The 70434-nt window shown below is 46.1% G+C and overlaps 4 protein-coding genes across 4 annotated transcripts in view; all 4 read right to left on the bottom strand.

Annotated features, from left to right (window-relative positions):
• Positions 1-7632, bottom strand: part of NAAA (N-acylethanolamine acid amidase) — a 17695-nt gene extending 10063 nt beyond the window's left edge. The window contains exons 1-4 of the mRNA XM_044428478.1: positions 7394-7632; positions 5146-5310; positions 4021-4147; positions 2087-2177 (exon numbers count right to left, since the gene is read on the bottom strand). Coding sequence (XP_044284413.1) covers positions 2087-2177; positions 4021-4147; positions 5146-5310; positions 7394-7632 — 622 coding nt within the window. The remainder of the gene's footprint in view (positions 1-2086; positions 2178-4020; positions 4148-5145; positions 5311-7393) is intronic.
• A 3842-nt stretch (positions 7633-11474) lies between these two features.
• Positions 11475-35605, bottom strand: SDAD1 (SDA1 domain containing 1). The gene is made up of 22 exons (XM_044429159.1): positions 35457-35605; positions 34452-34556; positions 32972-33070; positions 32074-32184; positions 30637-30708; positions 30456-30556; positions 30258-30315; positions 28674-28748; positions 28117-28218; positions 26117-26186; positions 25304-25407; positions 22063-22120; positions 21811-21869; positions 20350-20426; positions 19940-20037; positions 19515-19591; positions 18018-18147; positions 17087-17184; positions 16639-16829; positions 15586-15670; positions 13923-14084; positions 11475-12726 (listed from the first exon to the last, which is right to left on the bottom strand). The coding sequence occupies exons 1-22, from the start codon at positions 35544-35546 to the stop codon at positions 12676-12678; spliced, it is 2073 nt and encodes a 690-aa protein (XP_044285094.1). The 5' UTR covers positions 35547-35605; the 3' UTR covers positions 11475-12675.
• Positions 35606-39257: 3652 nt separating this feature from the next.
• Positions 39258-43894, bottom strand: CXCL10 (C-X-C motif chemokine ligand 10). The gene is made up of 4 exons (XM_044429451.1): positions 43783-43894; positions 42332-42458; positions 41555-41638; positions 39258-39982 (listed from the first exon to the last, which is right to left on the bottom strand). The coding sequence occupies exons 1-4, from the start codon at positions 43841-43843 to the stop codon at positions 39934-39936; spliced, it is 321 nt and encodes a 106-aa protein (XP_044285386.1). The 5' UTR covers positions 43844-43894; the 3' UTR covers positions 39258-39933.
• Positions 43895-51822: 7928 nt separating this feature from the next.
• CXCL11 (C-X-C motif chemokine ligand 11) lies at positions 51823-55930 on the bottom strand. The gene is made up of 4 exons (XM_044429690.1): positions 55799-55930; positions 53848-53974; positions 52899-52971; positions 51823-52755 (listed from the first exon to the last, which is right to left on the bottom strand). Exons 1-4 carry the CDS (start codon positions 55857-55859, stop codon positions 52732-52734), a joined length of 285 nt encoding a protein of 94 aa, XP_044285625.1. The 5' UTR covers positions 55860-55930; the 3' UTR covers positions 51823-52731.
• Between the last annotated feature and the right edge of the window lie 14504 nt (positions 55931-70434).

Here is a 70434-nt window from a genome sequence, read left to right as displayed (position 1 = left end):
GTGGGGGGCCACTCCTTTTAGCACCCTGTCACTCCCCCTCTTCATTCCTTCCCGCCCGCAGGCTGCCAGGAAAGCGACTGACTGCTTGTGCCAGATGCCTGAACTGACCGCCAGCAACGGATTTCGGAAATCAAACCAAGTGCCACACACCTGCCAGGTGTGGTCCGTGGCAAAAGGCCAAATTCCACTGGGGGCACAGAAAGAGTCCCAGGGGCCTTTTGCATTTCATTCTTGTCCCTCAGGTGTTTTCTAAACCTGTCAAATGAACATAAGAGCCGTGCCGGATCAGACCATGGTCCCTCTAGTTTGTACAAGCTTCCATATAGCCTGAAGTGCCTGATCCTGCCTAATTTTGGAAGCTAAGCAGGATCAGGCCCGGCCAGAATTAAGATGGGTGACTGGAGTGTATGATTCTATGATTACTGTTGTAAACTGCCCAGAGAGCTATGGCTATGGGCAGTATTTTAAAAAATGTAATAATAGTAATACTCTGTTCACACAGAGGCCAAGAAACTTTGCACTTTTGTTGCACAGTTTGAGTGCAAATGTAACTATTGAGATGAGTCTGTACCACTCCACACATGTTGAGATGGAATGTGCACTCTAAATAACGTAAGCTTCACCTCCACATTGCAAAGATAAGAAAGGTAAATGTTTTTCTGAACTACGTTTGATTTCAGGACGCAGGTAGCTTCAGGACTTTGGAATGCACATGTCTTAGTCTTCTGGAGGTAGGTTAATCTTGGACTTTGCTGTCATCTTTCCATCTGGCAAGGAAGTTTTCATTCTGACAGTCCTTGGGAACCAACAGGTTAACTGTTTGTTGCATGGCTCAAAATATCCTACTTGTTTCACCTCGCCCAGCCCTGTTAACGTACTGAACTTTTGAACATTTTAACATGCCAATTTATGCTTTTCTTGTTTATGTTTTGTTTGCTGGAATGATGCACACATTTTTTCTTGTTTTTAAGCTCACTCCTCTTGCAGGTGGGTGGGAAGAGTAAGCAGTTCTCTTCCAAAGTGTCATGCTCTGGATCCAAATGGCATATTCACACCCTTGCAGGAGAGTAGAGAAAATAATTGGAACACAGATCATGTGGATGAGCTATGCTGCTTCGAATCAAATGGGCATCTAGGTGAGCTCCCTGTTCACACGGGTACCCTAACCCATGTCTCCACGGGAAATCCACAAGCAGAACATGAATGCAACAGCACCCTCTTGCCCATGTTCCCCAGCAGCTGGTGGGTACAGGCACACTGCCTCTGGTACAGGAGCTAGTTTTTAGCCACAGGACTAGAAGCCATGGATGTGCATGAAAGAATTCAGTTCAAACAGTTCAAGAGACTCAAGTATTCCTGTGAACAGACACACTTTAAAAGACATAAGAACTGGTTCTTCTTTGCCCCAGAGACAGTCCACTTCCACTGTGCTTGGAATGTACTTTCTCCCATGTCTGTAAAGTGCAAAAGCATTTGCTCCTGGAACATGCAAAGTGTGGGTCAGCTACGCCATCCTGGACCGACCCAATAGTTGTGGGTTATTTCAATAGCAGTTGATTGTTCCAGGACAGTTACAGTTAGAGATGAACCTTTGTGCAACTCACAATATGATTAAAGTGTATCTTTCGAATGCTTTTGTGCAAAAGATGTGTGTGCTACAGAGATAAAGGATGCACATGAAAAGTGGATCTTGGAAATGAAACCAATTGGTGGAAATGGTTTTCTAACTCTCAGGGGCAGAGACCTCAGAAAGCGCCCATCCTCTCGCAGGGTGTTCAAGGATAGGCTGGACATGCACATGGTGGGCATGTTGTGAACAGAGCTGGCTAGAGCTGGGGGTCAGACTAGATGGCCCGGAAGACCCCTTCTGACTCGCTCTGTTTCTATGTTTCTCTCTGTTCCAGCTTGCACTCTCCACACTTCCGTCCTGCCTTTAGCATCCAGATCTCAGTAGAAAGCTAACAGAATTACAATTAAAATACAGGGTACAAACTGAGCAGCATACCTGGAAATCGCACACTTTTTCCCAACCCACTCTGCCTGCAATGCAGACTATACACATCGTTGTTCCATGAAATGAGCTCACCTCGCTCGTCCGCAGTGATGGTGAACTTCTGTGGACTCTGTCCTGTCCATAAGCCAACATAACCAAAAAAGGTAGTGCCCTTGAACTTCACCTGAAAATTAAAGAACATAAATTAGCAGCTTACAATTTAGCAAAATTAGAACATACTTTGCATTAAAAACAAAGGAACACCAAGCCAAAGCTTCTTCTTTAATACAACTATATAGAGCATACCATTATCTAAATGGAACATGAATATTAAATGGGTAGAGAGCAGTTTGTACCATGAACAGCAAATGTTCGTGACACGTTTTCTGGTAATCTTTACCCTGTGCAGTCCACAAAATTCAGCTAGGCTCTTGCTGCTGGAAGAGTCCATCAGGAGTCCAGCTGAAAGCTTCCCGGAGAGACAGGTGTCCAGTCTTTGCTTGAATACATCCAGTAATGGAAAGCAACCATCTCCCAAGGAAGCTGGTTTCAGTGCATGGCTGCTCCAAGCATGAGAACTTTTCCCTCATGCGCCATCCAAAGCCGCCTTCCTGTGACTAAGATACTTTGCATCCCATGGTCTTGAATGACAGAAAACAGGCTGAAATCTTCTCTATGACTACCCTTTAGGTACTTGGAAAGGGCTATCATAACCTCCCTAGTTTTCCCTGTATGGTTACGTGTTGTGCACTCATCTCTGACATTTGGCAACCCCATTAAGGAAAGCCCTCCAGGATGACCCGGCCACAACAGTCCTGCTCAGCTCTTAGTGAAGGCTGTGGCTTCCTTGACGAGTCCACCCATCTCATATCTGGTCTTTCTTGGCCTTTAACTTTGCCTAGCATGGTTGAAATGCACATGGTGGGCATGTCGTGAGTGGAGCCAGCTGGAGCCGGGGGTCAGACTAGATGGCCTGGGAGGCCCCTTCTGACGCACTCTGTTTCTACGTCTTCTGCAAGGAGTCTTGCCTTGAGATTTCCGTATTCAAGGCTCAATTTACTGAGCTCCTTCAATCTTCCCCATAGAACTTCATTTCTAGTTCCCTGATCATCGTTGTTGCCCTCCTCCAAACTTGTTCCACTTCATCTCACATTTTTCTTAGAGGGGGATGTCTGGAACTAGACTCATTATCTGAGTTGAGGTCTGACCAGTCCAAACTGGACGTCTCCTGATGCTACCTGGAACTACATTTGCTTTTTGCACATCACAGACGCATCCCACCGCTCCCTCGACTCCAAGGTCTTTTGCACATGTATTACCATCAAGACAGGTATGCCCCATCGTATCATCCATCCTGCCTAGAGACTCCAGCAGGACTAATGGGGCATATAATTCTAAAAATATAAATAAATATACCTGTGTATGAGTATTTATTTTCCTTAAATAAAGGACACTGACTAGGTTTAGCTAAATACCATTGCTATTTTCTGCTTAGTTTTCCAAACTACCAAAATCTTCTTGAATTTTGTCTGTCTCCTGAATTGTCCTACCCAATTTTGTGTTATCAGCAAATTTGATAAACATCCCTCCATCACTATCTTCCTCTGAGCGATTAATAAAAATGTGGACGAGTCCAGGGCCCAGAAGTACACCCTGCTGCATCCCACTCAAAGCCTCCTTCCAGCTTGATGTGGAACCACTGTGGATCCAACTGGTTATAGTGGTCCCTGCATCAGCTAAGCTGCCTTGCTAATCAGAATATAATGGGGCATTTATGTTTGCAGTATTCCATGGTCTATTAATAATGTTACCTGCTCAAAAAATAAAATAAGACTCATTTGGCAGGATTTGTTCCCGACAAATGCACCCTGATTTTCAGGGATCACCCCAGTAGTGTGGAAATGCCGACAAGTCAAGGGCTTGAGAATTGCTCTATAATCTTCCCCACTAGAGAAATGCATGCGGTACTTTTTGCTTTTCCTGCACATCACTCAAGAGCTTTCCATCACTGCCAACCCTGTTTGTACCTTCCCATTCTGTAAGAAGTCCACTTCAATGGTAACCTTGCGTAAAATACTTCCAAAAGCATAATCCATATTGCGGCCATGGTATATATTTCCATTTTTATCCTGTGCAATGATACTTGTGCAAAACCTGGAGGTCAAAAACACAAAGAACTTGGGAAAAAATGCAGACTTTTTTCTGATCTGATGTCAAAACAAATGCCATTGCGCAAAAGCACAACTTTCCCAATTTTGGAACACACGTGGTGAGGCCTTACCGTCACGAGATCTGCTCAGCACATGGGCCTCGCCCTACAAGATCTCCCCCAGTTACTTCCAAGGAGGGGGCAGCTTAGTGCAGTCTGAAGGGGTGCAAGCGCAGAACTGACTGTCCGTGCAGATGAATGGGGAAACCTGCTTACCCAGGAACTGCATACACACAACAGAGCTCTGAGAGCTGCAGATGAATGGGCGAAATACTAATTATTTAGTTAGGGTGCAGCATTTGCCTCGCCACAAAGAAACAATGGGTGGGTACCAACTGTGTATTCACACTGCATGTTCCTTCGGAGAAGGGCAGATCTGCCGGGGGCTGTTTGCTGGAACACCTGAATTAGACCTCTGTGTTAGAAAAGGAAATAACTCCCGGAATACCAGAGTTTGGGGACAATCTATGGAGAAGGGCCGACAGCTGCTGGAAGGACCCACCAGCCCCTTCTGCCCATCCCTGCTCTTCGAGATGTACCACACACCTGTGGGTGGGCAGCTGTCATTCTGACTTTCTTGCCATGCCCCCGAGCAATGCCCAAACGGTGAGCTGTCTGTGCACATTTCCCTCACACCACCACAGCGCCACTGCAGGGGGTGACCACTACCTGGTTCCAGAAGAAGGGAAAAAGGACCACATATGAGCCAAATCAGCCCTCATAAGGAATGCACGGCTGGTGACTACGCGAGGATTCCTTTCCCTAGCTTCACTTTACCTTGCAGGTAAACTTTGACAGGGCAACATAGTGCCACTCTTCTTTTACTAAGGAAACACATGGAGGAAGCAATTCGGCACACATTCCTGGCAACATCGGAACCACTCCCTGCACCAGCGGACTTCTCCTTGCCACCTCCGAGTTGCCCTTCTAGCCAAATACTTACGCACTGTACTCATAGGCCAGATTGAGTAGGAGTCCGTCCCCAACATTTAGCCCCAGGGCGTTGCTGAGTCCCCGAATCTCTCCTGCATACTCCTGGTGGATGCTGAATGCTAGTTCTTCAGCTATGGGCCGAAGAATTGCATGAACCTTCTCGGGGACTGCTAAACTGGATGACAGGAAAATACAGAAAGCCTCGGTCACTGACTTGGAACGGTCTTAAGCTTGGTAGCAGAACACAGAAATGGACTGTAGAACTGGGATCAGCCAACTGCAGGCTGGCAAGCAGCAACATCTACCACCAAGAAGGTCGAAGCAGGAACTAGGATTGTCTGGAACACAGCACCAAGAAACAGGGTGTGTCTGGACACTTGCTCAGCTCAGGGCTTGTCTTTAGACCCAGAACCGAGCTCAGTCCTTGCAGTTGTTGCTATCGACAAGCAACAAGGAACAGACAGCCTTGCTGATCTTCTGCAAACCAGGGCAATGTGTTTGAGTCAAGGTGAGCTGAATCATCATTTTAAATCACTAACAGCTTCTCTACAGGAGGAATTTAACCTGCTACTCTACTGAGGTTCCTTCCTGTTTCATTGCTGTGGGGGGGTAAGTGTCCTTGACAGAGGTCCCCCCACCCCCTGGGTGACAATGGCACAAGGTACACTGTGGTATGACTTGCGCTGTAGCCGATTTGTGACTTCTCAAGAGGCCTTTGTTTTGGCACTTCAAAATTTAATACCAGACTTTCCTCACTCTAAAGTACTTGCTTGAAAGGATGGAGATTGGGGGAGTAGCTCTGGAGGATGACAACCTTATGAAAAGGCCCTCAAACTCCTGCGAGTGAGTATAAGAGCACAATTAGGGCTCTGTAAAGACGTCCTGAGAGAACACTCGGGTTTTAATAGCTGATTCAGATCAAGTGTTCCATCAGTCAGTCCAACTATCAACTGAATGTTCACATTTCTTAAACAAGAGTGCAAATCTAATCAGTAAAATGGATTTGTCTGCTTTTTACAAAATCAACAAGGACTATTCTGAGGTAACGTTGTGTTTTTTACTGTTATAAAAATATTGGGAATATAAAAAACATTGTTTTATTAAAAGTAGTACATTGAATACATATCCTACTTTTCTAGTAGGTATAATCACTATTCTGCATTTAAACAAATGTGCCAATCAACATGAATTTCCCCTTAACCAGTGTAAACAAAGGCACAGTTGCACAGAACCAAACCTATATTTATGGAATAGCACACAACTCACTGCCTCTGTCAGCAACATGCTGGGAGAAGGAAGGACTGCATCACACACAGACAACAACCGCATGGTGGGCCCCCACAAGTGCATCCCCTCCCCCTACTTAATTAACCTCCCATGGCTTAGCCTGAGGTAACACGCCCACCCTCTTGACTCCTCTGACTTGCGTGTCCTGCACACAAGGGCAAAATACCAGTTCTTCTCCAGCTTATGGACTTGGACGTGGGACTTTATAGAGAGGAACAGAAAGGAATGGGGCAAGTGCTGGCCGGCTGGGCAAAGTCACTTCCAAGAAACAAACCAAAAACTATCGTGCATATTCATGCCCCTGAGGCTGTACGTGTAGATTAGCTCGTTTGTGAGGAGATGGAATTTACAATGTTCTTTAAAAAGCTATACTTAAAATGCCGCGCGCATCAGGATGCTGCCTATACACGCAGGGAGAGCCCAAAGGGGTGGCCTGTTTCTACAGGTCAGTCCTCGCAGCTTCCCTCTCCATCAAAAGCAGGCCTTTGGCTCGGCCAATGCTTGGGTACCAGCCCAACATCCTTCCATCAGCGCCAGTCCTCCGGGGCCGGGACTCCTCCGCGGGAAGCACAGCTAAGCACGGCGCAAGCTGCTCGGCACGACGGGTTCTCTCCGTGCCACGGAGCCACGAAGAGGGAGGGAGAGATGTCTGCAGCGCAGACTTCGCCCGTGCGGGCCTCCGGTGCTGGCAGGTCAAGGCACACGGGCGGGCCGGGAGCGCTGCCCGCCGGCACTCGGCAACCCAAGCAAGCGCCGATGAAGGGCAGCTGGCGAGCAAAGCCAGAGGCCCGCCCGGGTTTGCGTTAGACATTACGAACGGGTGCAAGGAGACCCCTGCAGGGGCATGTGCGGAGCGAGGCGCCAGGACCAGCCTTCCGCGCTGCCCTGCGATGGGCTGCATTCCAGCGCCCATCATCCCCGCAGCGTCCCCAGGAGGAGCAAGGGGAGCGAGGCGCCCGACCTGCACTCACTCGAGGATCCGGAAAAAGGCGGCGCGCAGGAAGTCCGGGTCGAAGAGGCGCAGCGCCGCGTCCCAGCGGTGCTCCGGCGCGCTGTCCAGGCTGACGTTGCAGCGCAAGGGCGCAGCGCCGGCGGGCGCGCTCTGGGGGGCCGCCGCGTCGCTCGGCGCCCGCGGGAGCGCCAGCAGCAGCAGCAGCGGCGGAAGCGGCAGCGGCGCGCCCCGGGCTGCCCCGCGCAGCGCGCGTCCCATCGGTGCGGCCGAGAGCGACGCGCGACCCGGCCGGGGAAGGGGAGGAATGGCGCCCATCCGGCCGGGCGCGCCGAGTGTTACTTGGGCCCCACAGAAGCGCCTCGGGCCCGGGCAGGGCGAGGGGACGCGCGGATTGGCTACTCCCGCCGCCCTGCTCGCCTCCCCGTTTTACTCTCCTTTCGCCACCGCCCCCCGCCCGCGAGGAGCGCGTGACTCCGCGGCTGCGTGGCCGGCGAACGTCGCCCGCGGGCGCGCCCTTTTCCCGCAGTGCCCCGACACGCAGGGGCGGCGCAGGGTCCCGCAGAGATCCGGCGCTGAGGCCCACGTGTTTAAAAAACAAAAAGGGCAAGCGCGACGCTGCTTGTGCTAATTTAGACACGGTCTGCAAGCCGGCAGTTCCCTTTGGTTTTCTGCTTGCCAAATGGCATTTGGAGGGCCTGGACTGCTAAATAAACTGAAGCTCAACCCAGACAAGACGGAGGTCCTGTTGGTTGGCGGATCGGGCTTAGGAGAGGGTGAATTGAGCCTAGTCCTGAATGGGGTTGCACTCCCTCTTAGGGACAAGGTCCGCAGCCTGGGAGTGCTCCTCGACCCTGAGCTTTCACTGGAAGCTCAGGTGACAGTGGTGGCGAGGAGCGCTTTCCTTCAGCTTCGGCTGATCCATCAGCTGCACCCCAACCTGGAGTACGACTGCCTGGCGACGGTGACACATGTGCTGGTGACTTCCCGCCTAGACTTCTGTAACGCGCTTTATGTGGGGCTTCCCCTGAAGACGGTCCGGATACTTCAATTGGTTCAAAATAGAGCTGCCAGGCTGCTGACGGGGACTGGGCATTATGTTCACATGACTCCAGTTGTCCGTCAGCTTCACTGACTTCCCATTGAAGTCCGGGCCCAATTCAAGGTGTTGGCGATGACCTATAAAGCCCTAAACGGCTTGGGCCCTGGTTACCTGAAGGAGCGCTTACATCCATATATGCCCGCCCGCCCCTTGAGATCAGCAGGAGAGGCCCTTCTCTGGGAACCCTCCGTGAAAGAAATCAGGAGGGTGGGTACCCAGAGGAGGGCTTTCTCTGCGGTGGCGCCCAATCTATGGAATGCACTCCCCAGAGAGGTCCGCCTGGCGCCGTCGTTATTTGTTTTTCGGCACCAGGCAAAGACCTTTTTATTTAAATGTCATTTTAATTGTTAATATTATTTGCTTATTTTATTTGGCCAGAGCGACTTGTTTTATATTAATTTATTTTATGTTGTGAGCCGCCCCAAGGCTTCGGCAAATGGGGCGGCATAGAAATGTTTTAATAAATAAATAAATAATAAACGCAGGCTTGCCAATAGTTTTCCTTAGTGCGCAGGTACTAAGGCGAGTGCCTATTGCCTTGCTGTGAGACGCTTCCCCTGAGGATTGCCATGAACCAAGCTCCTCTTAAAAGGGGCGGGACAGACAAGCCTTGCCTTGCTTTCCTCCTGGTGAGTTGATAACCCAGATTAAAGGAAGGGCGTTTACTTCGCTTGCAGTGGCCTCCAGCACTGCTTTTTCAGAGAAAGATTTAGCGAATGCTTCAGGGCGTTTGCCACCTTGAAGTCATTTGTCCCATGCAACCTGCAATATACCCCTGGGAGGACAGGTTGCGGTCATTTTGTGCAGCTGAGGCTGGCTCTAAGCTGCAGAGGTGTGGGATCCAGATTGCTTGCTTGCTAACAACAAGGGGAGGAGACAATTTCTGAATTGTCACCCCTGTGAAAACAAAAAGATTGTGCCATATAAGTAGCTGAAGTCTTATGTCAAATTAAATGAAAAATCTGAATGCACAGAGGAAGGTTCCACCTACCATAAAAGTTGCTTGCGCCACTTACTTCCCACATTGAAAATGAGTCCAGTATAATTCCTCAATGATCTAATGGTCCTTGATTCAATTGGAAAAAACTGCATTTCCACTGAAGCAACTGCCCAGTGGGAAACATACTTTTTTGAAAAAAACCATGCAGTCACTTTGAAAGTGTTTGCAAACAAGGCTTGCCTCCCTCAAGTTTGAGAAGCATTTCATTTCTAAATGAAAAGATGCAGCCTACTGCAGAATCTTTATCAAAGCTGAAAGCTAGGACAGGGCAGTGTTCACCTAGGTACACTTTGCCCTGGGAACATGCTCTCCTTAACTTGGTTCCGTTACTCCTGAAGGTAGTAATTCTGCGATCGAAAAACAGAGGGGCAAACAAAGGAGCGATGAAGCCTGTCTGAAGGAATGTGGACGGGAGAAAAAGGTAATTGGCTTGAAAGAAGTGTGCTACTTCCTATCTCATCCTCCCAGTAGTTTTATGAGCTGCGGGGGGCATAGGGCAAGGTGAAGTTAGAGAGGAGTGAACTAGTGAACTTGTAGTTATAAGCACGCAGGTGAAATAGGTTGATGAATATTAACACACACACCTTGAATAGACAATGGGCTAATTATAATTATACTGTTAATTTTAATTTTGTATTATTGTATCTGTGTATTTTTTGTATTTTTGTATTTATTGGTAATTTATTATGTTCTATTGTATTTCAATGTATCTTACTGTGTTGTAAGCCGCCCCGAGGCTTCGGCAAGGGGTGGCATAGAAATGTAATAATAATAATGATGATGATGATGATGATGATGATGATGATGATGATGATGATGCACTTATGGGGGTATGTAGATGCATGTAGTGGGATGAGATGGGAGATATGAAGTAGGCAGACAGAAAGACTGTAACCTCCTAGTACCTTACCTAATGAGGGAAAAGGGGAGGACTGTGACAGATGGACTGAGCGGTAAAAGGAGCTCTTTTGTGTGTCTGTACTTTGGAGAGATTCTGATAGAGCGGGCTCTCCCCGTCTATTGTAATAAACGAAGAAATTGCCTCACTCTGTTGGGAGTCTTGGTTATTTAACTTCAGGAGTATTTTCACAGCTTGTTGCATAACAATCCTATTAGGCAAAGGAATAAAACTTTATCCCATAGATCACAAGATTATTAAATTAACAGTCCTTCAACCCAAACATAGGCTTGCAAAACGTCATCACCCCAAACAGCAGTTGGCAGCTGGAACTCACGGCAGGATTTCGTTAATCAGCCCTCTAGTTATTTGGCCCACAAATTCATGCCCAAGAGGAGGCGTGATAGGAGTTGTAGTGGCACAAGATCTGGAAGACTGATGGTTCTTGTCATCAAGTTGTCTCTGCTTTATGATGACCCAATGGGCGGATGATCTCCAAAATTTCCTGCCCTAGACAGCCCTGCTCAGCTCTTGAAAACTCAAGACTGGCTTCCTTTATGGGGGCAATCTAGTTCTTTTTGATCTTCCTCTTCTTATCCCTTCAAACTTCTGTAGCACAATTGTCTTCTCCAGTGAGTCTTGCCTTCTCAGGATGTGCCCAAAGTAGACAACTTTCATTTTATCAATTTTTCATTTGGCCTTACACCTGATGTTCCCTTATTGCTGCCTTCTAAGTCTCAGCTGTCTTCAAATTTCTTGGCTACAGTCTCTGTTTGAATTGATGACTGAGCCAAAACTGTTTCAAACCTTTGATTCCTTATTTATTTATTTATTTATTTATTTAAAACATTTCTATGCCGCCCCCAGTCTCTGTTTGAATTGATGACTGAGCCAAAACTGTTTCAAACCTTTGATTCCTTCTTTATTTATTTATTTATTTATTTATTTAAAACATTTCTATGCCGCCCCCAGTCTCTGTTTGAATTGATGACTGAGCCAAAACTGTTTCAAACTTCCAATTCCTTATTTTTTTATATATATGTATAAAAATAAAAAAACATTTCTATGCCGCCCCCATCGCAACAAAGCCTCGGGGCGGCTCATTGCTGACCTCAAGGTTGTGTAATTTCCTCTTAATAGTCACGGTGTTTCATTTCCTCTTATACAGCTCAAGTCCTGCTTTTGCACATTCTCCTTTCACTTCCATCACGAGACATTTCGGTCCATGGCTGCTTTCCACCAGAAATATGGCATCAACGCATATCTTAAATTGTTTTTTCGCCTGCCAATTTTCACTCCTTCCTCCTCTGATCCTAATTCAACTTTCATTATGATATATTCTGCGTACAGATAGAACAGACAGCAGGGCAGAAAACACCCTTGGTTGATGCCTTTGCCCATAGGAAACAATTCTGTTTCTCCGTATTTTGTCCCTACAGTCACTCCTTGTCTATCATACAGGTTACAGTGTGCCCAAACCCACCAGACTCCTTGCCCCTCTTTATTTTTCATTTTATTTAAGATATTGTTCTGCTTTTTTGGTGACATCAGACACAAGTCCCTTTCTCTCATAGCTAGGGTTATCCTTCAAATTTGCTGCAATATGCCTTTTAAATCCAAATAAAGATAGTATGTGAGCATCACACTTCACTTTGCAGAAGATCAGGTTCCAAGTTTGTTTTTTTAAAGAAAAATATCTTAAATAAAATAATAATCAGCAGGAAGTCCATGGGGGGTGACTGTGGTATTTGGGGACACACTGATATCTAAAGGCACCATGTAACAATGTAAAAGTTATCAATCAAGGTAAATTGGCTGCACTTAATTTGACAATGCAATGTGCACAGAATAAAACCTTTTAAATATAGTAAGAACACAGAAAATATTTAAAATATACAGCAGAAGAGAAGATACATTCCCCTCCCACTTACATAAAAATTTGCAAGCTTATACACTGCTAAGATGCAGGGTTGTTCTTAAATTAATCCTACTGTACCCACAGGATTCCCAAAGTCGTCGTCCATTCATGAACGCGTATCAGAGCTCTTATCTGTCATTAGTTAGGAATACATTTAAATTACATTAAATGAGAAATCTTGTCTTTTCTGCCAACGTAGAGAGTCTTTCGAAATATTAGATCAATTTCACTCTCTCCCTGTGCCCCACCAGATTTAATTAAGAGATATTTCACCACAGTTAACAGAGTCCAAATGTCCACCATGCGTCTGTCGTTGGGAATTTTTATTTTCCAAGAGACTAAGATGGCTTCTAGAGATCCAGATGTGAAATCAGTCATATCAGCTGTTATTTTACCAGCCGTTTTTTCTGCCTCAAGAGCGCCTCCCGTAAAGCCAGCTGCAATACCAGAAAAAAAATATGCCTCAGTTGCGCAGAACAGGTACAAGCTGGAAGGTTCAGGTTTTTGAAGGACTGAACTTCTGCACTGAAAATCCCAAGAAACATTCCCCAGTTGTAAGATCCGGTTTTCTTAATCAATTCGAAGACCCAGAATGTTATTCAATGTGAAATTGGGGGTGGGGAGGGAGGACACTTTGGCCACCCTTCTCCAGCCTGGCCCTTTTCCAGTGTACTGGACTGCATCACCCATCAACACCCCCACCTCCCAATCCAGGAATAACGTGCACGCCATCCAACACATCTGGATGGCAAAAGGTAGGGACATCTGGACGAGGCACTGAATATATCGTGCTTGAGGATTATCGGACTACCAGAGTAAGGCAACGGTGCAAGACCACCGAACCTCCATCCTTTCATCACTGAAGATCCTGCTTCAATTATTTTACCAGTCCGTCCCTTTGCTTTTTGCAGCTTCCCTACAGCCATGAGGGACAGAAACTTGCATTTGGAAATGGGAAAGAAAAATAGAAGAATTAAAGACACCACGTATTCTACAGGTGCGTATTCTGAACTACAGCAATTGCTCAGTGTGCAGAAACCCCAAGGAAGAGTACCCTGCTCCAATGACCCTTGCTGGTCCTCAAAATGCTGGGCAACATAGTCCAGTCTATGATAGAAGCTTCTCTTAAATGATCACCAATATAATTACCATGGAACCATTTTCAGCAGACAAGCCTCTCTAACCACTATTACATATATTACCTGCCTCTTTTCTTCTTGTGAGGAACCTGAAGTGATTTCCCTAGTCCTCCACCTCTTCCACATTATCCTCAAAACAACAACCCTGTGAGGTAGGTTAGGCTGAAAGTCCGTGACTGGCCCAATGCCACCTTGTCAGCTTCATGGCTGAGTGGGCACTAGAGCCCTGATCTCTTGAGTGCCAGTCCTACGCTCTAATCACTATGCCACACTGCCTTTCATTTCCATTTGGAACTGTCAGGATTCTATTTAACTCAAAATCCTTACTTTTTCTCTTAAGTACAAAGGGTTTTTTAAAGATATCTGCAATTAGACGGATGCATTAGGGTCAATCTCCTCATTGGTAGCCATGATTCTGGGGATTTTGCCCAGATGGGGTATTTTTGGACAAGTACGGGAAGGTCCCAATGTGGACACAGGTATTAAGCACTTGCCTGTTTCTCCCTGAATGACCGTTTATTTTTTGACCGGACATTGTTGCTGTATCGCATCATCATGAAATTCTTTTGCTTCTTCTTCTCTTTGTTTGTAGAGCTGGCAAATGGATTCATTTTGGACTTCTTTTTCACGAATTCTTTTCTGTCTGTCTTGCCAGCCTGAAAATGATGGAAGAGGAGCACATCCAGACACTTTCTCACTTATTTTAAAGGTACAGTGAATTTTCTAGCTAAGGTAACTTGCAATTTACCAGTTAAAAAATCTTAAAACATAGAATTCAGCGTCCTGAGAATCTATATTATTATTTAAAAAGAAAAAAGATTAAGTTTCTAGCCCTTATGAAGGGTTTTTTAATTTATTTATTTAAAACTTTTGTACCCCGTTCTATACATAAAAGCCTCGGGATGGTCCAACAAGAAAAGCACAGCATAGTATCTATGATAAAAGCCCAATTAAAATAAAAAATTAAGTCTTAAAATAATGGGAAAATAAAAAGGTTTTGGCTGGCAAAGCTGGGATGGCAAAGCTTGATGAACTTTCAGGAGCCAGGTTAAGTGGTGAGAAAAGATGTTTAGTAGCTAGAAGGGAGGCTTCGGCATCCCTTAAATCCACATGACTAACTCAACTAGAATTGAGCAAAAGAGTGGGACATTATACAATGCATATAGCAAGTGAAACTCAGCTTTTCTTGTGACAGAATTTCAATGATTTGTGCACAGATTTTTTTAAAGACCAAAATATGCAGAGCCCTGGCTGTGCTCAGTGCTGGCCATGTCAAGGGGCTGAGTGCCATTTCAGCCTAGTTCTCCTCATTTCTGCACTGCCTCTAGCACAAGCTTGCAGTCTTCCATCCAGGTCCCAATGGACCTTGGTCCTGCTCAGGCTAACCCTCTCCTAAAGACACATGCATTCCACCAAACTAAGACACCATCACAAATAACACCTTCCACCTACTTCTCCACTCGGATCTGAGAAAGGAGACCCAGGGAGTTTGGGGGAACAGAAGGGCTGGAAGCACTGAAGAGAGCAGAGGGGAAACTTTATGCTGAATCCAGAAACGAGGAGATGGATGTGCTGTGGGCAGAGAATGCAGAGGGGCAGGTGGAATGGAAGGGGTCAGAGTGGGAATGCATGAATCCAAAGGGAACATGGGTGGAATAAGAGCAAGAAAGGGAGACAGACACCCATCATGGAAGCGAATCAACTGGAGTGGAATGAAAAACCTCACAAGAAATAAGACATTTAGGTATTCCTGGACAGGCAAAAACTCCTTTGATAGGTAAAGAGACTGTCTATGAATACCAATGAACCGACGAGGTCCATATTTTTTGTATCGCATTTAAATCCCTCCTTTTTAGCTCTTGCAAGGAATGCAAGGCAGTTTACAAGGCCCTCTTCCTCTCCTTGATATCTTTTCAACTACCCTGTGAGGCAGGTAATACTGAGAGCTAAGGCCTTCCAGTCTGAGTGGGGATTAGAACCCAGGTCTCCTGAGTCCTAGTCCAACATTTATTTATCGCACTTTCATGCCACCCATTTGCTGGAGCTCTCTGGGTGGTTCGCAATTGTTGCACCGCCCTGGCTCACACACTGGATTCAAACTAACCCAGCAAAGCTTTGGCTGCAGGTCCCTGGAGCAGAACAGTTAAACCTTCTCACCATTGCTGTAGCCAGTCTTGTCTCTTTGTCTGACTTGGGCTTCTTATGAAGATGTTCAATGACCCTGAGGGAAAGCAGCTCACCCCTGAAAAGACCAAATGCAGAATATTGCTTCATGTCAGAGTGGCGTTATCATTGCTTTGTACAAACCCCTCTGCCAGTTCTGGATGGACCAGGATGCTTGGAATAAGGGCAGCATGCAAGTCTTTTTACAGATTATTCAGAAAGAAGCTGGAATGGAAAAATTCTGGAAGTTCAGTTGAAAGAATAATGGTTCTTTAATAATTATTCATGAAGTACATTTTTTTTACATTAGTCAGGCCACCTTATGAAAGGAACCCTCTCAAACAGGGTACAAAGTAAAAACTATGGAGAAGCATGTGGAACAAATACAATTGAAAGGCAATACTTAAATATTCAAGATGATGTTAACACAGAGATTATCAATAAAACCTTTAGCCCAGAGATTATAAAAAGACCAGCAAAACAAGCGAGATGGTGATTACCCTCCTCCTCTCCTAAAGATACCCAGAGTACCAAAAAATGTATACTCCTCCCTGTAAAATACCTCCCCACCCCCAGTTAGCAATCTTACATTTGCAGCCAAGCAGTGCAATGCAAGAACCGCCATCTTGCCATGAACCACTCCTGCAGAGAGACACTGAGATCAAAATACTACGGTGCAGAATCCTATCAACTCGGCCCACAGAATTGGCTCAAAAATTAAACTCAAATACGGAATGATACCCACATTCGATTTTATATTACCTGGTTCGTAAGGATGGAATACTGTGTAGTATGGATAAACACCAAATGTTAAAGTTTCCATATCTACTTATTTGGGTTTCAAGAATTTAGGGTGTAGCTGGGCTGCAGAGGCCAGGAAGAATAGCTACAAGGGAGGCACGAAATGTGCCAGATACTCCAGATCCCAAAAGATCTTCCGAAACCGCACAGAAGGCTACCCTCATGTACCCAAACGTTTCCGCCTGTGATGTTGCCAGCACACCGGACACAAACAGGAACCGCACACCTGAGAGCTCTGACTTTTACCTTGATTCCTCGTCATTGCTGATGTCAATGTTCTTCCTTTTTGCAGCCTTGCCAGGAGCCGCCTTGAGTTCTTTGCTGAGCTGGGCGAGACGTATTTTCTGGAAGTCGTCCTGGGTAAGGAGCCTGCTGCTGCTGATGGCTGACGCTTTGGCCTTCCGCTCCTCCGTGGGCATGCTTTGAACCTTTTTGGCCTTTAAAAGCAAAGGTGCACATGAAATGCAATTAGAGGAAGACTGCACAATCTGGAATCTTATCAAACACTACTGCGAAAGAGCACTTATGTATCTTTTTAGCACTGGATCTGCTGGTTTGATCAGCAAGAAAACCAGCCAGCCATCTCAGCTCAGCTCAGCTCAGCTCAGCTCAGCTCAGCTCAGCTCAGCTCAATAGGGTAGAGTAGAGCAGAGTACAGTAGAATAGAATAGAGGAAAACCAAAAGGAACCCTACTAGCTCTTGCTGTTCCTCATCTGAGGAATGATGGACATCCACCCATCCTCCATCTTCATCCTCTTCCTCTTCAGCGGAACTGGCCGTCTCCCAACCATCTGCAAAGCAGCAAAAGGGTGCAGAGTCAGGTAAGGAGCACCTGTGTTGAGGCAGCTCCCACTTTTAGGGTTTGGAAATGAGCACATGTGGAACCAACTCGAGGTGCTGGTTTTAACCTATACAACTCTTACATGGCTTGGGACCGCAATACCTGTTGGAGCGCCTCTCCCAACCATGATCTACTTGGATGGCACACTCAACTTCTGGGGCCTTCCCGAGCGCCAACTCTGAGGGAGGCTTGGAGGGTGGCCTCAGAGGGGAGAGCTTTCTCTAAAGTGGCCCCTCACCTATGGAACAGCCTCCCCACTGAGGCCAGCCTGGCACCAGATCTATTGTCAGGCACCAGGTTAAGACAGCCCTTTATGCTGAAGCCCTCAAAGATGGACTCCGCTACCCAGGGGCTTGAGAGGATTATCCATTCTGGGTGATTTTGTTTTCTCCTGTACAGGCCGGTTTTATTGCATGTTTTAGCTATTTAAAATTATTTTAATGCTTTGATGATAGTTGTATTTTATTGTTCTGTTTTATGGATTTCTGTAAAGCGTCCTGAGAGCGTCATCTGTGGGGTAGCATAGAAATGCAATAAATATTAATAACAGACCAAGTGTGTATTAGCTTAGCAATGCCAGGATCTTTGTGCTCTCCTTAATCCTGCTTTGTGAATGGTCAACACGGTGATTTTACATATATTCTGGCAGTTGTTTTACTGTCACACTGTGTACTTTTTTTTGTTTCATTTCCCAAAATTTTGTCAGAAGAACATGCTGCATGGCAATTCTAACTTCAGTGGCAAGATAGGCAAAACATCTGTGAAAACAAAGATAAAACCAACCTTCATCAAGTTTTCCATCTTCTTCCTTAGACTCAAGTTCCAGGACTTCGGCTCCTGGAATATAATCCTTGGCATCCAGCTCTCCATATTCATGAATTTTGGCTTCTGACATGGCTTCAGTCGGTTTACCCTAAGAGTAACCAAGACATTTGCGTGTCAATGGACATCTGCCTATAGCTTCACACAATTTAGGGAAGTGTTTTATTACAGACAAAACCTGATAATCTGGTTGGCCTTAGAGCCACTTTTAGCTCAACTCCTTACTTAGCTTTTATGGCCTCACAGCAAGCTTAATCTTAAACTGGCAAACTAGAGGTGATGGGCAACCATGTAGCTTTTATTCACTGGCATAATGGTTAGAGTGTTGGATTAGGGCCTGGGGGATCCGGGTTCTAGTCCCACTTGGCCATGAAGCTCATTGAGTGCCTTTGGGCCAATCACTAACTCTTAGCTTAACCTCCCTCACAGGGCTGCTGTTGTGGTGATAGAATAGAGCTGTGGAGCCTGCCTTAAGTTCACCACAAGAGGAAAAACGTTGGCTATAAATGCATTGCAATAATAATTATAATATCTGTCCAATGTCTTGGCCATCATTTGCTACCTGATCCTTTTAGGTGTATGTGCCAGGAATTGGGACCGACTGCACGCAAAGGTTGTGTTGTCCCACCGAGCCAAGGACCCACACAACGGCTAACCCACCATTTAGCCCACCTTTCTGTGTATTGATATCATGCTCCCTTGTGCAAGGGCCAACTTGCACACTACAGGTCTTGCAATACCGAGTCTTCCACTTGTCTGCCTAGTGCAACTTGCCCCTAGCCCTCCACAGTCATGACATGCAACACAGTTTAGTGATTTTGCTTAGAAAGACTAGTAACTGTGAGACTTAATCCAGTGCAATCAATACAGAGGGATGACAAAAGCTGTGAGCCAAAACTTCTAGAGAACCACAAGATGTTCATCCTTAGCTTGATGCCATACTGGCCTGGCTTTGGTTTTATTCTTCAGACTCTTCTGCATGCCTTTGCCTTCCTGAACACTCTGCTAAAGATGTGTGACTACGGGTCAAGACACTGTTGTTCTGAAATGGGCACAGAAAGCTCAGTTGTTCGGACTTGGGAAATCCCAGAACACAGAAAGAAGTGACTTCCTTCCCATCCTGAAAAATAGACTAATAAGGGAATTGAGAAGGGGATGAACTCTCAGAGAGATAAGAAGAGTTCAAGGCTTGTACAATGGATGTGCTGCCAATGGGAAACTCCTGTTTTCCATCAGCAGCTCTCTTCCCCTTGAACACCATACAAGCAACAGGAAAGGCCCTTGCTACTGAAACCTTCCCCAGGACAAAGGATCCTTTCCCCCAGGAATTCAAATCAACTTATCACTGCATGCCACTTGCTTCTTTAGTATAAGCAAGGATAATGTTCCAAAGACGCACACAATCAAGGCTTAGCAAGCCCATTCCTTCACAGCATGAAAATTCAAAGCATTATTTACCCGGAACTTTTTCTGCAACAGCTGCGGATTAAGGGACCGGAACAAGTGTATCAGTGTTCTTGCTGACATCATTACATCTGTAACAAAATATTGGGCAGAACTGAAGATGGGCTGCAAAACTCGCTTCAGGCTGGTCATGAAGTACACTCTTGCATTACTCCAGCTTTTCTCTTGACGACTTACTTCCAATTAGAAACATAATGTGCAAATGAACAAAGCAACCATAATCTCAGAAAGTTGAAATCCCAGATAATTTAAAGATTTGTGTGCTTGGAATTAAAAAACTAGTCTTGTCCTCTGTGTAGAGTGCATGGTCCTGGGCATAATACAAGTTTAATAATGGAGCCCCAATCTCTGAAAAGGCAATAGGAGAACATAAGGTGCCCCTAAATCAATTTTGTGCATGTGCAAAAGAACAAACTTACTTTTATTTTTGTGGGATCTGTATTGTGCAAGGTCATGAAGCAAGTCCTCCGTCATGGCCAGGGGGCATCTCGCAGATATCTCTTTGATAGCATTAATCCTGGAAAGTGGAAAGTTTAAGAGCACTGCAGTAAACAGTCTCTTTTTAGGATGACACAGCCTTGGAAAAATATGCATCCTTAGTTTTGTTTTAGATACTCTGTGCTTCACAGAAAGAAAGCGAGGAACCAAAGGAACCAATGTTTACAACACGAAGAGCCAGCTGCTGCGAAGGAAAATCAATTTATGTGACATTATTTTGCTACTGCGAGGTGCAAAGGGTAAATTGCTATTTAGGGAAAAGAAGCACCACCTCACACTTTCGCTAACTGGTGGGGATGGGAGCAGCAAGGAACACGGGTTGCACACTCACCCAACAGTCATCACTTCCCCGGAGTTTTTGTCTGTGACAAAGTTGTTGGCTATCGTCATCAGCACCGACTGGATAACCTGAGGAAGCAACAAGCAGCTGTACAGATCAAGGGCTGCAATGCACATGCAACCTTTCCCATGAATGTACATGCAAAAACAGAACTCCATTCAGGGCTGGGCAACTGACCTTCCTTCCTTTAGGAGCTAAGCAGGTCAGATACCACTTGTAGCATCCTGTTAGTCCAAAAATGGAACACTTTTCTATTTTCTGCATTTATATCTTGATCTCCAAAAGGGGTTCATCATTTGCTCCCCACCCCATTTTCGCTTCACAACAATCCTGGGAGGTAGGTTAGGCTGAGAGAGTGACTGGGCCAAAGTCTGTGCATGGATGTGAACACAGGTCTCCTGAGTCCTAATTCAGTACTCTAATGCTATATAAAACTGGTTTGGACTGGTCCTAGTTCAAGGTATTGTTATTATTATGATTGACATATAAGTATCACATTGCATTTACATCCTGACTTTCTTCTTCTTGCCAGGAATCCAACACAACTTATATAAAGTCCTAAGCTTCTTAGAAACAAGTCCCAAAAGACCATCTCCTGACATACAGCCATTTCAGACTACCATGGTCTTCTGTGGCCGTCTGGAGATCCATGCTACATCTTGCATCTGATGCAAGTCCCATCTGATGACATGGGAAATGGCCTTCACATTGCCCCCCCCCCCAGAATGACCACCCCCAGAATATATCAGGCACCAGAGTTCATGTGCTTTCAATGATTACTAAAAGCATGCTTGTTTATCCTGGCTTTTCCCAGCAGTCTTTCGCAGCTTGTTGTGCTTTTATGATGATGCAATGCTTTATTACTCGCTGCAAACTGCTCTGGGATTTTTACATATTGGAAGTGGTTTCTAAATGTTCTGAAATAAACAAACCAACCTAGAGAGCAGGGGAGCAGAATGTCTTTCCACCGAGGGCTGAATTCAATTTCTGTAAAGCTCTAGCAAGACCCATCCCAGTGGTGGGCTGAAGCAAAGCGGGAAAGTCCAAGACACTGCCATATTTTAGCTCTATTTTCCAGTAACTAAGCCCCAGGAACATCAATTCCACATTTTCGAATGGGAGGAAAGTGTGCCAAGAAAGCTGGCAAATTGGAGGGTTTAGGGCCAGGTGGTGCCAAAAGAGGGCATGACCACCTTGGTCACCTTGGTCAGGAGTGCCAGAATGGGACCGCAGGAGAGCTGAGTTGGCTGGTGGCCTTGAGGTCCATTATAGGGTAATTCAGGCAGAATGATGCTTCCTAGCATAATAGCTGCATGTGGATCTCAATGCTGGGAATGCCCAGTATTTACTACCTGGAAGTCCCTCCCAGAAAGGAAGTCTGAAGACTCAACCATGGCCCTTTTTCTACTGCGAGTTCCCTGGTTTTACAAAAGAACTTTGAAAAATCCTCACCTCGGGTGGGACAAGCTGATGAGAAGCCTGTGCAGCAAACAGAAGAATCTTGGTAACTTCTAAAGAAGTGGAAAGAAAGGACCATCATAGAAATGGGAGCAGTTCATACACGTTCTCAGACCCACAGACTCTTCCTTGGGGAGGACGTAAAGCCCTCCTCCAGCAGAAGCAGCAGAGTGGGGTAGGGGAGATGCCCTCTTACCCCCTCTTCCAGGTGCACCAGGAGCAAGAGAGCAAAGAGAAGAGACTCACCTCTCTGGTGAGGCTGCAGGAACCGCTGCACAAAAGGGTAGTAGTTGAAGAGGAAAAGCTGGGGAGACACAGAGGACATGAAGGATGCCAGCGATGAATCCTCATTTCTCACCTGCGATGGGCACTGCATTCACCTGCATGTCACCCTGCCAGCAGGAGGAGGCTGGGGCAGCAGGAGAGAAATGCAGGACCAAAGACAGGCGACCCAGTGCCTCTGCCCGATTCGGGGGATGCCCTCTGCCCTGCAGCTCGGTCCCTCTGAAACTCCACAGCACTTTCAGGGACCTGGAGGCTGCTGCGGGGAGGAACAGGCGGCAAGTCTAGATCCAGCCATCTATACTACAGCATGTACTGAGCGTGTGCAAAGTTGCAGGTAGAACTGCCTGCTGTCCAAATACTCCATCAATGGTCCATCCCACATAAACAAGTCTATTTGTTTGGGGATAGACAGATTGGGGATTCTGTTGGTGTACCGTGCACCCTTCTGCCCAACAGTCTCCCTGCCTGAGCTGACGGAAACTGTCTCGGACCTGGTGTTGAGGACCCCCAGGATGCTGGTCCTGGGGGACTTCAATATCCATGCCGGGGCTAGTTTGACCGGGGCGGCTCAGGACTTCATGGCTTCCATGACGGCCATGGGGCTGTCTCAACATGTCACCGGCCCGACCCATGAACGTGGACACACTCTGGACCTGGTTTTCTCGACGGTGCAGGAAGAGGGTGGTCTGAGGGTGAGGAATTTATGCTTGACTCCCCTGTCATGGTCAGATCACTTCCTAGTGAGGTTTGTGCTCGAGAGCAACATCTCCCTCTGTAAGGGTGCAGACCCGATTGTGTGGGTCCGCCCCCGGAGCCGGATGGATCCGGAAGGATTCCTGAAGGCTCTGGGGGAGTTTCCGGCTGACAAGATGGGTGCTCCTGTCGAGGCTCTGGTTGAACTGTGGAATGGGGAGATGACCAGGGCTGTAGACACGATCGCTCCTAAGCGTCCTCTCCCACCGGGCAGAGCCCGCTCTTCCCCTTGGTACACTCCAGAATTGAGGGCAATGAAGCAGGTTGGGAGACGGCTAGAGCGTAGGTGGAGGAAATCACGGGATGAATCTGACCGAACACACTTAAGAGCCCACTATCGGGCCTATGCTGTGGCGGTGAGGGCGGCGAAAAAGAGACACTTCTCCGCTTCCATTGCCTCCTCACAATGCCGTCCGGCGGAGCTCTTTCGAGTGGTGCAAGGCCTGGTTCACCCAGGGCCAAAGGAAGAGCTGATTCCACCCTCAAAGGCCCGCTGTGACGACTTTGCCGAGCATTTTAGGGAGAAAATCGCTCAGATTCGTCACGAGCTGGATTCCACTATTGATTCAGAGGTTTTAAGGGAGACACCAACGCTGCCGTCTGGTCCAGAATTACTGGATGAATTTCAGTTATTGCGGCCCGATGATGTGGACAAGGTGCATGGACGAGTACGTCCTACCACTTGCCTTTTGGACCCTTGCCCGTCTTGGTTAATAAAGGATTCCAAGCACGGGATTGGAACCTGGATCTTGGAAGTGGTTAACGCTTCTCTGAGGGAGGGTCGGGTGCCTGCCCCTTTAAAGGAGGCGGTAGTCCGACCGGTCCTGAAGAAGGCGTCACTGGATCCAGGGATGGCCGCTAACTATAGACCAGTGGCCAACATCCCGTTTCTGGGCAAGGTGTTAGAGCGAGTGGTGGCGGGACAACTCCAAGCACTCTTGGATGAAACTGATTATCTGGACCCATTTCAGTCCGGCTTCAGACCCGGGTACGGTACTGAATCTGCCTTGGTCGCCCTGTACGATGACCTGTGCAGGGAGAAGGACAGGGGGAGTGCGTCCCTGTTGGTTCTCCTGGACCTCTCAGCGGCTTTCGATACCATCGACCATGGTATCCTTCTGGATAGGCTGGCGGGATTGGGGGTCGGAGGCACCGCTTTGCGGTGGTTCCGCTCCTATCTCAACGACCGATTCCAGAAGGTGGTGTTGGGGGACTATGGCTCTGCGCCATGGCAGCTTTGCCATGGGGTACCGCAGGGTTCCATTTTGTCCCCTTTACTGTTTAATATCTACATGAAACCGCTGGGAGAGGTCATCAGGAGGTGTGGGCTGCGGACCCATCAGTATGCTGATGATACCCAGCTCTACCTCTCGTTTTCCACCAATCCAGGTGAGGCAGTGGCTGTACTGAACCGGTGCCTGGCCGAGGTAATGGGCTGGATGAGGGCCAATAAACTGAAGCTCAATCCAGACAAGACGGAGGTCCTGTTGGTTGGCGGTTCGGGCTTCGGAGAAGGTGACCTGAACCTTGTCCTGAATGGGGTTGCACTCCCTCCTAGGGACAAGGTCCGCAGCTTGGGAGTGCTCCTCGACCCGGAGCTTTCACTTGAAGCTCAGGTGACAACAGCGGCGAGGAGCGCTTTCCTCCAGCTTCGGCTGATTCATCAGCTGCGCCCCTACCTGGAGTACGACTGCCTTGCAACAGTGACTCATGCGCTGGTGACTTCCCGTCTTGACTTCTGTAACGCGCTCTACGTGGGGCTACCCTGGAAGACGGTCCGCATACTTCAATTGGTTCAGAATAGAGCTGCCAGGCTGCTGACAGGGACTGGACGTTATGTTCACATGACGCCAGTTCTCCGTCAGCTTCACTGGCTCCCCATTGAAGTCCGGGCCCAATTCAAGGTGTTGGTAATGACCTATAAAGCCCTAAACGGCTTGGGTCCTGGTTACCTGAAGGAGCGCTTACATCCATATTTGCCCAGTCGCCCCCTGAGATCGGCGGGAGAGGCCCTTCTCCGGGAGCCCTCCGTGAGAGAAATTAGGAGGGTGGCTACTCGGAGAAGGGCTTTCTCAGCGGTGGCGCCTAAGTTATGGAATGCGCTCCCCAGAGAGGTCCGCCTGGCGCCGTCGTTATTTGTTTTTCGGCGCCAGGCTAAGACCTTTTTATTTAAGCAACATTTTAAATGCTAAATACAATTGAATTTTATCTGGCCAGGGCGGCTTATTTTATAATGTGTGTTTTAATTAAGATTATTTTATATGGATTTTAACTTGTTTTATCTATGTTGTAAGCCGCCCCGAGGCTTCGGCGAATGGGGCGGCATAAAAATGTTTTAATTAATAAATAAATAAATAAATAAATAAATAAATAAATATTTGTTCATCTCCCCCCAACAAGATTTGACAGACACTTAAAGCTCGGCTAAGTCAACAGATCTTGCGCTTACCTCATGAATGCCAACAAGCCTAGAAATAAGGTCCATGAGCATCATCTTCACTTCAAACCTTTCCTTGGAGGATTCCAGCTGCTTTAACAGTTTCTCTGCAAAATCTGAACCATATAAAAACAGGAATGGGGGGGGGGGAGAAACCCATAAATAAGAGCACCTTTCATATTACTCCAGGGCTTAAAGCAGGTTGTGTTGAACCCACTGTTCTTCTGCCCGGCATGTCACCAGTTCCATCAGCAAACCCGTCTTCTGAGCACCGAGCTTTCAACCTGCAGCCCTACAGCTGCGGGGCCCTACAACTCCCATGATTCCTCACCATTAGCTCTGTCATACCATTCTGTTAAGAAGGCTTTGTCTAAGTTGGCTAACTGCTACAAGTATTACAAGTACTACATACGCTTCCTTTAATCACATGTTTTGTCAATGTGCAGTAATTGCCTTTTCTTGGGTGGAAGTTATTGTATAGATAAACTTTGTAGTGGAAGAATCTTCAATATTTTCTTATGTACTTGCAACCTATTTCTTGGAAGTTAAAGCATGGTCAGCACAAATGGATTTTCTGTGCCTTTTTTACAGGTAAAGGACAAACACTAGAATACTGGAAAATAATCGCTCAAAGACCTAACAATGTTTTTAATATTGTGTGGCGGTGGGCCATTTTTTAAAAACTGGGGCAACACTCAATATTCCATCAACCCAACAATCAAGGCCACCTTTGTCTGAAAACCCTATTATTCTTCTGTCATTCCATTGTGCTTGAATATCACCATTCATGAAGAGTGCCTATGCACGGAAGTCAAGAGTACATGCCTTGGGGGTCATGGATTAGGTGAATCGCCGAGAAATTGAACACTTCTGGCTTTCTCTTCTTCTTCTGTTTCTGTGCAAGAGAGAAAGAGGCAAGATACACGTTGAGCAAAAGGTAAGAATAAACACACTCATGATTCTTAGGCCTGGCCTGAATTAAACTTTCTGCTGGACAGAGACAACATGTGGTAGACAGAATGGGATGGTGGCCACCCCCTGGGAATGCCTGCTAGACCCCTGGATGCATGAAGCTCATAAACCGGAAGTCCAACAAGTACAGGTCTGAATAATGTGACCACTTCCTGGCTTGCCACTCTGCACCCATTCCAGATGTCAGGGCCTTCACTAACATTACATGCATGTACAAAGGTTCAGAGATATACAGGGCAGGCAGAATGGGCCAGCATGGTAGTCCTGTATGCTTTACTGTGGGAAACCAATACCCATGGAGAAGTTTATAGGAGCAAGGGCTCCAAAAACCGCTGTGTGACATGCACTTCACTGAAAGGTGTTGCAGGCAATGTCTGTGGCTTTTTCCTGTCATGGTGGCTTCTACCGTATTATTTCTATTATGCAGTGCTCCAAGTACCACTTGTCCTTCACAATTAGGGCTGCTAGGCTGCAATTTACAGACTTTATCTGCTCCCCTTCCCCTTCCATTAGCTACTTTCCATGAAATAGGTAGATAATTTAAAAGAGCATGTACACTGGGGACCTCTATGATAGTGAAGACTGGTCCAATACAAAATGTAGCCCTGTAATAAGGAGGGATGCATTTCCTTCCTCCCTCTCGGAAGGAAGCAAGAGCAAGACATGGCCAAAACACAGGCTTAAAAGAAGCGTTAGCTGTATTGCACCACTGGGATTTCATGGCATTAGATGATTCCTTATTCAAGAGATGTTGTGGTGCCCAGCAGGGAGAAAGCAAATAGCTGTGATTAATAAGGTGCCGCTGAAGAGCCAGAGATGCGGCCTGCAGATGCTAAAGTGAGGATCCACTGATGGAGCATTTTGTGATAGCGCCCATGACAGTTTCTGGAATTACCAGAGGTGCAAGAAGGTTGGGGACCCTTGGACTGGTCCATTTGGCTGGTAGCAGCTCTCCGACATCTCTGGGACCAGGAAGTCCCTTTCAGCACTGTTTGCTAAGATCCTTGAAATGGAGCTGTCAGTGATGGAAATGGCTCTTCTGCCCCAACACCCTGCAAAGCTACCCAGGCCACGGTGTATCAGTTAAAGCTGACGATCCCCAACCTGGAACCTTCCAGATGCTTCAGACTACAATTCCCACCAGTCCAAGCCAGCATAGACAATGGCTGAGTAGGATGCTGGTTGTACTCCAAAACATCTGGAGAGCACCAGGTTAGAAAGCCAAATTTTGTACACAGAGAGAGGAGTATTTTTATGTGGGGAAAGCATGTAACATACACTGTGCAGGGTACTTTCAGAAGACCAGGATACTAATTATTGTACTATAATAATAATAATTATTTATTATTATAATAAATAATTATTTATTTTATTATTATTATTATTATTATTAGAACATTTCTATGCCGCTCCTTGTTGAAGCCTTGGGGCGGCTAACAACACAATAAAATACAATACAATACAAAAATAACAATAACAATGATTTTAGTGAATTGGGATTATTTATATGATTTATATCCCACTTTTTCTTACACTGAACTCAAAGCAGCCCGCATCATTATCCTCCTGCTGCTCTGACTCACAACAACAACCCTGTGAGGTAGGTTGGGCTGAGAGTCTGTGACTGGCCCAAAGTCACCCAGCTGGCTCCATGGCCGAGCGGGGACTCGAACCCAGATAGAGTCCCAGTCCTGCGCTCTTCCAACACACTGGCTGAGACTAAAGGGAGCTGACGTCCAGAACATCTGGAGGTCACCAGGTCAGGCAAAGCTGGTTTAACCACATGACGTTAGGCTGAACGTGTGTGATGATGAGTTGCTTACCTATGACACCCCACCAGTCTCACTGCTCACCTTTAAGACACGCATAGCTTTCTCTAGTTTCTTCTTGTTCTTTGTGGTCTTTCTTCCTGTAGAGTATCGCACCATCAGGTCCCTTGCTGTGGGGCCCTCATCCTGAAAAAAGGGAAGTTATTGAGTGAAGAGCAAGAAGAGGAGACTCATGCATTCAGACAACTCTTCTTTGTCAGGATGTGCTCTGGACAACCGTTGTGCACACCCTTTTCTTGACACAAATCTTGCTGCACAACCGGAAGCCCTATCAAATGCGGCATCGCATTTTCCAACTCAATAGGATTAAACAAAGTGCAGCAACCTGGATGGAACATACAAAAAAAAAGAACCCTAGCTCTCTCTCTGGCACATCAGAGAAAAGGCTAGCTTAGCACCCGATTCCTGTGTGGATGCATTTTTTGTTTGTTTTCTTTTGAATGCAGAAACACTCAGTCCAGAGAGTTCCCACCTGCAACCAGAAGTGCCACAGACCAGGAAAACACAAGCGTATCACCTCAATTACAACAAGGCCTAAGTCCTGTTATTGAGTTACTATTCTAGATATGGTGTACACTAACCTCTGAATCGGAATCACTGTCTTTTTTTTCATCTTCATCTCTCCCAAGGAAAAATTTCAAGCCAGCAACGAGTATCTGAGTAGCCATGAAATGCACATAAGGGGAGAAAAAGGACACACATGGATGAAATGGAAGACGGTTATCTCACGGCCAACTTGGTGATCACCCTAATATTTACACAAAGAAAGAACTCCTGCAACATGGCTGGCTGAGGCATACAGGGATTTATAGCACTTTCTTCTAACATGCATTGCATGGCACCTTAAGGAATGCAAATATAGTGTATATATTCAATATATTTGGATTACCCCTCCACTCAGCGAGAGCTCAAGGTGAATTAAAATACCAAACTTCAAATACACAAAAATGAAAAACTAAGACTTATTATCAAACTGTGAATTGATGATGACAACCAGAACAGTGTTAACTATTAGAACTGAGGCAGAATATTGTCCTCACTAGACATCTAAACTAATACTATGGAGGAATTTTCAGTATTCCCTGGGATACAATCTTGGGGTGCTACTGCAGAAAAGGCCCTGTTGCGGTACCCAGCAACCCAACTTCTCCTGGAGGTGGGTCACACAACAGGACCTTGATGACAAGAAATGTTAGGACAAGCTTGGAAAAAAGTGGGAAGAGATGGAAAAATAAGCATTCTCTGCCCCGCAAAAAGCTCCCATGTAAAATAGTTCTTCCATTTTTTTTCCTTTCCGCTTCCCCATTTCTTCTGAGTTTTCCCCCAGGACTTTCCATCTCTAAGCTTCTGTAGGAGGAGGAAATCTTTGTGCTCTCCTGGAGTAGTATATGTGTTTACTAGTGCTTATACCTCATCTTTAATCACGACAAATCATGGATGGACAGCATTCATTTCCAAAAGTTTCATTCATGTAGCCAAGTGAGTAAACAAAAACTGAAATTGCACAAAGTGCTTAAACTAAAACACCCTTCCAAATAAACCCATAAAAGTTAAATATGGGCGCTATTTCCACTACCTTGCTAAGGGGCCACTGGGTTGTTTTCCTATCAGTCCTCCCTTTGATGTTAGCATGAACATGTGGACTATTCCTTCTTAGCAGGTTAGTTAAAAAAAGATCCTCCCCATAAAAATCGTACTCTTCACAACCCACTAAACCCTTTGGCAGACTGGGAGAAGCATACCTTACATGGGGAGAGCAACACAGGAGGGGGTTAACATTCCCCAAACACCAGTGTACCATGTCAGTGAGTAAGTGTGTAACTGGGACAGGCTGGGTGGGTTCAGACAACCCAGTGACTCACCCTTAAGGGTTGCGTATGGGTTGTGAAACATGGGTTACTGTGTTGCCTGAACCATGGTTTGCTAACCACAAAAAAACACATTTCATAACTCGACAACAAACCATCCATCATGCAGTGGCTTGCAAGCCATCGCCCCATCTCTAAAGAGTTCTGTGCCTCTGCTCCATGCCATGTGAGCTCAGGGCACAAGCAATTTATCTATAAAAAGTGCCACACAAAGTCCTTTTGCTGTTTTTGCTGCAAGGGATTCTCCTGGTTAACCTATTGAATTTGCCCAAAATGCTTTTAAAGAGAGTTGCTCACCTTCGTGACTTTAGAAAAGCAAGTGGTGGTGATGACATTCACCGTTTTAGCATCATTCCTGTAAAAACACAAAAATGAAAATTTAAAATTTACATCCTGCAATTGCTAATTATGGAAACTTGAACATGTCTTGCATTGTTTTCTCTCGCAGTTCCTCACTATGCCTGTGCCCCAGGTGGATTTCCCTCCATAGCCTACCAGATGTTTCTTCTGTACAGTTCAATCATCACATCCAACGACATCTTGGCTGCAGTTGGGTTGCTGTCTTGTAGCATTGTATACATAAAGTTCTGCAGTGTCTGAAAAACAGGGGGAAGAGTTCGTGAAGTTGTATTTAAATTCAGCATCAGCCAACACCCAAAGGGACAAAACAACCTACTGTGTTCATCTTGTTATTCTTGTGCTTCGCATTGATGTTCTTGATATCAGTCACTATGTGGGTATACAACGTCTGTCGAAACAAGAGCAACACTGTGAACAAAATGCTGGAACGGTTCAGAGTAAAATGAACTAAAATGTTGAGTAAAATGAACTAAAGCAAAAATGGGTGACTGGGCAGATTTTAGGCTAAGCAATGCGGCTCTCCCAGGTCACCCAGTGACCTCCGTGGCTGGCAGTGGTTTCTACCTTCTTCTTTGCTGGTCTTAGTCCAACACTGGCCTCTAATCTCCTGCTGCGATGCACATACTGGCAATCAACACGGGAAAAAGTGCTTCCTGCCCAAAGAGCTTACGTGCTGTGAGGAGACTGGGATAAGACGACGACAGAGCAGGGGTGGGCAACGTTTGGCCTGAGGGCCACGTGCAACCCTCAGCCTAACGCCGTGCAGCTCTTGGCCCCATTCTAAAAGCCCTCTGGGCAGCATCAGTGCACCCCTGGGGATGCCATCACCTCATCTAAATCTCCCCCACGGCCTGCAAAGGAAGTAAGATGTTCAGGCAGGAAAGCACACAGGTAAGTGCTAATGCGAACGATGGGACTGCCCGTCCCCCCCACCCCACCCCTCCGGCCATTTCACTTCCGGAGTGACTCTTCTGGACAGCAGCAGCTGCATTTTGGCTACCCCTGCCTTCCCTTTGTGTCAGAGTTCTCATCAAGCCCACACGGAGCCCAGGAGATAAAGGGGAAAGAGGGCTGTGGACTTCAGTCATAAGACATGTGTCTCTCGGTCTATACCAAGGCACGAAGAAGTCCAGACATCTGACATTTAGCATGCATACTAAAGAGTCCCTAAGGGTATGCACCTCTTTGTTGTTTTGTTTTCAAGATGCAGTCATTAATTTCAATTAATCTGAACATTCTCAGGTGATTGAAGGCTGCTGTAATATCTTTAGGGTTAGGGTAGTGATAGACGCCTCTAACCAGAACACACTTTTGCGTTCCATATGGTTTGAAGTCAGAGGCGATTAGTAGGTTGCAGGATAACCTAATAATCCAGGAATGGATTAGACTGACCCCTTCCTCAGGGAGTTCTGGAGGTACCCCTTGCCTCAAGCCTAAGGGTGCTACCAGCCATGGCTTCAGTCAGATGGGCAGGCGCATGTGCCCAGTTCTGACAGCTGTGTAAATTTGCAGAAGGGTTTTGTGGCATCAAATTAAGGGTATTCCAAGCTGTGCAAATGTGGCTCAGTTTGGTAGTCTTCTTATAGGCTGGATATACCCAGGCAGGTATCCCAGGGATTACAGCACACATCAGTAGATAAAATCCTTTAAAGTATGGGCCCCAAGTCATTTTTGGAAGTGGTAAGCATATTTAAAATATCTGTATCACAACCAACTAAATAAACCAGAGAAGGATTAAAGTTTTGCTACTTACTTTGCGTAAATATTTATCATGGCAACGGAGGAGTTCAAAGAAAAGTTCTAACAAGCTTGTGGGTTCAATTAGGTTCTTGTTTCGCATCAAGATGAGAGCTTTGCAAAAAGTCTGCAAAGGAAGGAAGAGCATTACTGCAACCTGCAATCATGGAACAAGAACTGGTCACACCATCGATCAATACGGGACTGTATAAATGTGGAATTTTGAGCAATAATCCAATGCTTTAAGTTTTACAGCTTTTGTTTCTTTAAAATAGTTTGAGAAATGCAGGACAATAAGGAAATAAGGGATTTCTTTCTGTCCCACCCCTAAGAATTATTATATGTGATATCCTCTTATGCAGAGGTTCCAGGCATCTGGAGCATCTTGGCATCTTTGGGCAAGAATGTAAAACCCTGGAGACCCACCACCCACTGATGTAAATCGGTCTGGTGCCTTCCAGATGTTGAACTGCACAATTCCCAGTTGTTATGGAAGAAGCAGCTCAACACATCCAAAGGGCAGCAGGCTGGCAAAGGCTGATACAGGTAATGCTGAGCTAGGCAGTCTGACGGCCTGATTTAGTATAAGGTGGCTTCTTCCATTTCTGAGATCCTCCTATAAAAAAAAAGTAGGTAACATACCTCTGAAGATAAATGTGGGTGCCCACCTCCTATAAAATCCCTGTAGGGACACTTGAGGTGATTTATGTTCACATCAATGCTACTGTGAAAAACTGGGGTTGGCTCTCCAAAGAGAGGCCATATTGTAAGACACCAACCCACCCTATTCCAAATATGCAGGCCAGCCACTTGGGATCAGAAAAGAAAGGGCTTCTTCACAAACTGTCAGTGCCACCTTTGATAGAACTCCTTGCACCGGAGGACAAAGATTCGTATTTTATCATCTGACTCACCATCCGAAGATCTGGGTCTAAGACTGTGTGGTTGTACGAGAGCAGCTCCTTCAGCTGCTGAGGGAAGTCCGTGAGATGCTTCGGGTAGCAGTGGCCAACCTGTTGCAAAGAAGGACAGCTCAACAAAATGCACCTCTGGAGCACAGGAGTGGAGAACCCATGGTCGTCCCGATGTTGCTGAACTTCAATTCCCATCAGCCTAATCAATAGTCAGGATTATGCGATATGCCCAACCAGTGTGGTGTTGTGGTGAAGAGCATGGGACTGGAACTCAGGCAATCTAGGTTCTAGTTGCTGCTCAACCATGGAGCCAGCTGGGTGACTTTGGGCCAGTCACAGACTCTCAGCCCAACCTACCTCACAGGGTTGTTGTTGTGGGGATAAGATGGTGAAAAAAGCGGGATATAAATCTAATAAATACATAAATATCCCTGCCATAGGGGGTACATGCCAATAAAAAGCTATGCCTGATCAGTCTCCATCCTAATTCACCCTCACCTCCCAAAGAAATTCCGCCACTTACTGTCCCTCAGCCTGAGGATAATCAGCAAGCATCTCAGTTGAACCCACCCTGTGTACAACACTCAGAGCCGCAGCCTGTGCATTAAGCACCTTCCATTTACTTATAAACAGTTGCGGGGGGGGCGGTGTCCATATGTGTTTCACTGCATCTTGGAATGCATCATGAGTTATATGACAAGGTAAGAACTGATGGCTTTCACGACAAGGTCACCACTTGATTCCCATCTTATTATCATCTTCGCTGAAATGTTCAAAGATAAGCTAAAGGGATTGTGGGAAGAAACACATGCATCCTTCACATCCTAAGATAAAGAATTCAGCAGACCGCTTTTCTACAATTATAAGAAAGGTCTACCTTGCCCTGCATTCTGTTGATAAAGTGGCCCATGGAAACCCACAAGCAGGCATGAGTGCAACAGCCTGTTCCCCAGCAACTGGTGTCCATAAACAGACTGCCTCTAATACTGGAGGCAGTGGATAGCCATTAGGACTAGTAGCCATGCAGCCTCATCCTCCATAAAGGATAATAACTTTTTCCCCTTCTTCCTCTGGGATTGTTGGAAAATGGGGATGGGGTTGTTTTCTTGCTGAACTTTCCTACTCCTTCCATCTAATCCAAATCTTCACGTATCTACATCATTCTCTCTGGAGAACCCTGGAGAACTGAAGTTTGGTGGGCATATGAAGAACTATGGAACTATTATTCCAGAGGAAGTAAGAATTAAACCTTAATGCCTTAGATCACAAAGATACACAGGGAGTACAACATTGAAGTGTGAGTGTTTCTATAGAAGTAAGAGATTTTCTACACTTTCTTGGTGCATTTGTAAATAAAAGAAACCATTCTAGATATTGGCAAGTGTCTAACCATTCCATTTTCACTTTCTGCAAGAGACATAAAAACAGTCTAGCCTAATCCAAGCAGAACTACCTGCATAAATAGATTGTGCTTCTTTACCTGTGCCAAGAACATCACCAGTTCAGCCAATTCTTTATTGGACTTAGATGGCTGCAGCCTGAATATCTCCACATTGGACTGGTAGTGGCGATACTGCTGAAGGAACTGGAAGAAACAGTAATATGCACAGAGAAACGAATTACTTCTAGCATGGTTTATTCACCATAAATATTTTGAACATTAATCTCTGAGTCCCAGCTAGGGCATCTGGAAGTACTACAAGAAGGAAAGCAAAGAATTAAACAGAGTCTAATGAGAATATGAATGTAAAACTGTTAATTAATCAAAGATTTTTATTATACTATATTATGCTAACCTGTGCAAACAAGCAACTGTTTATAGTGTACATTTTTCTGTGAGTATACTTAAAGGGAATTATGAGGACAGGAAACAAGGTATTCTGTTAGCAGTTCTTCCTCTCCACACATGTTGCTCTCTCTTAAGTTTTTATCTACTTTCATGTTAACACCACAAAGCCTGCGGGCCATAATGGTGGCAGTGTGGGGCTGGGCCTCAGGATTTCCAGGTTAAAGCCCCCACTCAGCCATGACACTAACTCAGTGAGTGTGGGTCAGTCACAGACTCTCAGTCTAACCTACCTCACAAGGTTGTTGTGAGGAAAAAATGAGAGAGTGAAGACTTATGTAAATCGTTTTGAGGTGCTTGCAAGAAAAAAAGGCAGGATAACGATATAATGAATAATTAGCTCTACACATCTAAAAACGATGCATGTCAAAGAGAGAAATTTCAAGGCAGTCTAGGTTTAGTTGTGAATTCAACATCCCACTTAAGAGCTGATTGGATGCCTCTGGCTGTTCTGCCTATGTTCAGAAGCACGTCTTTAGCTGCTGTCCTCCAGGTACCAAGACTGAGCATTAACACGCCGTCAAAGCTTCGGGGATGCTGAATCCCCGGCACGCCCTGTGCAGCTGAACCCCAGCGTTTCCTCTCCACTACTCCCATCTTATCGTAGCCTCGCGTCAGTGACAGCAAACTAGGGCAAACCTCCTCGATATACGACGCCGGGTCCCGCTTGATCAAGTTCTGCAGCTGCGGCAGGTTGATGGGCAGCTTGTTGTTGTTGCGACCGGCCATGGCTTCGAAGCGCCGAGTGCGGCCCTCTCGCGGCTAGCCGGAAGAACCGCGTGGGCCGCCCCCGGGCGCCGCCATCTTGGGTCACGTTGGTACGGCAACGACGGAGGGACATGGGGCTTGCAGCGCGATGGCTTTGCTCCGGGCGGCTCTAGAAGCGGAGCGCGGCCATTGCAGCATAAGTTCCGTGTACCCATGGTCTTCTGTTAGATGCGGGCAAGGACGATAATGAAATAAAATAATTGCTAGCAATAAAACCAGCCATTATTTATTTATTATTAGCTCTATTCTGCCTTTTTTTTCTTTTAGAGAATGCAGAGCAGCTTTCCACAACAACCCTGCGAGGTAGGCTGGGCAGAGAGTCTGTGTCTGGCTGAAAGTCACCGTTGGATCCATGGCTGAGTGGGGACTAGAACTCAGATCACCTGAGTTCCAGCTCTGCACTCCTAACCACTACACCACAGTGGATCTATCTGTGCAATACTTACCGAACTGAACCAAAATCTGTTTTAGCATAGGAAGACAACTCTTACTGGCCTACAACTCCCAGTATGCCTCTTTTGTGGAAATAGAGATAAATCCTGGTAGAAAAAGGTTGCTTATACGTGCCTTTGTGTTATAAAACCAAACCTGAGAGCTTTTATCAAAAAGCAACAGAATTCAAAGGCAAGTTACTGGAAAGCATTTCTGTTACTATAAGAAGATGGAATTCTTAGCTGGACTGAAAAGCCGCTGTAGACTAACCATAAACCTAACCCTAACCCCATCCCAAAGCCTAATACAGGGCTAAAGGTCCATTGAAAAGAGAGTGATTTTGAAAAGGCCTTCCTTGAGTAGCTTTTTCTGCACAGCTCATCATTCCTGCCCATTCTAAACACATGCCAATCATCGAAATCATGCCAGGACACCTCCTTTTTCTAACCCTAACCCTACCCTGGTGCCCATCCCTAACCCTAAAAATGTTGGTGAGACGCATAGCATGAACCTATCAAGGAGAAGTCTGTAGAATGTTCTTTTTTTAAATTTGATTTGTAAAGTTTGGTAATCCTGTAAATGTGTGTACATTTGGCATTTTGATACCTTGTAAATATTGGATGGCGTATTTTTCTAACGTTGCACTTTTTGTGCCTTTTGTAACTTTTGTAGTATGTTTTTATTTAAATAAAATATTTCAACCTAAAAAGAAAAAAAAATCAACCTAATACAGGGCTAACGTTCCATTGAAAAGAGGGCGATTTTGAAAAGGCCTTCCTTGAGTACTTTTTCTGCACAGCTCACCATTTCTGCCCTTTCTAAACACAATCCAACCATCGAAATCATGCCAGGAGACCTCCTTTTTCTAACCCTAACCCTGCCCTGGTGCCAATCCCAAACCCTAATACAGGGCTAAAGTTCCATTGAAAAGAGAGCAATTTTGAAAAAGCCTTCCTGGAGTAACTTTTTCTGCACAGCTCATTTCTGCCCATTCTAAACACATTCCAACCATCGAAATTATACCAGTACACCTCGTTTTTCTAACCCTGACCCAATGATGGTGAACCTTTTAGAGACTGAGTGCCCAAACTTTAACCTAAAACCCATTTATTTATCACAAAGTGCCAACAGTGTAATAAAACTTAAAAAGTTAGGTTTTAGTTTAGAAAAAACAAGTCACAGCCTTTACAAGCAGAAAATATATATCCTTGGCAGTGCACTGACCGGCCCTGCGAAAGCTGGCACAAGTCACGGCTAATGAGTCGCTGCTTGTGACATCATCGCCTGGCGCCACTACCCCTTTCCGAGCGTGCGCATGGCCCCTATGTGCACTTTTATACGCTGCTCCGCTGCTGGGGCGATTTGGCTCACGTTCCGACAGAGAGGGCTCTGCGTGCCCCTTATGGAACGCATGCCATAGGTTCGCCACCACTGCTTTAGAGTATTGTTTTGTGTATGGGGACATCCAGATGCTATTATGTGAACATTATCCTGAAACTGAATACTCTGTACATGAGTGGACAGTTATAAAAATGTCTGTATATGGGCTGTGATTTTATAGTTGGTGGTAAAGACCACTCCCCAGTAGCAAGCTCTCGTAAGTAAGCTGCAGGGGGCCTGGGTGAACTCACCAATAAAAATGCTCGAGTTCAAGTTTATTTAAATCTAAGAGTTCATTCCTGCCATTGGTAGGGAGACTCTGATAAGGGCAATAACCACATGTGTAAACACACCCCCAAGTTAAATGCATCTGACCTGCTAAATTGTCTATAGAAGGGGCTCCAACTTCTAATCTTAATGCTGCCTTTTTATTTAAACACTACTGGGGAGTCACAGTTTTGCTCAACCAAGTAGATGGATCATGTTCTACCTCATGATTCATACCCAGAAGCCACAGTTGGATACCACAGGGGAATTTTGTCATGTTTATACCTCTGTAGCACTGAAGAGACAGGGCTTCCCCTTTTGTGAAATAAATCTAAATCTAAATCTAATCCCAGCCTCTGATGGAGTTGCTGCAGCTTGAATTGGAGTTCTCTTTGTCTTTCGCCCTTGAAGCATTCAGCAAATGCAATTTCTCCATTTATTTATTTGTTGCTTTTATAAACTGTCTGCTAATCCATGTGCTCTGGATGCATGAAAGGCTGGGGACAGGACTGGCATCCATGCTCTCGTTTGGCTGCGGGTTTCATTTTCTTCAGGTGTGTAATTGGAGTGGCGTTTGGCTGCCCAGCTGTGTGAGAGCAGCAACGGGATAAAGGATAAATTCAAGGTGTTGGTGATGACCTATAAAGCCCTAAACGGCTTGGGTCCTGGTTACCTGAAGGAGCGCTTACATCCATATATGCCCGGCCGCCCCTTGAGATCTGCGGGAGAGTCCCTTCTCCGGGAACCCTCCGTGAAAGAAATTAGGAGGGTGGGTACTTGGAGGAGGGCTTTCTCTGCGGTGGCGCCTAAGTTATGGAATGCGCTCCCCAGAGAGGTCCGCCTGGCGCCATCGTTATTTGCTTTTCGGCACCAGGCGAAAACCTTTTTATTTAAGTGGCATTTTAACTGTTAATATTACTGGATTTTATCTGGCCAGGGCGGCTTATTTTATATTGTATTTTTGTATTTTTAATTTAATGTTTATATTTTTTGTAATTTAATATTATAATTATTTTTAATTTAGTGTTGTAAGCCGCCCAGAGGCTTCGGCGAATGGGGCAGCATAAAAAATGTTTTAATAAATAAATAAATAAATAAATATGCACCATCACCCCATTCAGTGTGGGGTAATGCTATTTGTTGGGCATGGGGTGGGGGGCAAGTGAATGGAGATTAGCAATGAAGAGCAGGTAGAGCCATTCTGAAGGGGGCACCCCACTGAAAGAGCCTTTCTGAGCCCCTCCTTGCAAAACTGGCGCCAGTCAGTTGACAACGATCCTGGGCAGGGAACCCCAAAATGCAGCAGTCCAATTTGGACAACTGGTTTTGGCCCCAGTCCAGACAACCAGCTGTGGGGCAGAACCGAGTCGGGAAACCCATTGGCCCTTCCTGCGTGAAGCACTGGGGACTGCAGGGCAGAAAGTAGGCAAATATTTCCAAGGATCAAAGAATGATGTCAAACAAGCACAGATATGCATCGCTGCCTTTTGTTAAGCAGCTTACTCTCAAAAAGACTGCAACAAGCACAGGTTATGTTTTTCCAAGGATATATTGTGACAGTTTGGAAGAACACATTTCTTAAATTATGCACATTTCATTTTTTTTTCAAGTATGAGCTTATATACACTTAAATACATTGTACCTTTAGCTTTATACGCTGCATTGGTCTCTTCTTTTTGTAGACACAAGATACAGTTCTTCCTTAGGCAAGTCAATTTGTAACAATATGTTCAACTAAGTCTGTCTGAAATCCCTTTATTCCAAAATATACATAGCAATTCTGAAACAGTTCTTAATGGAGCAGAAGCTTTACGATTGACTCATAAGGAAGCACCTTGAAGCCACACACCAAAAGAGGGTCAGGAGAGCCAAACCTACTGCAGAAGTCTAGGGCACACTTTAGAAACCCTCACGTTAGACGCTACACCTGACAACTTTGAAATCATCAGGATGTTGTTCAATAAATACAGGCCCAAAGCCCACTTGGACAATTAGTTGGGTGGTCCATTGGATCCCACTAATAGTGCTTTAAAGACGTCAAAGCACTTAAAAGTTCTGGATATGTTTGGGGGTTTGTTGGCAATGGAATCGAGCAGGGCAGGTGCTTCCAGATGAGGATTTCATTCTGCAATTGCCCTTCCTCTACTGGCAACCCCGCTAGGCTTCCCCACTCCTTCTTCCATCCTGATGCTTTCTGACTGGTGGTGCCAGGAGCCCTTCATCTGGCCTGTACGGGCTCCCTGGAGTCCACCTTTCCTTGATTGCTGTATCAAGGGGACAGTTTTCCAGGTACTCTTCTTTTTCTCTCTTCTAGCTTCCTGTATGGATGAGAGCAAAACAGAATTGGTGAAGAGCACATTTCCAGCAAGACCGCCGGCCCCACCCAAACCTTGCCGCGGCAGAAAAATGTTTCCGCATGCTTTTCTCAACCTCTCTGCATGGGCTGGGATTGCCGGGCTTAACACACTCCTGCACCCGCACATGGGGTTGGCGTTCGCTCACCCGGCTTTTAGTGGTATGCAAAGCATGCCTCGAAAAAGCAGCGGTGGCTGCTTGCAGGTGGCCTCTCCTCTGCCACTGGCCTATTTTCCCAGGTACCTTCCACCTGGGGTGGCAGGTGAAGGGCACTGCCCTTTGGTGCCTGCTTGGGCCGGAGATTCTGGCTGTTGGCCAGTTGGGCAGGTGGTTTGTAGTTCCAGGCTACCTGATGATAATGCATTGGTTCATTGTTATTCTTCTGTATTGCTGCTATGGAACTGCAGGTGGCGCAGTGGTTTAAACTGCTGTGCTGCTGGGCTGGTTGATTGAAAGGTCGCCGGTTTGAATCTGTACAATGGGATGAGTTCCTGTTGCTCCATCCCAGCTCCTGCCAACCTGGCAGTTCGAAAGCATGCAAATGCAAGTGGATGAAAAGGTACCACTTTGGTGGGCAGGTAACAGCGTTCCGTGCACCTCGGTGTTTAGTCATGCCGGCCACATGACCACGGAGACTGTCTGCGGACAAACACTGGCTCCCTTGGCTAGGAAACGGAGATGAGCACCGCCCCCTAGAGTCAGGCATGACTGGACATAACGTCAAGGGGAAGCCTTTACCTTTACCTTTACCTGTTGCTGCTATTGTTTTAGAAACTTGATAGGTTTTGTACATTTTTGTGCTTGTTGTCTCATGTAGCTGATTTTATTTTGTTCTGGTTTGAATTTTTGTACTTTGTTTTATACTATATTTTAATGTATCTTGTATCTTGTACTAAAGTATCTTGTATTTTAGTTGTTGTAAACCACCCTGAGAGCCTTTTATGGCTAAGTGGCAGTATAGAAATTTAATATAGTAATAATAATAATAATGCCTAATGCTCACCAGGTTTACTTTTACCAATTCTTGCACTTCAGTTTGCATGCCTCTGAGCATGTGCAAAGCAACATGAAGGTTGATTTACATTGCATTCCATCTTAGTTGCTTTGTGGTGCCAGCCAAAATATTTTGGTGTTTGAGGCAAACAACATGAGGAATCCCTTCTCCTTCCGTGTAAAAAAGCCATCTGGACTAGCCATTTAATATTTCTTCCTCACTGACCATATCATGTCATCTTAACTCGACAATAATATTCAATTAATAATATTAATATTAACACTATTTAAGTAATAAGCATCATCATCATCATCTTCCACCCGAACGCAGCAGGCTGGCTTAGGGGGTGCAGGGCGGGATAAGTGGCACACGGTTCTGTCCTTCAACACCTTGATGCCGCCTCAAAGCTTCTGCCGCCTGAAGCAGCCCCCTCACTTTGTCTACTGCCAGGACCAGAAATGGCATTTCTGCATTCCTGGTTAACGTCAGCAAAAACAGAATGTGATTCTGCACATGGGGGACACACACAGAAGACACTTACTCTCCATATTTTTTTACCATCTTCTTTACTTCCTTTGAGTTTGGGTCCAGGCAGACCTTCTTTTGAGTCTTCTTGAGTGTAACACTGGAGAAGGAGAGGGGAGGGGAAACATGTGATCACTACTTCTCGCTTTGCCAGGACTAGCCAAAGACTTTTTGATGTCTGGGGCAGAAAACTCAAATTGCCTGCCTGCAGTAATAGGAAATGACACATTTTCCTGAGACACCTCACCTATAGCACCTAGCAGACACAGACAAGGAACAAGGAACAATACTTAAAGCCAGCAAGACACCACCATGGCCCATTCCAACAATTAGCAAAGGCTTGGGAAGCTCATCTTTCCCATAAGCCACGTGTCCAGAGAGAAATGGTATGGACATCAGGGCCTTAGGAAGGGCTCTCTCTCCTTCCTCTCACCGCTGAAGGAGTTCTGGACGCACAAGCTCTACTGCTGCAGGACAGGTAATGGACCCCCCTCCCCTCCCTTTTTTTGGTCTCTATGTTAGGTAGGAAACTCTTTCTCTCTTTAGAGTAAGGGAATATTTGCTGGCTGGACCACATGGGGCTAAAGCTTGTGCCTGCCCTCTTTTTCTGATGAATAAACTGTCCCATAAGTATTGAGTATGTTTGTGCAAATACAAAACCAGGGCTTGTTCTCTCTGGCTGCATGTGTTCAAATCCCAGGCAAAGGTCCCAAACCTTTTGAGGCAACCGGGAGGACAAGCGCCTCCTTTTGAGGTGCATTGCTCCCCAAGATGACCTGGCATAGCAACTTACATGATCTCTTCTCTGTTACAAGAGGAGCTTATGGGGTGGCTTTCCAAATGCCCTATTCTTTGCAATGGCATTGCACTGGGAACTGTTTTCAAGCACACACAACGACCGTTCCTGCTGGTCAGTTGCCCTAGAAAACATGGAAGAAAGAGGGAGAAATTATTGCTGGGAGTTGACGTCCAAAGCATGTACCTTCTGGCAACCCTTGTGCTTAGCCTGCAGCCGCGAGGATTCATGGCCGTTGTTCAGACTGAAGCCCCATGAAAGCCAGTGGCACCAGTTTGGGAACCAGGTAGGTTCCTAATATTCCAGGAGACTCTAAGGCACTGAAACACATCTTTAACTTCTTAGGTGAGAGTACCTAGTGCGCACCTGGCTCTTTCTGTAGACGTTATTGGGTCTCCAGGATGATTGGTGAAGAATAATGGGTACAAACAGGGAACGATGGAGTTCTGAATTAGGGGATTAGCATGCTTTAAGTGGAAGGACTTTCCTTAAGTTTGCGCTTGAATCAGACCTGCCTGCAAAGCAGAAAACGGCTGAACTCAGTTTCACCTGGCAGAGGATACGTAACGAGAAATTGACACAACCATTTTGGGTTGGTGGGGAGAAGAAGCTAATATGGATTGAAAGAGCCATGATTGTAGCTTGGTTTAGTGTGGCTGACCCAAATGCACACTATAGCAAGACCCTTCCACCCTGGATAATCCACAACCTGTCTGATTCCAAATAATAGACTGCTTATAAAACACTCATCAGTCTCTAGCATTTATTCCTGGATAACAACATTTTTCTTGTAAATGGTGGCCTAGAAATTCTCAAGAAAAGGAGAGTGTAAAAAGCAGCATCATAATTTTAGAAGCATGTAACCATAGTATTAGGAGCCCAAATAACCAGAAACTTGATTATCCTGGCTAGACATTTATCACCAAGGTTCTACTTGGAATCAACTGCACTTTCCATCTAATGGGCAATTCTATTTATTTATTTAGTCATTTGTTTCAAGCTTTTATAGACTGTCGCAATAGCCACATGGCTCTCTGGATGGTTTACAGCAATTAAAAACCATCAAACAAAACACAAAAATCCAACAACATTAACAAATTCAATAAATAAAACATCAATTCCAACAATAAAATATCCATTGCATAAGCAAGCACACCAAACATGTTGACCTCATACAATTGTCAAATTGGACATCATATATTTAAAGAACAGTTAAAATTTTGAAATTCATCGATTAAAGTGCAACCTAAAATTAGAATTAAAATTTTGAGTCAAACTATCAACAGTGAAAATACTCTGGAAATTTAAAAAAGTATTTGCCTAGTGCTGAAATGTGTACAAAGAAGGACTGACAGAACAAAATGCTGCCAGGTAATTATATGCCCCAAACAGACAAGGTGCGTCTGTAGTAGCAAAGCCTGTCCTGATTTTCTGCAGTCGCTGCTCACCTTGTACGGCTGTTGCAAGCAAGAACATCATGCAAAGGAGCACTGCGAAGGTTCTGTTCATGGTGGTTGTGCTGAAAGATCCTTCCTGTGTTTCTGCCAGATGGACCAAGGGATGGATGGATGTTGGAGAGCTGGACGTGTATTTATACTAGAAAACCCTTTCCTTCCTCAAATCTGATTGGATGTTGCAGGCAAAAATTCCTTTGTCAGCACTCTACATTTCAAAGAATCCCAGCCACTTAGAATAAGAAAACTGAGTTAAGAATATGTGTTCTCTATACTTCCTGGAAAAGCTAAATGGCTTTCACTTTCTACTGCTGATGCTCTGGCACTGCCTGTATATACAGGAGTGAAGAGAAGTTGGTAGAAATGTTGTCCTGCACATATTAAACTAAAATATGAAATGATTATTGAAAGGGTGGATGGGAAGAGAGAGCAGAGTCCTGCTCTTTATTCTAATGCATTGTTTGTCTGCAGGATTGTCTTGAATGCCCTCTCTTTTTAGGAGAACGACTTAACAATATAACCCAACGTTTTAAACAGGGATCAGGTGCTGGAAATAGATGCTTTTCTGCTGCTGTGTCGTGCTGTCAAATTGCCTCTGACTTATGGCGACCCTATGAACAAAAGCCTTCCAAAATGTCCTTAGACAGCTCTGTTCAGCTCCTGGAAATTCCAGCAGCCAGTGCATCTTGCAATTAGCCTTCCGCTTTTTCTGCCCTCCAGTTCCCTAGCCAGATGGTCTTCTTCAGCGAGTCCTGCTTTTTCATGAAGCACCTTAAGTACATCAGCCTCATATCTGCCCCTTTTGCTTCCAGGGAAAGTTCTGGTTGCTTTGATCTGGGATCCTCTAGTTCATCTTTCTGTCAGTCCAGTGCATTTGCAAAGCTCTCCTCCAGCACCGTGTTTCGAATGCATCAAGTTTCCTGCACTTTCTTCCCTGTCCAGCTTCCACACCCATACGTTGGATGCCCCTCTTGGAGGCCCACCTTAATGTGGTTGAGGGGGCTTGAGAGTGCCCGAGAAGTGAGGGCAAAGCTGCCAGGAGGCCAGAACTCACCGCTAGGGTTCTCCCGACAGGGTCACCTAAGACACATGTCCGAGACTGAGACACCATACTAAGAAGCATCCACTCTCTTAGGGAGCAGTGGTTACATCGGCAGAAGAAAAGGGAACTCTGTCATGGTGATGGGGTTGGGTAGCATCAGTAGCTGAAGGCAATGGTGGCAGAAGATCTTTCACAGGGAAGAGTATAGATGCTCAGGCTAACTCTGGTTAGTACTGCGCAGAAGAAGGCAATGCTAAACTACTTCTGAATATTACTTATTTTTGAAACCCTGTAATAAACTCAGAATCTGCTCTGAGTTGCTGGACGCTTAAGGAGCTATCTATGATGCCAAGCCTAGGGAGTGATGGGTGGAGACGGGGAGTCATTGCGTGGAACTAGGCAATGCCAAGAAGAGGAGAGGGACAGCCCTAAAGAAACATAGTTTGGCATCTCTCATCATAGGTTGTGACCCTTAACCTTCACTTTGCACATTGCAAAATTTCTGTATGGAGTGGAAGTTACTTCAAAAGTGCCACCTGTGATCTAATTTTTATGACTTCCATGGTGAATTCTAATAAATCAAAACAAAAGTATTAAAGTATTATAATTTTCTTACATGAAATGCGAACATGTTCATTATAGCAGACACCTATGAAACGTGTCCTCTTGTGTATTTAAATGTGACCACATCCACCACTATTCTTAAGCACACTCAGGTGCAGAAGGCAGGGCAACCACAGCTTGGTGATCCATCCCTTTTTCCATTTGTACGTCTACTCACCCATTCAAAAGAATAGGTCAGATACGTTAAGTCAAAGGTGCTGAATCAGGATCCTGAGATGCGCTGAGTCATTCGCAACAAGGCCAGCCCGGGCAGCGCTGGCTCCGAGTTGTTGCGGACGCTTTGGAAGTGGGCCCACCCACTGGCCAGGTTTGTCTAGTTGAGTCTCTCTGGCTTCAGAGCCAAGTGGCTGAGCCAGGACTGGCAGCGGCTGGCCATGCTGCTGCAGCTGGGCCCCCACACCTGAACTCTGGCTGGAGATGAGCCTTCATTGGCTGGAGTAATGGTGGAGATTTGCAATAATTCGTTATTACTGCATGCAGTGCTTTCCTGTACAAAGGTTCCTAGTAGTTTCCTTTTCCATCTCTGTCTCCTCTTCCTTTGCTGAAAGTTTCACTGCCTGTTTTGTGACTCACTGTGTTCTTTGAAAGCAAAACTGAATCTGACTCCACCGAAAAAATCAGACTTTTCCCGGAAAATGAAAGAAACAAACTGACAAATATAGGAAGAGCATATCTGGCCAAGGTCTGATCTCTAGGGCCTTCCCCACTAGAACAAATATTGCACTCCAGCTGCAAATTCTTCCGCAAGTAATATTTCAGGGGTTTCCCGGTATTTTAACTAGATATCACTCGATTTTGGGGAAATGGCCCAGAAATGCTGATTTTTCTTGGGATGTCTTGAACTTCCTGGGCTAATATGAAGTATTAAAGAATATGCTGAATGATCAGAAAAGTATTAAAGACATAAAAACAGAAATTAAGGCTAATTTGGTTATATAGTGAGAAATGAAAGATATAGACGGTTGCAGCTGGTTATATAAGGTTAAATAAATGGGAAATCAACACAGGAAGTAGAAGAACTTCTTGGCTGAAAGTGCTGAAAGAATGGATTAGGAACAATACAATATCTTTGTTTAGAGTGGCTTTACCCAAAGGCCATGATGACAGCCAATCTCTGATCAGAAAGGAACAAGGAGAAAGCCTGTGCGCAAGCAAAAATTAATCCATTGCACAAACACCCGACGCACCATGAATAGGGTGGGCATCGCCCCTGTAATTTTGGGGTATAAGGGGATGCCAGGAAAATGAACTCTGGTGTGCCTTCTCCTCTGTTGGTGAGCTCTGACAGCAGTACCCAGTGCGTAGCTTTGCCTGGATGAGAGCCACTGTTTTAATTTCCCACAATCCCCCAGGCTGAGACTACATCAGAGGCATTGTGGGGAAATCAAATGGAAGCTAGGCATACTTCCCTTGAGAACTTAACTGGGTTGGCAGAAGCTGCCGCACTTGTTCGAGTGCATATGTAAATACTGCAGTGAGATGGTACCACCCCGTATACGTTGAGATGGAACGTGTACTCTAAATAACGTAGGCTTCACCTCTACATTACAAAGATAGGAAATGTAAATATTTTCCTGACATAGGTTTGGCTTCAGGACCGGGACTTTGGAATGCACGTCTTCCGGAGGTCAGCGTATCTTGACCTTTGCTATCAATTTTCCATCTAGCAAGGAAGGTTTTATTCAGACAGTCCTCGGGAACCAACAGGTTAACTGTTTGTTGCATGGTTCAAAATATCCTACTTGTTTCACCTCTCCCCACCATGTTAATGTTTTGAACTTTTGAACATTTTTAACGAGTCTATTTATGCTTTAATTGTTTATGTTTCATTTGCTGGAATGAGTCACACATTTTTCTGATTTTTAAGCCCACTCTTCCTGCAGATGGGTGGGAAGCTTAAGCAGTTCTCTCCCAAGGTGGTCTGAGTCCAAACTGCATTTCCATACCCTTGCAGGAGAGGAGGAAATGTAATTGGAGCATGACCCCTTGTAATGCTGCCACTTTGATGGCCCCATGTTGCCTTGGACCAAAAGGGCATCTAGTTGAGCTCCCTGTTCACACAGGAACCGTAACCCAAGTCTCCACGGGAGATCCCCAAGCAGAACATGAATGCAGCAGCATCCTCTGACCCATGTTCCCCAGCAACTGCTGGGCTGAGTTATACTTCCTCTGATCCTGGAGACAGCATAGAGCCATCGGGACGAATTGCCTTTGGTGTTCTTATGCTCCATGAATTTATCCAGTCCCTTTTTATGAAGCCTTCCAAAATGCACACCATCACTGCATCTTACAGAAGTGAATTCCATAGCTCCATCATGTGCTATGTGAAGGAGTCCTTCCTTTTTCTTTCCTAACTCTCCCACCAATCAAAGGGTGACCCCTTTGGGTTCTAGCATTGGAAGAGAGGAAGAAATGAGGAAGGACGGGATCTCTTCTCAACCATCCTAGAGTGCAGGAAACAGAATAAAGGCTCAAATGACAGGAAACAAGATTCCAGCTGAGCATCAGGACAATCTTCCAGAAAGAGCAATCTGACAATGAGAACAGTTGTCCAGGGTGTTGATGGGGTCTCTCACACTGGAGGCATCCAAGATGCAGCTGGACCATCATCCCTTAAGGATGCTTAAACTTGGGGTCCTGCACTGAGCAGGTGGTTGGCCCCGATGGCCTTATAGTGCCCATCCAACGCTACTGTGCTCTGACTCTCCACATCATGCACACTGGATCCCTATCAGCTTGGGGTCTTGAGCATGATGCTCTTACTTTTGGGTGTCTCTCCATATTTGCCTCGGTCTCTGGGAGCAAATCCTCTGGAATTGTGGACCACAGCTTGTTCTTTAACCTTATATTGTGAAACTTGATCTCCCGTGATTGTGAACCCCTAATGTTGTTCTAAAAATTAACTCATTAAATCTTAGCCTAAGGCATGGGTCTTGAGTTAATGAATCGCAACTTCTAAGATAAAAGTGCCTTGGCTTCTGAAGTGTGCTGGGAGTCATGGAGTCACTGCATAAAGCTGAGTCATGGGACCTGCCTGGGTTGTCCTGCCCTTGGTGAAGGAGCAAGGAGCTCCTGCCAGGTGCAGCCTCCAGTGGCTGGAGGGACCCGCCAGCTCTGCCGTCCCAGGCACACGTCAGTTGGTGCAACGTGCTCTTTTTGGCAGAGAGAGGTGAAGTGACTCCACACAACTGCTTCTTCTGGCTGAGCCATATCTTTTGTCGAGATGGCGCTCAACATGTAAACAACCCTAAAACTAGAGTCCTTTATTGCTACTTGTCTACAAGATTTACAACTCAATAGATATGCTCTTTAGCTGAGGTCCTTGAAATGCAGATGTTAACCCTCTAGTGGTGGGACTAGCTCCCTTCGTCCCGCCTTTCTTCCCTCTGACATAACTGTCTCTGCTTTTGCTCGTAGCTTCTTAGAATTCTATGATTGGTCGCTAGAGAAAAGTCAACCATGCCCCCTGCGTCTTCTGCTTCGTGTTCAGGAAGTTCAGCATTAGTGGGAGGAGGGGCAGCCTGCTCTGACCCTTCCTGAGTGGAACTGGCGGCATCTTTTCCCTCGGGGCTCCCTTGCTTTGATGAGGGCTCGGGTGTTTGCTCAATGGGCAGGGAGTCAGGGGGAGGTGCGGCTACCTGCTCAGCCACCCCCAAGCTCGGTTGCAGGGTTGGCTTTTGGGTACAGGGTCCCAAGTGCAAGACCTCCTCGTGAGGTGCTGTCTCTGTCGGGGCTTCAGGCACGACACCTTTCTTAAAAAGGTAAAGGTAAAGGTTTCCCCTTGACATTAAGTCCAGTCATGCCTGACTCTAGGGGGCGGTGCTCATCTCTGTTCCCAGCCGAGGGAGCCAGTGTTTGTCCGCAGACAGTCTCTGTGGTCATGTGACCGGCATGACTAGACACCGAAGTGCCGGAACGCTGTTTACCCTCCCACCGAAGTGGCACCTTTTCATCCACTTGCATTTGCATGCTTTCGAACTGCAAGGTTGGCAGGAGCTGGGACGGAGCAACGGGAACTCACCCCACTGTGCAGATTCGAACCAGCGACCTTTTGATCAACCAGCCCAGCAGCACAGTGGTTTAACCCTCTGCGCCACCTGCATCCCCTATAGCTTCCATACAGGGGTGCAATTTTAGATTTCAGTGAGAGGGGGACAAAGTTAACAAGGACCTGCAAAGGTCTTCTCTGAGAGATATTTAAGACTAACTTATTTTTAAAGTATTAAAATATACATCATAGTATCTAAGGTCATTTCCATACAATAGCAGTTGTAATTGTTTAATCTGAAGCAATGGGATTGGAGCACTTGGTATTCATAACTTGCTTGAGAGTTGCTACTCGGACATCCTCATCCTCATCCTCATCATCACCACCACATTGCATCCTCAATAGTCAGACCTCATCTGGAATGCTGTGCCCAGTTCTGGGCACCAAGATTTAAGAAAGATGCAGGAAAATTAGAAAGGGTCTAGAGGAAGGCAACAAAAATGATCCAGGGCCTGGAAACACTGCCCTATGAGGACAGACTGGGAGAACTGGATATGTTTAGCCTTGAGAAGAGGAGACTGAAGGGGACATGATATCCCTGTATAAGTACCTTAGAGGCTGTGACAAAGAGGAAGGTCAAGATCTCCTCTTGCTGATACCAGAGTGTAGGACACAGAATAATCCATTCAAGTTGTGACAACCCAGATTCAGGCTGGACATCAAGAAATGCTTCCTCACTGTCAGAACAATAGGACAGTGGAACCAGCTGCCTGGAGAGGTGGTGGGCTCTCCCACACTAGAGACATTCAGAAAGAAACTGGACCATCATCTGAGTGGGATTGTGTGAATTGGTGTTCTGCAACAGCAGGGGGTTAGACTCAATGGCCTTCATGGCCCCTTCCACCTGTACTATTCTATGATTCATGGTTACATTTCTTTACCACCCATAGCTGAAGCTCTCTGGGCAGTTCACAAAATTAAGTCACCCAACCAGATTTCAAGCAGTCCTGACCCTGCTTAGCTTCCAAGCAGGATCTATAGGGAAGTTGCAAACAGAAGACATCAGATGCACATGTTGAAAAACCCCATGGTGATGCAAGACCCAAGGCTTCTCTGCGTCTTCCCACTTTTACTCCCTTTCCTCACTTGTTGGCCAGTTGCAGCTCCGCCTGCTCCCAAGAACACAAGATGTAAGCGGGGCATCAGAACTAGCTAGAAGGACAGGAGCCAGCACTGCCCTGTTTCTCAGCTCCACCAGTTGTCATTTCGTCCCCTCCTTTGGCTTTTTAAATAGGATCACGCAGATGTGTGGAAGATGGGCCTAACAACCGTTATGAGCCCAAACGTCTGCGTGGCATCATTTGCAGAGCAGTGTGGCCCCTGAATGTGGCACTTGCTGAAGGGCTACCTGAAGGAAAGGGCCCCCGTGGGCTTGCCATGCCTGGCCACTTTCTGAAGCAGGGCGGTGGCCAGATCGTCTGACCCAGAGGGGCGCTTTCTGAGGTGCCGTGCTTTGCAGACATGGCCGAGAGAGGCCTGGGGCCACCCACTCGGCTTCCCAGCCAAGGAGGGCTTGTGCGTGGGCCTGCTGGGTCAAAATCCAACCATAGCCTCATGCGAAAGGTCTCTGAAATTCAGGCCATAAAGAGACGCTTAATATCTGGGCCCTTGTCATTCTCTGCAAGAGTCGTGTTCCATTAAGTTCTAGCCCTATCTCCTTGGAAGTAAAGGGACTTATTCCCAGGAGATAATGCATGGGATTGTGGCCTCAACGCAGTGAACTGGTGAGATGGGCAGACATTTAGATGCGTCTGAGGCAAAAACACATTTTTTTGAACCATAGCAGGCGTGGGGAAAGACAGGGCCGTCTTAACAGCATTATGGGCCCTGGGCAACGCAGTGTACTGGGGCCCCTACGACAGCCACTGTTAATTTTGGAAGTTTTCCCATTTTCCAAGGGTTAACATACACAGATTAGTAGGGGGCCCAGTGGCAAGTGCCCATCAGGCTCATGCGTTAAGACGGCCCTGGGGAAAGGGGGACTTCCCCATTCCAACCCACAAATTGTATCCCACTCTTCTGCTGGTAGGAAACTCGAGTGCCCAAATTTTGTGTTCAGAGCTGACTGCAGCTCCTGCAGATTAAAACACGGGTGAGAACCTTGCAGGACTTGAAAAGCTGAACTATTTATTTGGATGATACCCCAGCTTGCTGCCAGAAAAGTTGGCGTTCAAGGTAGCGATGCTTTCCATCTTCTCTGAGCAGGAAACCATCCATTTGGGATTGGATTTATACCGTAAAACATCTGATAGACCCTATGTTTCCCCACTGTTACTTCATAGGGTGGTTTTGTGAAGGAAAGAGAAAAAATGGAAACTTATTACAAAAGAAAAAAATACGTTTATTTACAAATATATAGGATGGCCAGGTAGTTAGTGGACACACAAGCTTTTGTTTTCTCTGAACAGAATTACAGGACATTTGCAGCTTACTTAACATATGCATACAATTTTTAATTTCGAGAATAGCCTCTCTCCACAATGCAAACACCATCTTTGCAGAAGGGATATCCTTTAGATTGCAGCAGGAAGGTATTAAGTCCTTGATCTGATTCTGCAAACGATCAGATCCCTCTACCAGCTTATACAGACTGCATTTTAAAATCTGTGCGTCACATACAAAGACGCATGGCCTGTTTGGCCCTCACAGGATCCACTGATACAGCTTTTTCATTCTGTCTGGGGCTGTTTAAGACCCCAGTCAGACACCAGGTTGGGGAGTTTGCATTTTTAAAACCCTGTTGCCCACCCTCAGCCATAGCAAACTACAGAAGTAGCTGAAAAGATACAATGAGAAAGTGGAATGCCATAACAGTATTCTCCTAAATGTAGCCGAAGTGGAAGTACCAAAGGTATTCCTGTGCACAGAGATATTAAAGCCATCGAAGTATTGCATCTTGAAATGATTATCCTTGTGCTCTCATCATTTCCCATTGAAATTAACTCTTGTGCTCAAATTGGAAAGGAAAGATTAAACAGGAAAAAGTCTGGCTCATTTTTTAAATCACTGCATCTTTACAAAAACAAGCTTGCCCCGAAACAACAAGGCTAGCATTTGCAAAAGTATCTTCCGGAGAGCTTGAGTGCTCCAGAAGACTGTCAGGAGGTCTTCCCGCAGAAGTTCAGGAATGATGGAAAGGCTTCTGTGACAACTGCTCAGACATCACAACCCATCTTCCACTGAAATGAAATGCCCGCTGGTACTTTCACTGTCTTCTCTCTAGCGATCTTCATTTCCTTTTCCTCATAATTTCCTGCAAGGAAAGGAAAGGCAAATAGTTCATTAGTGGTGCGTTCTGTGATTACATTATGTTTCTTGGTAGCCCAGATATTGTGGCCGTATCCACCTGGCCCAAATTGTCCCCAGACTTTTCTCAAGGTTATGGCTCAGCTTTACCTCTCTTATTCTCCTGCCTTGGTCCATATTTACGTCAAGGCATCTCCTTTTCCCATTTCTTTTGAAGTAAACTCTGCGGAGAGAACAAATTGGAAGCCATCAACTATACAGTATGACTGTTGCCACTCATATTCAATGTTTCTCCAGGATAAAATGACATTGGCTTACAGCAAGACTTGCTTATCCCACAGGCTTGCTTTCTGCTCATTTTTGATATAGCAACTGTCAGAAAATGTGTTTTTAGGTTGCATTGGGTCATTTTAGCACAGACCTCCCCAATCTGGTGCCTTCCCAAGTCCTAGTTCAACACTGCATATGAAAAAGGCTGCACTGGTTTTTCAGCTGACTGTTGCTGCAGTGCATGGGCTGCTCAGGATTGCTCTGTAAAATTGTTTTTATTTATTTTATTTAAAACTTTTCTATATTGTCCCATACCTAAAATCTTGGGACTGTTTACAACAGATTAGTTGTATCCTGGATCACTGCGTTGTTTTCTACAGCAGCTTTCATTTCTGCCCCAGGAAGCGGGGAGAGAGAAGCAAATGCCCTTCAGCTGTTTGGGACTTCAGCTCTCTTCAGCCACAATGGCCAGGAATGGAGGCCCCAAAGATCAGGAGGGTGCAAGGCCGGGGAAGGTGGGTCTGAAGCAGGGATACAGAGCTTCCCTCAGCTCCAGAGCCAATATGCATTTTGTAGATGCTCGTGGCCACTGTTCCAGTGGTAGATGGGGCAAAGGAAAGGAACGGGCCTAGAAGCTGCTGCTCAGGACAACTGGATGATACCTTTCCGCTTGTATCTGTGGACACAGCAGAGGGAAAGGGAAAGGTACAGTGCGGAAGACCTGGGCAGGGCAAGAGGGGGAGCCTGGAAGGGGCAGAGAGCCGGAAGAAGGGCCTGGTGGCATTGCTGGCGATGGGCGGCAGGAGTCCGTGGCACAGCCACAACTTACATCAGCTCCTCCTGGTCGCAGCTGCTGCTTGGCGGGTGGAACTCCACCTTGGCCACGTTGCTCATCCTCACCAGGGTCACGCTCCTTCCGTGGCAAAGGCAGCGGCCTCTTCCAGAGGTGGGCATTCCTGCAAGGGAAAAGCACACGGTCCTCCAGTCAGATGTGCCTAGAAATCATTTTTCTTCGTCTACTACATGTCTGTCAGCCCTCATCGCCAGAGCCCTCTGGGCAATTCCCAGCCATTAAAACCATAAAATACAAGGTAAGGTAAGACTATAAAAAGCTTTAGAAGTTCAGTATAAAAGAAGTAAATACCAAAGTGAAGCAATGCAAAGATCTCAAGTACAGAAACAGCGTTCAGGTAACAGGAACCGAAAGCTGAAAATGCCTGAGGCAGCAGGGAGACCTTCACCTGGTGCTGGTAAAAGCACAACTTAGGTGCCAGGCAAGCTTCTTTGGGAAGCTCTTTCCAGCAAAATAAGGCAGGTGTGACCCCTGGAACACCTGGATGGAGGCTTATTCCCACTAGCAAAAGATGTGAAAGTGACAACGCACGTCCCTATATTCTTACCATCAAGTTAAGAATGCCAAGGTTTTAATGATATATGCGGACAGAAAGGAAAAGACACTGAGAAGGGGGGGCGAAAGAGGGTTCAGTGTGGGCTGGACCTTGGAGCCAAATCCCAAGTTGGCACAGCTCACGGCCCCTCCCAAAGAACTCCATTTACATCCTGCTACGATTTAAGCGAGTTTAAACTGCCAAAGTTCACGTGTCTGGAGAATTCCCCAACAGCAATAGTTTTGCTGCTGTTCTCAGGAATATAGAAGCAGTATTACAGTGAGGTGGGGCAGAAATTTTCTTTGCATATTTCTCCACTGAATTGATTTTCTTGGCCATCTAAAGAGACAGTTAGGTCCACTGTCTAAAATTACCTAACTGTCCTGCTTCAGGAAAGGAAATCTTTACATGTGTGCTATACTCTATTAACTTCTCTTGAGTTCAAATGGATATATCATTATAACCTTGAGGAGGACTAGAAACTTGAAAAAACGAGTTCTGAAGTTTTCAAGACTTCCAAATTCTACACCAAGTGCTTGGCTTGTACCAAATTTTGCATGCATTACAGTCAGAAGAAAGATCTGCTAATAACCTTATGGTCTGCCCATTTTAGGATATTTGAGCTTCATTCCTTTAATACAGTAATCGAATGAAAGTCTATTCTGAAGTCAAGCCCAGTAAGTTCAGTGGGATTTACATGGCAGCCTATGTCAGATTAGCTGGTCCCATTTAGGACATGGACTTCCAGGTTAACCATTTTGCTGGGAAGGACATGGGCAAGTTACGTCAAGCAAAGTAACTTGCACTGACAAATATTAATGAGGAAAATATTAAACAATTAATATTGTGCCTCAGAAGTCAGGAGCTGGCTCTCTCAGGGATGTTATCTGCTCCATTGGAAGCTGTCGCTTCCGTTTCCTCTTCTCTATACCCTTATTTGTTCATTTAACATTTCATTTTTTCTATTTGCCCTTGTCAGAAACAGACATTCCAAAAAGTCAGGAGCAGAGAAGGAGAGAGAGACACACACAGAGAAGAAGTTGCTGGAACATCAGGAGAAAATATCTGTTGGCACCCTCCTTTGAAAATGGGGTGGGTGGGTGTGAACCTGGTCATCCCCCATCTCTGATCAACCCAGAATGGACCCAGAGCAAATCAAGAGACAGGCCACAGTCCAGTAGCAAAGCACAAGCATTGAAGGTCCCAGCTTTGGTCCCTGCCATGTCTGCGACCCTGCCCGAAACTGCTGCCAGCCCGAGTTGACAAAACTGGTCTGGATGGACCAGTGGTCTAACTCGGTAGAAGGCAGTGTTGTGTTCCTCTGAGGCCCTGAAACCTATCCTTGGTCGACAGTCACATGCAGAGAGAGAAGAGAAGGGGAAATAACCTTACCTTGGATGAGAGCTGTGCAGAGCAGGAAAATCAGGATGGCGAGAATGGATTTCTTGATCATCTTTCTTTTGATGGAGACTGCCTGCCTGCCTTCTTCCTGTGCTATTTCTCAAGGAGAGGACTGGACTGAAGAGAGAATGACTTGGGGCCGGTATTTATTGACTGCATTCTTCCACTGCCACAGTCTCCAGGGAAAAACCCTTGGCTTTCACTTCCCTATCACCGTCATTTCAGATAAATCCAAATTCATTTCCTAACTGAATCAAACGCATGCAGCTGCCAAAGACACTGTGATCTGTTGTCCCTCGCGCCATTCCAGATAATTTTCTTTTAAAATCAGCACTTTTTCTTTAGCCCTTTTCTTTCATCCACCGCCATCCATTTTATGCATACTTATTTATTTATTTACTAATTTATTAACACATTTTTAAGTTCCTCTAAGTACTCTCTGTGTTACTTAGTACTCTAAGTACTGATTTCCTTCTGCACTGGCTTTCATGTTGTCTCTGTCCTTCATTCTCCTGTTTTCTTTCACTGTTCCTCATGTAGATCATTTGATCTTTTGTAATATTTTATTAGGATTTATTGTAAGCTGCCCTCACCATTTTATTAAAGTGTGATATAAATATACCTGAAACTTCCAAACAATATTCATGTGGCTACTTCTTCAAGAAGCATTGTCACTCCTCTTAGACAAAAATGACTGCAGAAAGACTAGAGAAGGCGCTTGTCACCTCAAACAAAAACTCATCAGTCTGAAGGTCATCCTTCCTCAGTCCATCGTCCAGCCTAAGTTATCCTTCGCCAATTCAACCTAGATGTGTAGGAAAACATATTCCATGGTTTCTAGCCAACATACCCAATTGTCTGGTAGCTGGGGGAGATGGGAGTTGTAATCCAACACATGTGGGGGCCGCACAGCTGGGGAAGATTGATTGAGAAGGTGTCTGAAGTGCCTTCCAGGAAATAGTGGGGGGGGGGGGGGAAGACAAGCTAAAAGTCTTAACTGCTATTACCCAGCTCATAAAGAAACACTGCCTTAACATTTCACCTCATTTCCAAAGCCTCTCTTTTTACATAGGCGGAAACAGTTAAGCCTATTTCTTTGAAATGAGGCTTCTCTCACTTGTCAGACAAATTCCAGACGTTCTTGCTGCCCACAAAGGATCAAGTAAGGTGGAGCATTAAAAATAATTAAAAAACTATTCTATCCCAACTGCTTCAGGCACAGAACCATTTCATGACTTGTGTAAACATTTTAAAAGATCAGTTAAATTAGACTTAAACAACCACCTTTCATTGGATTACTTTCTCTCCCTTTATCTTTTGGTTCTGAACCTGTTAGTTGGTATTAGATTATCACTAGGCAAAGGATCATGTAAAGGTTTCTGCAGAGCTGGCTACAGACGCAGCAAGTTCTCATGCAATGCTTCTTGGGGGGCAACAGGTTGTGGGGCAGGGGGAGCTGGAGCAGAAGAGATGAGCGGAGCTTTATGTGCAAACAAGCGTCTGCGTGTCTGTGTGCTCAGGATCTCCAAAAGCTGAGCCAGTCCTTAAGATCTGGAACATGCAGTCATATGCTGGACTGGTGGAATTTCCAAGATGGCAGCGGAGCAGCAGTCTCTTCGTTGAGTTCCCTTTGATACTTTAACAGTTCTATCAGTTTTAATTTATTTTTATTATCGGCCTAGTTATTCATTTTAACTCTTCTCTAGTCATGTTCTAAAGCCAAGTCTCCCACAAGAGACACTGCCTCTTGGATCTGTTAGTTCCATATACTGGACTAACACTGTTCGCATTTTCTGCACAGTAAGTGGGGGCAGAACTGGGGTTTGTGATCTGATCTTAACAGCTGCTACAAGACAATGTACTTTTTCTTCTGTTTGTTCTGTTCCAGCTTATTCATGCCAGCATCTTATTTATTTATTTAAAACTTTTCTAGACCATCCTATTATCGAAGTCTCCAGACAGTTTAATAATACAAAATAAAACACAGCATCCTGAAAATTCAATTAACAATAAAACCCCTATTTAAACAACCAGATCTTATGCCCCGATTAACATCTGGAGGTGGCTGATCAGCATCAGTCCACTGTCTCTACCTCTCCAAAGTCCATGTGTTCATAAGAACACGAGAAGAGCAAATACAATCAAGGTATGCCAAAGATTATAAAATGTATGGATTTTACAAGGAACAAACAATGTTGGATCAAATAATTTTAAAATCAGATGAAAAATGATTGAAAGATTGTATAGCTTTCTCTTAGATACGAAAATGGAAGAGGAACAAGTAAAGGAAGCTATGATATCATGGGCACAACACTTTGGATATAATATTGAGTTGCAGAAATGGCAAAAATTGTGGGAAAGGAACATCAAGATAACTTTGGTAACCTCATATAAAGAAAACCTTTATAAAATGTTTTATAGATGGTATTTGTCGCTGAATGGATTAGCAAAAATGTTTTCAAGTATGTCAAATAGATGTTGGAAATGTAAACAAAAGCCTGGTACTTTTTCTCATATGTGGTGGACTTGTGATGAAGCAAAAAATACTGGGTTAAAATACACAGATGGCTTGGGGAAATGTTGCGAAGTCCTGTAATATTTAAACCAGAAGTATTTTTGTCAGGCATTCTCCCTGATGACTTTGACAAACAAAGCATATATTTGACTTTACATGTAAACAGAGTGATGAGGATTGTATTGGCACAACACTGGAGGAACGACGAAATATCGACTGAAGAACTGATTTTAAAGAGTTACTGGACTGTGCGGAAATGGACAGACTGACTTGGTCTCTTAAGGAAAAAGAAGGCACATGCTACTACCAAACTTGGGAATTTTTAATCAATGGCTAGAGAAGTAGGATTATACCTAGGACTAAAATATACATTAATTGTAAAGAGAATAAGATAGCAACCCAGTATGTCCGATGTCTTTTGAATAATCATTGTTTTATTGGTAGAAAATAATAAAAACTTGAAAACCAACCAAAAAAAAAAGAACATGAGAAGAGCCCGGCTGGATCAGAACAAGGGTCCATCTAGTCCACACACTGGCCAACCAGTGCCCCAGTGGACATGAGTACAACAGCCAGTGAGAGCCAGTGTGGTGTAGTGGTGAAGAGCGTGGGACTGGGACTCAGACGACCTGGGTTCTACTCCCCGCTCAGCCATGGAGCCAACTGGGTGACTCTGGGCCAGTCACAGACTCCCAGCCCAACCTACCTCACAGGGTTGTTGTTGTGGGGATAAGATGGAGGAGGAGAATGATGTAAGCTGCCTTGAGCCCTTTGTAGGAAAAAGGCAGGATATAAATTGATAAATAAAAAATAAATAAAGCACCCTCCTGCCCATGTTCCCCAGCAACTGGCATTCATAGGCAATCTGCCTTTGATGCTAGAAGTAGTATGGAGACCTAGAGATCTGATAGCCATGGAGAGCCTTCTCCTCCATGAATGTGTTCAACCCCCTTTGAAAGCCGAACCTAATGGTGGCCATCTTGTGGTCATGAATGCCATAGTTTAACTCCACAATATATATCATTCCATATATATTCTTTCACCTGTTCTGAATTGCCCACCCTTGGCTTCATGGGCTGCCCCTGTGGGGTTCGAGTGTTAAGGGCGAGGGAGAAAAACGTCTCCCCGTCCTCTTTCTCCGCCCTGTGCCTGGTTTGGTAGCCTTCCTTCCTGGGCTGTGTCCTCACTTTAGTCCTAGCGCTAGGTTTGTAAGAGCCTTTGAGCAAGAGCCTCTCAATGGGCCCTCTCGTTTGGCACGGCCGTCTTCTGGCTGAGATTGCCACCCGTCTCTCTCACTCTTCACTCCTGTTCTCTCGCTCGCTTAACAGGCAGGGAGCCCAAGGAACCAGGTGGACCAGCAAAACGCTGCATTGAAGAGAAGGAGGAAGTCTGGGGAGCCGCTGCTGAAGCGTAGGACCGCAGAAAGTGCCCAACGATGCCTTCCTTTGATGCCAAACTTGCTGCCCCAACTTACCCTTTTTCTTCCTCTGTAAAGGGCAACAGTGTGCACGTCCCCGAAACACGGCGATCTGGGACTCTGGAAAATGGAAGGCCATGCAAGGTTCTGCATCTTTCCGCTGCGTATGCGTGGAGTCAGTGTAAACGAACAGCCCAACCGTATGAGGCTGATCAGCAACTCCCTTGCATTTATTTGTGCCCAAGCGAAAACCCAAACTGGGCTACTTAAGCCTCTTACAAGAAAAGGAATTTTTCAGGGAAAGGGGAAAACAGGCACCACAGGTAATTTGTTGAGGAACTGAAAGGCTTAACCTGTTGAGTTTTTTTTTCCATTTCTGCTTAAGATGAGCTTTTCTTGTAAGAGAGCAAGAGTCCACTTCTTAGGCGATTGCTGTTTTGTTGATGAAAAGACACATGCTACTCTTTCGAGGTGGCTGAAGGAAACGGGACGGCACAAAGGCCCCATGGAGAAAGACCAGGGACCCCCTATTTCAGCTCACATCTGAGCTTACATCTGAGTAGACCTGTATAACTTTGTGAGGCTCACTGGCTCAGGGCCAAACCATGCATGACTCATGCGATCCAAGACTCTAAAAAAAAAATCAATACAGCCGTGGGAGTATCTGCATCATTATTGCTATATGGTGCCGTGGGCAGTGAAAGAAGTGGGCGGTGAAGGAGGAAGTACTCCTGGTTTTGTTTGGGAGGGGGAAAATGAAGTCAAAGTTTCATTTTAAGACAAGACAGATTAATTTAGTTCAGGATGGGGAACTGGTGGCCTTCCAAATGTCATTTGACTATCGCCTTGCTTGTGCCTGGCCATTGCCGAAGCGGGATGGAACTGAGAGGACTTGGAGTCAAGCCATATTGGGACTGCCACCGGTCCCATACCCCTGACTTAGGCCCAGTGAAAAAGATGTGGTCCTACATCCATGCGAGAAGATGCAAAGCGACATCTTAACTGACAGCGGCAGCCCAGGATGGGAGGTTTCCGTTGGGAGCGCAGACCTGGTGGTGGAGGAGCGAGCAGCCCACTCCCTGCTGCAATCGGACTGCCCTTCACTTGCGTCGCTGCTGCGATCAAGTCGGCAGCCTTGATATAACCCCGACCCTCATCCTGTTTTGGATGGAAATGCAGCTCACTGAGACCACATGGGACAGAACCAGGGTTAGTCTTGAGTACAGCCAATTAAAAAAACTAGGGCAACAGGTGACGTGAAAAGCTACCTGAGACTCTGGGGAGAGACTGCAGGGCAGCCAAGTGTCTTACTTGGCAGAGGGCAGTCCTTAATTTGAAGGTGGCCAAGAAGTATCCAGTCTAAGTCTGGTTTAAAGCGAAAGAACCATAAAGGGGGGATGGGGGATGGCAGTGGACACGGAATTGCCCATGTATAGTTGTCACCTGACTAGCCAACTCAGCAAGCACCCAGTCACCTGCTGGCCCGGCTTCTGGGAAGTATTATTTATACATGTGTACTTACACACATCCCCTTCATGGATCACTGCCTTGCCATGGTGAAGGGGCTTGCGTAGCACAATGAATCCATGAGCTCTGCCGTGCAGGGGCACCCGAGATGGACAGGTCATAGCAGAGAGCTCTGACAAAAGCTGATCCACTGGAGAAGGAAATGGCAACCCACTCCAGTATCCTTGCCATGAAAACCCCATGGACAGTACCAAAAGGCAAAAAGATATGACACCGGAAGATGAGCCCCTCAGGTCGGAAGGTATCCAATATGCTACTGGGGAAGAGCGGAGGGCTAGTACTAGTAGCACCGGAAAGAATAAAGCGACTGGGTCAAAGCCAAAAGGACTCTCAGTTGCAGATGTATCTGGTGGTGAAAGGAAAGTCTGATGCTGTAAAGATCTACACTCCATAGAAACCTGGAATGTAAGATCCATGAATCAAAGCAAGCTGGACGTGGTCAAATGTGAGATGACAAGACTGACTTCTTGGGAATCAGTGAACTAAAATGGACAGGAATGGGTGAATTTAATTCAGATGACCGTCATATATACTACTGTGGACAAAAATCCCTCAGAAGAAATGGAGCGGCCATCATAGTCAAAAAAAAAAAAAGAGCAGGAAAAGTAGTACTCTGGATACAGTCTCCAAAATGACAGAATGATCTGAGTTCAAATCTAAGGCAATCCATTCAATTTCACATTAGTCCAAGTCTCACTGGAGAAGACCCTGGTGCTGGGAACGATCGACAGCAAAAGGAGAAGAGGACCGGAGGGGTTGAGGTGGCTGGATGGGGTCACTGGGATGATCAGTGTGGGCTTGGGTGGGCTCCGGGGGATGGTGGAGGACAGGAGAGCCTGGAGGAATGTTGTCCATGGGGTCGCGATGGATCAGGCACGACTTTGTGACTAAACGAAAAACTTACACACATAAATTTAGATACGTAATTGCTATGCAGATAGGTATCCTCCCGCTGAATGAGGACATTCCTTGTTCTTGGCAACACATCCATGGTCACCTTATAATAATGGGTGGATGGACAAATAACCAGGCGTGACGTGGGACAACCTCTGAAGTTTGCCCCACAAGCTGTGCTTCATTCAGAAAGGCAGCACGGAGGAATCAGTCGCAGCTTTCCTACATGAAGCCCAGACGATGTGAGCAGAAACTTGCTTGCTTCAAAATCTCACCTGTAAATCTCAACCGAAGGCACAGGATGGGCTCAGATGGGTTTGGCCAAGGCAGCTAACTCCAGGCTCGGCCTGTTAAAAAAGAAAGCTAAGACAGTGGCCAGAAAGAATTTCTCACGCCATCTCAAAATTGCTGGTTTTAGAAAGTTGATATATCAGACAGATGATGTAAGCACTTCCCTGGATTGCTTTTCCAATAAACATGCCCACTTTGCAAAAGCAGATGTTTCAGCTGCACTGCAAAAGAATGTAGGGGAAGGAAGTTAATAATCTGTCATAGGAAGCCTGCGTCTTCCCACATACAAAATTCCAGGGCTCCATCTGGTTTCTGTATTTTTATTTTCAGATCTGGTCTGGAAAGAAAGAGAAAAGAAACCTCTGCCACGAGTTTCTCCTTCCTGTTCTTGGTCCAGCATTCTGACCCTTTCTGTCCTAACATCAGGCCACTCAAGCCATGCCCAGGGGCTTATTTGCCTCACAGGGTTGTTGTGCAGACAAAATGGAGAGGAGCGGAAGGATTCTGTGAGCTGCTTTGCCTTCCTTGAAAGGGGAAAAGAGGGAGGTTATCAGTGCAATTATACAGTGATGTTTAAATTAGCATTTATGTTGGATTCAGTTCCCCATTTTCACGATGCAATATCCTGTAGAACGGTGGGTTGCAGACTGTCTGTGCAGGGACCGCTGAAGTTGGACACGGTCAAGATCCACGCGAACGTGGATGCACACAGGTTGGCGACAGAGCCAGGAGGCATAACCTCAGCCGCTCCCTCCACTGGTATCAGCTGATCAGCTCCTCCCTTGCATTTATCTGTGCCCAAGCGAAAACCCAAACTGGGCTACTTAAGCCTCTTACAAGAAAAGGAATTTTTCCAGGGAAAGGGGAAAACAGGCACCACAGGTAACTGTACAGGCACCACGGACACTCCCCTTTTCTCCAGAGGCGCCAGGTGTCCGACTTTACGGACGACAATCTGATTTTGGAGAGCTGGCACAGAGCTGCCCATCCCCAGATAGCTCTGCTGGTTGTTCTCCTTATCTGCTGTGGGTGACGTCCAGTACTTCTATTTAAATAATAGATAGCACCTTTGCCCATATACTGGCTAAGGTCCTCTGGGGGTAATCTTCGTAGAATCGTATAGAATAGTAGAGCTGGAAGGGGCCATGAAGGCCATCGAGTCCAACCTCCTGCTGTTGCAGGACACCAAGTCACACCATCCCACTCAGATGGCTGTCCAGTTCCTTTTTGAATGTCTCCAGTGTGGGAGAGCCCACCACCCCTCCAGGCAGCTGGTCCCACTGCTGTGTTGCTCTGACAGTGAGGACACTTTTCCTGATGCCCAGCCTGAATCTGGATTGTCACAGCTTGATTTGATTATTCTGTGTCTTATACTCCGGCATCAGCAAGAAGAGATCTTGACCTTCCCCTTTGGGACAGCCTTTGAGGGACTTATACAGGGATACCATGTCCCCTCTCAGTCTTCTCTTCTCAAGGCTGAACATGCCCAGCTTTCTCAGTGTCTCCTCATAAGGCAGTGTTTCCAAATCCAAACCTTTGGAAGTGTGCTTCTGTAAAATTAGCATCAACTACCTGGAGAGGGTTCCTGTTTTGGCTTCTGGTCCTTGCCAGCTGGGCAACCATCCTGCTTCTGCCGGCCTTCCAGCATGGAACATCTTTCCTGAAGCTGGCTTTGGGAGCTCTGTCTGGGTGCCACAGCCCACGCTGGTGCAGCAGGTGTCTGGCTCCCAGGGAAGGAGCCTCCTCTGCGTGGCCCCCGTCTGCCAAACGCCCTTCTCAGAGAGACCCACCTGGCATCTTCACTGTAGACAATCCACCTTGTTCTCTTAGCACATGCTTGCTTTCTAATCTCTTGCTCCAATGAGAATTTTTACTTCTGGCTTCTTATTTTTTTTAAAAAATGATGTTGCATGAACGGTTGGAAACCGTTCAGAGTGCTTTGGCTGTTGGGTGTTATAGAAAATAAACAGATGCATACAATTATTCCGATATGGCTATTGTACCAGTGGAGGGGGGCAATTGTGCTTTTATTGCTATTTTTCTAGGATGGTATACTTTGCAAATGGGGGTGTGGCAGAGCCTGGGAGTTGCATGCAAGAGTGGAAGGCCCCAGTGGTATTTTCCCAATACAAAATCCAGTTGTTTCTTAGTGCTGGGCAAAGAGTACCCCTGTGATATTTCCAGCTAGGCATCCAAGTGGCTGGGACTTGCTGCTCACACACAGTAGAGCGAGAGAGGAGACCATCGGATAGGGAGGTTACACCGAGGCAAGCAAAACTTTGCCGTTCCTCAGCCACAGAGCAAACAAGGTTCCAGTCCTGTTGTTTGCACCTGGATGAAGTTTAGCTACGGGGGGTTTCCTAAACCCTACAGCAAGCCATATCTGCCTGGGCTGATTTGGAAGCAGAGGGGTTCTCAAAGCCCTGACTTAGTGCATCATGCAGATCCCGTGAGTGTCATTAGCTGTACAGCTGCTAACCCTTTTAATCCTCATGGCAGTGAAATTTAGAAACCACACTGGTCACATCATTAATCTTCTCCAATGCCATGGGCTGCATTCGTCTCTGTTTAATTATAATTTCTAAATCAGCATCTATACATGGGACTGACTTATGAAAACATTGTGTAATTACTGTCCTTTTTTAGTGATGCAATGCTCTTTTTAGGCAATGCCTCTGTGGTTTTCTTGCCAAAACAATTCCTTCCAAGGTCATTTTGTCACACGGGGGAAAATGTATGACTGAACTTCCTTTTCAGATTAGCTCCAATCCAGTTGGCTGCTCCTTCCAGCTTTTTCTGGGGAACTCCCTTCCCCCCCAAAAACAATTCAACCCCGCCCCACACACACACACACACACACACACACACGCACACTTTGCGGGGGGGGGGACATGCAAGGAAGCATCATGTCCAGTTTGACCTTTGTCTTGCTCCAACTACAAGCCAGAAACCAAATGTTGGGTGGTAAATGCTTAATTGCACAGAAGACCACATAGATTCCCCACTTCCTCTTCTGGTTTTAAGAGAGCTGGTGGCGCATATCTAAATACCATGGTGAGATAAGTAGCAACTCTTGATCTTAATTAGGAGCTTTGGTATTAGCTGGCCTCTGAATACTTAGAGCAGGGACTTTCTCAAGAAGGGCCATGGTGTTCTCCTAAATGTTTTGCTAGAAATCAAGACTAAGGGTCTTTCCAACTTTGGTGTTGTGTCGTTTGTGGCAGCCCTGATCCAGCATGCTCTCTCATCCCACATGATGGATAGAACAGAGATGTACCTATTTTGTTAAATCTATTCTGCTAGCATCTTGTGCATTTTCAGGCACCTTACGTTCCAGCATCCACTTACTGACAGAATCAGATTTTTTGCCATTTCCTAAACTAGCATTCATTTGCAAATATGCACTCCCAGAATTCGCAGATCCACCATGAATATTTTCATGCCTTGGTCAGCGATCTTTCACATGTTCCACAGCTAAATTCACGTAAAATTGGGAAAAGTAAAACAAAATGTACAAGTCTGTGGGACATGAAAAAGCTAGTTATAGTGCAGGACAGGGCAGATTCACAGAAATCTGGACTTCTTTGACTTTGCTGTGGAGTTCTGCAATGTCCCTAGCATAGAAGATGGGTCATGTTGTGGTCTTGGGTTCCCACCCCTCAGTCTGGATCCAGAGGCTGCACAGTTCAGGTGATGTGGTCAGATACCTGAACTGGAAGCTGCTGTAGGGATGCCCGTTCTGGAATGTCTGGTACCTGGCAGGACCCAGGAGGAGAAGGGCCAGTGGGAGCATTAAAAGGTCTTACTCAGAGGCACAGAATGTCAGGCTGTGTAGCCAGATTCAGCCTTGTTGGAGTCCTGATCTGGCCCTCTGGATGGCTGTGCCTGTATCCTCTGCCCCTACTCCCTTTCAGAACCACGTAAAGAGAAGGTATACATCACAATGACAGAGGACAAGTCTTTGCATAAATGTGCATGGATGTGTACAAGCAACAGATCAGAAAACAGTGTACGTGGACATCACCGGATAGCCAATACAGAAAGCAAAAAGGCTATGTAACTGGAAGCAGAAGATGGAGAAGTTGTATTCTCTCTGCCAAAACAAGACCAGGAGCCGATGGTGATAGTAGCTGTGAACACTTAATATCAAAAATCAGACTAAAGCTAAAAAAGGCCATTATCAGAAATATAGTGCCCAAATACAGCTTAAATAAGGTTAATGAGGAATTTAAGGTCCACATAAAGAACAGACTTGCATTATTCTGACTGTGAGCCAGAAGAAATATGGAGTGAGGCAATCTTTGAGAGGAATGCCAAAAGACAGTATTTCTCCGGAAAAGCAAGAAAAGAGCCCAGAGGGATGGCAAAAGAGACACAAAATGCTAAGGAGAGATGTGGATTCAAATGGAAATACAATACATCTCATCACCGTACAGTACAGAAGATGGTGAGCAGCTATGGTTTGCTGGCCCTTTTCTCTCTGTAATCAGGACGGCAAGTCATGTTTCTAGTCAATAAGCTTCATTACGCAAACTACAGATAAGCAGGCATTGCCTCCGGCTACAAAAGTCCCTCTTGAGGCCAAAGTTCCAGGGAGAGTTGTTGCAACAGAGTGCCTTGTAAGTTCCAGTTTGATCCCTGGGTTGGCGAATCATGAAAAATGGCTGCGACAAACCCCTGGTTTGGCTTAGAACGTAGCATGAGCCTAGGATGGTGATGTCTCGCTGTTGGGTTTGCTTAACCCTGGGCAGCGTGTGGTGCTATTCCAGCCCTGCAGCAGGTGGGCTAGCTGCTTGGGCGAGGAGCACATTCCCTGTGGCATTCAGAACTGGCCTCCCCACGTGGCTTGGCGGGGCGGCACAGGGTGGCCATTGCATGCCACACGGGGCTCGAGGGGCTGGCGGGCAGCTGATGCTGGCTTGGTGCTCTGGGGAGCAGGGGGATCATATTCTCCTGGGCAGGGAAGATGGTCCCTCTGGCTGTCGGCATGCTCTCGGGGCAATCGGGGCAGTGGGCATGGCAGAGAGGAAGGGTGCTGGCCTGGCCTTCCCTGTGGCAGGCCCAGGAAAAAGCCGCTCAGCCTTGCCTCTGCTGGGACCAGCAGTGGCAGCTTCCCTCCGATCGGGCACTTGGGGGCAGCTGTCATCTCCATTCCCTCCCTTTGGGTTCCCGCATGTGTCCTCTGGGAACCACCAGGAGGACTGGGCAGGGATAAGTGGGCCAGAGAGGGCTGGGGGCACAGAGAGCCATTGGCCCACCGAGCTGCTCAGCCTTAACTCTGGACTGGAGTACACGCCTCACTTGCAGAAGGGCCCAGGTGTAGGCTCCGGCATCCCCATTCTTTGAAAAAGGTTCGGGTACCAGGTGATGGGCATGTCCTTTGCTGGAGAGCTGGGCAAATGCTTTCGATCAGGACTAAGATAACTTACGCTGCCCACAAACGGTGTTAGAAATGCCTCTCCGTTTTCAAAGAGTCTTGGCATTCCAGGCCAGCGTCAAGCCCCGCGGCCTCTTAGCATGGTGCCCAGCAATGACCCTCTTGGGATGGGAGCTGAATGGCGGCTGCGCTCGGATCCACATGATGCAGCCACCTGGGTTCATGAGACAAAATGCAACCCGAAAAGCGCTGCAAATGAGTAGCACATTCGGGAGGAGGGAAGGCTGGTCTCTTGGGCATTGCCAAGAAAAGAATCGCATCACCAAAAGGGGGGCACATGAAGGCACGAACTTGCATACGGAAACCAATATGGATCAGTGCAGATTAAGAATGCATTCATCTATTATTTAAATTTTTATATACCACCCATTCCCATAGGCTCTGGGTGGTTTACAAGAAACTAAAAACAACAATGAGTAAAATTTGACTAAGAACAAACTCATGAAATAAAACTGAGCTGAGGACTAATCTGAGAAGACCTGTTGGAAGAGATGCGTCTTTAGCTCCCTCTTGAAGGTGGCAATCTGGAATAGCTGATGCATCTTTCCCAACAGACCAGTTTAGGGGCAACCACTGAGAAAGTCCTCCAGGTAGTTGATGTTAATCTTACAGAAGCACACTTCCAAAGATTTGGATTTGGAAACACTGCCTTATGAGGAGACACTGAGAAAGCTGGGCATGTTCAGCCTTGAGAAGAGAAGACTGAGAGGGGACATGATATCCCTGTATAAGACCCTCAAAGGCTGTCCCAAAGGGGAAGGTCAAGATCGCTTCTTGCTGATGCCGGAGTATAAGACACAGAGTAATCAAATCAAGCTGTGACAATCCAGATTCAGGCTGGGCATCAGGAAAAGTGTCCTCACTGTCAGAGCAACACAACAGTGGGACCAGCTGCCTGGAGAGGTGGTGGGCTCTCCCACACTGGAGACATTCAAAAAGAGGCTGGACGGCCATCTGAGTGGGATGGTGTGACTTGGTGTCCTGCAACAGCAGGAGGCTGGACTCGATGGCCTTCATGGCCCCTTCCAGCTCTACTATTCTATACGATTCTACGAAGATTACCCCCAGAGGACCTTAGCCAGTATATGGGCAAAGGTGCTATCTATTATTTAAATAGAAGTACTGGACGTCACCCACAGCAGATAAGGAGAACAACCAGCAGAGCTATCTGGGGATGGGCAGCTCTGTGCCAGCTCTCCAAAATCAGATTGTCGTCCGTAAAGTCGGACACCTGGCGCCTCTGGAGAAAAGGGGAGTGTCTGTGGTGCCTGTACCAGGCTCCACGTTGCAGCAGGTGCAGCAAAGCTTGCACTTGGCTGCACCTGCCTTAACGGCTTGGGATCTGGATACCTAAAGGAGCGGCTTCTTCCATATTTGCCCCCCCCGCCCCTGAGATCAGCAGCAGAGGCCCTCCTCTGGGAACCCTCCGTGAAAGATATTAGGAGGCAAAGTACCTGGAGGAGGGCCTTCTCTGTGGTGGCTCTCTGCCTAAGGAATGCACTCCCCAGAGAGGGCCACCTGGCGCCATCGTTATTTGTTTTTCGGCGCCAGGCTAAGACCTTTTTATTTCAACAATATTTTAATAACTTTTAATATCAGTTGATAGGTTTTAATATGCAGCCAGGGTGGATCTGGATTTTATCTGTGTTATGTTTTGTTTTATTTATGAAAGCTGTCCCGAGGCTATGCGATGGGACAGCATACAAATGCTCTAAATAAGTAATAAAATGAAACAAATTGGGTGAGTTGGTGCCCCTGCGACCAGGCCCTCTCGCCATGCATGGCTCCCATCAGCTGCCCCAGGAGGCTGAGTGTCGGCACGGAGCTTCATGGGAGAAGCTCCGCTCAAATGCTGGCTGGATTTCTAAAGCTCATCACACCAGTGCCCGAATGCAGCCAGTGCAGATTTTGCCTTGGTGTTCTCAGGTTACACTCCCGCAGCCGAAAAAGCGGAGGAACCCGCCTGGCTTGTGCAAAGGCAAGTTTGCTGCAGTGAATGGATGGCTGGGCAGAAAGTGGTTGTCACAACAACCAAGTCCCAACACACCGGGAGCTCATGCCGAACGCCACTGGGAACACGCTCCGTCGCCTCCACTAGCTCTAGAGAAAGATTTGTGCTTTTGAAGAACTTCTCCACACATTTCACCAGCATATTGTGGAAAAGATTTGGATAGACCTACCCTGGTGCCTTTGATCCCGCTTGAGATGTCGGATGGCGCATGCAATTTTGATGCCTGCATCAGCTGGTATGTATTTTTGCTACGATAACGTTAGCCGAGAATTTAAGGCTGCAGTCCAAAATGGATGGACTGGGAGTATGCCTCACCGAATGGAGGCATCTGACTGAGCTGTCAGCGCTTCCCTCTTCATTCTGTAGAGTGACATCCTGTTACAGGATAGGTCACATCTTCTGTTTAAATGCTACAGTTTGGTGCAGGGTGTGTTAATCGTTCAGGCATTCTTATTTAGCTAACCATGCATTTAACTAAAGGGGACACTTGTATTTCCCCTTTTCTTGCAGTATGGCTCATACAGAATTCCCACCG

The sequence above is a fragment of the Varanus komodoensis genome, unplaced genomic scaffold, assembly GCF_004798865.1.
Source record: "Varanus komodoensis strain SLA01 unplaced genomic scaffold, ASM479886v1 scaffold2, whole genome shotgun sequence".
NCBI classification, from domain to species: domain Eukaryota; kingdom Metazoa; phylum Chordata; class Lepidosauria; order Squamata; family Varanidae; genus Varanus; species Varanus komodoensis.
The sequence above is the reverse complement of the archived record's forward strand: the minus strand, read 5'-3'. Positions and strand labels throughout refer to the sequence as shown.

Bases quoted from the DNA above. Each gene is read 5' to 3' on its own strand.
- SDAD1 (XM_044429159.1), bottom strand. From the start codon at position 35,546: ATGGCCGGTCGCAACAACAACAAGCTGCCCATCAACCTGCCGCAGCTG. The intron at 33,071-34,451 runs GTAAAGAAGCAC...TCTTTGCAACAG, and splicing joins TGGTGATGTTCTTGGCACAG to GTTGGCCACTGCTACCCGAA. The intron at 32,185-32,971 runs GTGAGTCAGATG...CTTCCTTTGCAG, and splicing joins TAGACCCAGATCTTCGGATG to ACTTTTTGCAAAGCTCTCAT.
- CXCL10 (XM_044429451.1), bottom strand. From the start codon at position 43,843: ATGAACAGAACCTTCGCAGTGCTCCTTTGCATGATGTTCTTGCTTGCA. The intron at 42,459-43,782 runs GTGAGCAGCGAC...CATGTTTTCTAG, and splicing joins GCTTGCAACAGCCGTACAAG to GGCAACTGACCAGCAGGAAC. The intron at 39,983-41,554 runs GTAAGTGTCTTC...TCATCCATACAG, and splicing joins ATGGTAAAAAAATATGGAGA to GAAGCTAGAAGAGAGAAAAA.
- CXCL11 (XM_044429690.1), bottom strand. From the start codon at position 55,859: ATGATCAAGAAATCCATTCTCGCCATCCTGATTTTCCTGCTCTGCACA. The intron at 52,972-53,847 runs GTAAGTTGTGGC...TTCTCTCCGCAG, and splicing joins TGCGACCAGGAGGAGCTGAT to AGTTTACTTCAAAAGAAATG. The intron at 52,756-52,898 runs GTAAAGCTGAGC...CTTTCCTTGCAG, and splicing joins AAGGCAGGAGAATAAGAGAG to GAAATTATGAGGAAAAGGAA.